This window comes from Staurois parvus, unplaced genomic scaffold (genome assembly GCF_062004578.1).
Source record: "Staurois parvus isolate SC_StPar_1 unplaced genomic scaffold, SC_StPar_1.0 ptg002147l, whole genome shotgun sequence".
NCBI lineage: Eukaryota > Metazoa > Chordata > Amphibia > Anura > Ranidae > Staurois > Staurois parvus.
The window spans coordinates 337-72,425 of NW_028319943.1; the positions used below are offsets into that span (position 1 = coordinate 337).

General features: G+C 51.6%; 2 protein-coding genes across 4 annotated transcripts in view; both read right to left on the bottom strand.

Moving 5' to 3' along the window:
* Window positions 1-1,802: 1,802 nt before the first annotated feature.
* Window positions 1,803-34,512, bottom strand: LOC149432419 (rho guanine nucleotide exchange factor 19-like). Its single transcript, XM_089665217.1, is given in 18 exon segments — window positions 1,803-2,312; window positions 2,314-2,435; window positions 5,968-6,072; window positions 7,165-7,244; window positions 10,240-10,318; window positions 10,321-10,397; window positions 10,972-11,135; window positions 11,787-11,876; window positions 17,023-17,097; window positions 17,766-17,895; window positions 18,620-18,772; window positions 20,006-20,166; window positions 23,431-23,678; window positions 24,229-24,374; window positions 25,944-26,037; window positions 28,446-28,769; window positions 30,090-30,592; window positions 34,251-34,512. Coding segments are annotated over 18 exon segments (2,628 nt in total). The 5' UTR covers window positions 34,292-34,512; the 3' UTR covers window positions 1,803-2,276.
* A 31,590-nt stretch (window positions 34,513-66,102) lies between these two features.
* LOC149432420 (anoctamin-7-like) overlaps window positions 66,103-72,089 on the bottom strand; it is a 35,870-nt gene continuing 29,883 nt past the window's right edge. For all 3 annotated transcript variants that reach the window (XM_089665220.1, XM_089665218.1, XM_089665219.1), the window contains one exon: window positions 66,103-68,021. In XM_089665220.1, coding sequence (XP_089521346.1) covers window positions 67,987-68,021 — 35 coding nt within the window. In that variant the 3' untranslated portion in view covers window positions 66,103-67,986. The remainder of the gene's footprint in view (window positions 68,022-72,089) is intronic.

Genomic DNA, 72,089 nt, shown 5'->3' on the forward strand with positions numbered 1-72,089 from the left:
TGGCTGGTCGGTGCACTTTTTGCCAAAAGGAGAATATTGATTTGATGCGACTTTGCACTCAGATAACATCACAATATCATGGAAGTCGCATCAAAGTAGCGCGGGAACCTTTATGTGTCCAAAGTCACATGTTTGGTCACCACCACTAACCCATGTCCCTAACATGTGACTGCACACATAAAGGTTGCCGCGCTACTTTGATGCGATTTTGGATGGGAGCCACTTGGGTGTGACTTTGGATGGATACAACTCTTTATTATCCGCGAGCGCAGGGCTGGTGCTAGAATATTTTGCGCCCCAGGTGAGACCAGCTATTTGCCCCCCTCCCCCCCAAAAAAAATCACCTATAGTTCTACTTCACCCCTCCTAGCACAACCCCCCCCCCCCCCCCAGCACAATTCCCATCCCCCCCTCCTAGCACAATTCCCCCAAGCCCCCCCTCCTAGCACAATCCCCCCCCAATTTCCCCTCCTAGCACAAATCCCCCCTCCTAGCACAATCCCCCCCATCCCCCCTTCCTAGCACAATTCCTACCCCCAAGCCCCCCTCACCCAATCCCAACCCCCCTCCTAGCACAATCCCCCCCCCATCACCCCCCCTAGCACAAACCCCCCCCCCCAATCCCCCCTCCTAGTACAATCCCCCACCCCCCAATCCCACCTCCTAGCAAAATCCCATCCCTGCTCCTAGCACAATTCCCCCCAATCCACCCTCCTAGCAGAATCCCCCCCTTCTAGCACAATTCCCCCCCCCCCCCATTCCACCTCCTAGCACAATCCCCCCCAGCACAATTTTCCCCCTAATTCCCCCTCTTAGCACAATCCCCCCCAGTCCCCCCTCCTAGCACAATCCCCCCCCCCCCAATCTCCCTCCTAGCACAATTCACCCTCCCGCATCCCACCTCCTAGCACAACCCCCCCCCCCAGTCCCACCTCCTAGCACAATTCCCCCCCATCCCTCCTCCTAGCATAACCTCCCCCCAATCCCCCCCCCCTCCTAGCATAAATCTCCCCTCCCAATCCTCTCACCTAGCACCCCCCTCCCACACTCCCCTCTCCTACCACAATTTCCCCCCAATCCACCCTCCCAGCACCAATTCTCTTCCTTCAATCCCCCCACCTAGGACAAAATCCCCCCAATCCCTCCCACCTACCCCAGCACCCCCTCAATGATCCGTCCATGATGGAGAGTAGGTGGGGCTGTGCTGCACCCTAGTTAGTAGTGGGCCCTAGGCAGCTGCCTAGTTCTCCTAGTGGTAGCACGGGCCCTGCATGGGCAGGAACACATGGAATGGACATGCGTGTGCGCTCCGTGCCCCTGTAGGCAGCGCGCTTCTGTGCGCGTGCGGACCGCGTGTGACTCTGCCTGCGGCGTGCTAGGAAGAGAATGAAGGCGCTGTAATGGAAAGCATGGCAGGTCCGCGCTGGGGCCCAATCACCCCCCATGTGCGTTTCTGACCTCCTTCTGGAAATGCCAGCAGCCTGGCTGCCTCTGACTTCAGCATTTCCCGTATGGCTGCCCCGGAACAAGCATGAAGGAGGCGGAGTCAGGAATGGCGCGATTGTTTCGGGGCAGTCCCAACGAGAGCCTCGCAGCCAGGAAACCGGCAATCTCAGCAGAAGGGGGTCCTCCAGGAGCCTTTAGATTGTAAGCTCTTGTGCGCAGGGCCCTCCTACCTCCTGTGAGGGGAATTCTGTTGTTTCCTCCGATTGTTCCGTATGTTGCAGCTCCATAACAATGTATCTGCGCTGAGGGCCCATGTCTGCTAAGCTGTGCTGCGACAAATGATGGCGACCCCAGAACGCGGATCAGAATCAAATTTAATTACATTGTAATGCGGAAATATTTACATAGTTTAGTGTCATTTTGGGGTGACAAGACCCCCCCCCCCAGGATTATGGTACAGTTTTTAGGGCCCCCCCTCCAGCAACTGAAGGGGGAGTGGAGTCTGTGCGATCATCTTCATGCTGCAGAGCGTTCAGTAGGCCCCTGTCGGAGTCTGGATGATCTATTGGCTGGTTAGTGAAGAGGCTCCGAGGGGGCGGTCTTAGAGCGGCGTAGATGGCGGTATTTCAAGTACAGGTTTGCAGATTTAGACTTGGGGCCGGCGTGCTGCAGCAGTCATGTGCGATCGAAGCCGCTGCCGCCGCCATCATGCAGTCTTTTTGTTTTCACCCCGCGAGAGGCGGGTGGCTGAAATGTACAGGACGTTAGAAAGTTTTACAGATGGGCGGGGCTACCCCCGCAGGGGCGTGGTCCTGCTCCGCCCGTCACCTCTAAGGCGGCTTCATCTCCAGTTTGCTGGTGGCGTGCCTTGATCCGCTTGTTCTCGCGCAGGTTGCGCAGCCGGGCGTTCTTGTTGGTGATCTCCTCCACGTGCGTCGCTGGCGCCCAGCCCCTCTCTCCATCCGAGAGCCGGATCCCTTCCATCCAACCTGCGGAGGGAGCAAAGGGGACAATGTCAGCACCAGGGCGGACGCACACAGCAGCCACATCACCCGATCCGCAGCATCTGACTGGGCCTGGGGCTTATTGGTGGAGTTATGACCGCAGGGGGGCCGCCCTCCCCTCCTGGCATCTCCAGGGCCATCTTAATAGTATCATGGGCCCCGGGACAAACGCATGCAATGGGGCCCCTTCCAGGCCAGCCCCAATTTCCATGCCTACTCTGGGGCCCCTTCCATCCGGCCCCAATTTCCACGCCTACTCTGGGGCCCCTTCCAGCCGGCCCCAATTCCACTCCTACTCTGGGGCTCCTTCCTGCAGGCCCCAATTTCCATGCCTACTCTGGGGCCCCTTCCATCCGGCCCCAATTTCCACTCCTACTCTGGGGCCCCTCCAGCCGGCCTCAATTTCCACGCCTACTCTGGGCCCCTTCCAGCCGGCCCCAATTTCCATGTCTACTCTGGGGCCCCTTCCTGCCGACCCCCAATTTCCACGCCTACTCTGGGGCCCCTTCCAGCCGGCCTCAATTCCACGCCTACTCTGGGGCCCCTTCCAGCCGGCCCCAATTTCCACACCTGCTCTCAAGGATGAAGAATAAATAGCTGATAGCATGAAACATTTAATAGGAAAACGTGCCATAAATCAAGGACTAATCAACACAAAGGGCACGGTACGGGGGGGGGGGGAGTCAGGAGGGCACAGTACGGGGGGAGTCAGGAGGGCACAGTACGGGGGGGGGAGTCAGGAGGGCACAGTACGGGGGGGGAGTCAGGAGGGCAGAGTACAGGGGGGGGAGTCAGGGAGGGCAGAGTACAGGGGGGGGGAGTCAGGAGGGCAGAGTACAGGGGGGGGGAGTCAGGAGGGCAGAGTACAGGGGGGGGGAGTCAGGAGGGCAGAGTACAGGGGGGGGGAGTCAGGAGGGCAGAGTACAGGGGGGGGGGAGTCAGGAGGGCAGAGTACAGGGGGGGGGGAGTCAGGAGGGCAGAGTACAGGGGGGGGGAGTCAGGAGGGCAGAGTACAGGGGGGGGGGAGTCAGGAGGGCAGAGTACAGGGGGGGGGGGAGGCCGGAGGGCAGAGTACAGGGGGGGGGGGGGAGTCAGGAGGGCAGAGTACAGGGGGGGGGGGGGAGTCAGGAGGGCAGAGTACAGGGGGGGGGGGGAGTCAGGAGGGCAGAGTACAGGGGGGGGGGAGTCAGGAGGGCAGAGTACAGGGGGGGGGGGAGTCAGGAGGGCAGAGTACAGGGGGGGGGGAGTCAGGAGGGCAGAGTACAGGGGGGGGGGGGAGTCAGGAGGGCGCGGTACGGGGGGGAGTCAGGAGGGCGCGGTACGGGGGGAGTCAGGAGGGCGCGGTACGGGGGGGAGTCAGGAGGGTGCGGTACGGGGGAGTCAGGAGGGCAGAGTACAGGGGGGGAGTCAGGAGGGCGCGGTACGGGGGGAGTCAGGAGGGCAGAGTACAGGGGGGGAGTCAGGAGGACGCAGTACAGGGGGGAGTCAGGAGGGCAGAGTACAGGGGGGGAGTCAGGAGGACACAGTATAGGGGGGGAGTCAGGAGGGCGCAGTACAGGGTCAGGAGGGCGCAGTACAGGGGGGGAGTCAGGAGGCAGAGTACTGGGATCAGGAAGGCAGAGTACAGGGGGGAGTCCGGAGGGCACACTATGGGGAGAGGCAGAAGGCCACAGTATGGGGGGAGTCAGGCGGGCACAGTATGGGGAGGAGGTAGAAGGACACAGCCAGGGGTGGACTGACAACTCATGGGGCCCCCGGGCAATAGGGATTATGGGGCCTCTGTGTCCTTGCCCACACTCAATGCACACCCAAAAAAGCCTATAAAAGGTACCAGAGGCATTTCATGGGGCCCCCTACTGACGCCGGGCCCTCGGGCAGTGCTGAGTGCTCGAATGGTCAGTCTGCCCCTGTGCACAGTACAGGGAGGAGGCAGGAGGGCACAATACTGGGATCAGGAGGGCACAATACGGGGAGGCAGAAGGGCACATTATGGGGGGGGGCACAATACTGGGATCAGGGGGTCACAGTACGGGGGGAGTCAGGAGGGCACAGTACAGGGTGTGTCAGGAGGGCACATTATGGGGGGGGGCTCAATACTGGGATCAGGAGGGCACAATACGGGGGGGCAGAAGGGCACAGTATGGGGGGGGCACAATACTGGGATCAGGAGGGCACAATACTGGGATCAGGAGGGCACAGTAGGGGGGGACAGAAGGGCACAGTATGGGGGGGGCACAATACTGGGATCAGGAGGGCACAATACGGGGGGGACAGAAGGGCACAGTATGGGGGGGCACAATACTGGGATCAGGAGAGCACAGTAGGGGGGACAGAAGGGCACAGTATGGGGGGGGGGGCACAATACTGGGATCAGGGGGGACAGAAGGGCACAGTATGGGGGGGGGCACAAAACTGGGATCAGGGGGGCACAGTACGGGGGGACAGAAGGGCACAGTATGGGGGGGCACAATACTGGGATCAGGAGAGCACAGTACGGGGGGACAGAAGGGCACAGTATGGGGGGGGCACAATACTGGGATCAGGAGGGCACAATACTGGGATCAGGGGGGACAGAAGGGCACAGTATGGGGGGGGCACAATACTGGGATCAGGGGGGCACAGTACGGGGGGACAGAAGGGCACAGTATGGGGGGGCACAGTACTGGGATCAGGAGGGCACAGTACAGGTTCTGGGAAGCAGCCCGGCTATCCTGGGACAGCTTAGAAAAAAACATTACTATCCTGGCAAATCCGGGACAGTTGGCAAGTATGTACACCTGGGGCCCCGGACAGTGCCTAGGGTTCCTAATGCATTAAGACAGCCCTGGGCGTCACATTAATATTCAGAGATACCCCGGGGGGGGGGGGTGGAGACAGGATCTGAACTCCAGACCAAACCTTTCTTCTTTTTTTTTTTAATTTCAGGTGGTACAGGAATTTCTATGTGTCCCCATTAGGGTCTTGCTGTGATGACCCCATTACCTGGACAGGAAGTGAGGGGAAATCTCCCCACTGGGGACACAGATGGCGCTCCTCCCTCTCCCCCGCCCACGAGGTACCTCAGCTGAACTGTGATAGATTAATATCTGCCCCTTTGCCTACATTGAGCCTGACACTCCGGCTTGAGAGTCGCCTGGCAGTTGTCACCCGCTGCCTGTCGGTCTCCCAGCTCCTGAGTCCACATAACAGCCTCAGATATTTCAGCTCAGTAGATAAAGGAATGTAAAGAACAACAGAGCTCTGCTATGCGCTCTCAGGAGCCGGGAGACGGCATTATTCTAACCTTACACACCGTGTGTTACAACAGCCAATCAGATTTGGGCCGCCCCTTTTTATAGTGGAGGGCAGATAATAAAAGGAAGACTCTGATTGGTTGTTGTGAGCAGCCAGACACTTCCCTGTCCTCCGTTGCTTCCACAACTGGCTCTAGAATTTCACTCCGACCCGCTGACGTGTTTATAGTCAAATGATGGAAAGCGCCCCTCCCCCGCATTTTCTTTTCCCCGCCCCCTCTTACCGTCGCTGGTCTTGGCGGTGAGGCGCAGGATGTCGGCCTTCTCCAGCGTGAGCTCATCGTGCTCCTGGGCGGTGTACCCCTTAATGCACTGGACTTGAGGAGCGTCTGGGGAGGAGAGACATGGAGGGTGGTCAGCCAATGGGAAGAAAGGGAGGGGTCAACAAATCGCCAAAAGCTGCGCTAATCCTGCACCGCGCTGCAAAGGGCCTAGACAACCGAGCGGCCGCACATTTGCGTTCAATTCTAAAAAAAAATGTGTGCTGAGAGCGCGCGCCCTGCCCGCTCCCAACACGCATGTCCGGTACTCGCGGAAAGGTCCCGATCTCCTCTTTCAATCACGACCTTTCCCGATCATGTGACCGCCGTGACGGCGCGTCACGGCAATCACATGATCCCTAAACCCCGCCAGTCCGCCTCCCTGCTTCTTAAACTCTTAAACGTCCGGGACGCGCCGGCGTGAAGGGGTTAATTTAAATAGGGACATGTGCGTTCCAGTGCAATTTTGGTGCGTTTTCGATGCGTTTTACCGCGTCCCAGTACAGTTCTGTGCAGGAAAAATGCGGCCTGTTCTTTTTTTTTTTTTCTGCATTCGGAACGCACTGGAACTGCGAGCGCTGATGGGAACTATGACACTGACCACCATATCATCTACTTTCTGTGCATTTTGGATGCAGAAAAAAGCAACTGAAACGCATGGAGTGTGATCCGGTCCTAATGCAGGCCATAGACAGGTCGAAAACCGGCCGTTTTTAAAAAAAAAAAAGAAAAATCTGTCGTTCAATCGGCCAACGTTACCACCACGGTAAAAAAAGTGGCTGATTTTCGTCCCGTCTGCGGCCGGCATTTAACCCCATAATTACTTCTGTCCCTGCAGAGAGCTCCGCTATTAGGATTTTATATGAACAGTCTTGCAGTTGCAACAATGTATCCATTTGTATCTATTTGTATCCATTTCGATACAGATGTTTTTATTCGGATACAAATGGATACATTGTTGCAACTCCAAGACTTTTCATATAAAATATAATAGCGGACTGGAATTCTTCTTCTTCTTCTATTCGCTATTAATGGCGATTCTTCTTTTATTCGCTATCCGGCGCCATTCTCGCGCTCTTCCAGGAATTATGCTAATCGCCCCCTTCTAGGCCTCATTTGCATACATTTCCCATGACTCCCTGCCAGTGACGTCGGACGCACCTTCGCTGTCGGAGACGTTCTCCAGGTCGATGAGCGGCTTGGAGGGACACATGGCGGAGATCCAGCGCTGCTTCTGGCTCCTGCGGAGAGACGGGAAAGGTTAGGACCGCCTCCTGCGCTGTCACTTTATATACCTCTCTGAGCGCCGGGCCGGTCTGCTTTATAGAATTTCCACCGACTGGAAGGTCATCTCTACAGATTTATAGCTCCAATCTACACCAAAACGCACATCAAAACGCAACACTCAACACGCAACACTCAACACGCAACACTCACTGACATATGCATTCTTCCAATCACAGAGAAGACATGAAAATGACCCAACACATTGCAGAGGCCGGAGATCCCTTCATCAGGGCTTGAGGACTGGAAACAATGGATACAGACGGACTGAGCGAAGTCCATACTCTATACATACTATTCTATATCGCGTCCAGTCTGTATACATTGTATTCTATATCCTGTCCAGTCTGTATACATTGTATCCTTCATCCCGTCCAGTCTGTGTACATTGTATCCTTCATCCCGTCCAGTCTGTATACATTGTATCCTTTATCCCATCCAGTCTGTATACATTGTATCCTTCATCCCGTCCAGTCTGTATACATTGTATTCTATATCCTGTCCAGTCTGTATACATTGTATCCATCATCCCGTCAGTCTGTATACATTGTATCCTTCATCCCGTCCAGTCTGTATACATTGTATCCTTCATCCGTCCAGTGTGTATACATTGTATTCTATATCCTGTCCAGTCTGTATACATTGTATCCTTCATCCCGTCCAGTCTGTATACATTGTATCCTTCATCCCGTCCAGTCTGTATACATTGTATCCTATATCCCGTCCAGTCTGTATACATTGTATCCATCATCCGTCCAGTCTGTATACATTGTATTCTATATCCTGTCCAGTCTGTATACATTGTATCCTTCATCCCGTCCATTCTGTATACATTGTATCCTTCATCAAGTCCAGTCTGTATACATTGTATCCTTCATCCCGTCCAGTCTGTATACATTGTATCCTATATCCCGTCCAGTCTGTTTTTACTTGTATCCATCATCCCATCCAGTCTGTATACATTGTATTCTATATCCTGTCCAGTCTGTATACATTGTATCCTTCATCCCGTCCAGTCTGTATACATTGTATCCATCATCCCATCCAGTCTGTATACATTGTATTCTATATCCTGTCCAGTCTGTATACATTGTATCCTTCATCCCGTCCAGTCTGTATACATTGTATCCATCATCCCATCCAGTCTGTATACATTGTATTCTATATCCTGTCCAGTCTGTATACATTGTATCCTTCATCCCGTCCAGTCTGTATACATTGTATCCTATATCCCGTCCAGTCTGTATACATTGTATTCTATATCCTGTCCAGTCTGTATACATTGTATCCTTCATCCCGTCCGGTCTGTATACATTGTATCCTTCATCCCGTCCAGTCTGTATACATTGTATCCATCATCCCGTCCAGTCTGTATACATTGTATCCATCATCCCGTCCAGTCTGTATACATTGTATCCATCATCCCGTCCAGTCTGTATACATTGTATCCATCATCCCGTCCAGTCTGTATACATTGTATCCATCATCCCGTCCAGTCTGTATACATTGTATCCATCATCCCGTCCAGTCTGTATACATTGTATCCATCATCCCGTCCAGTCTGTATACATTGTATCCTTCATCCTATCCAGTCTGTATACATTGTATTCTATATCCCGTCCAGTCTGTATACATTGTATCCATCATCCCGTCCAGTCTGTATACATTGTATTCTATATCCTGTCCAGTCTGTATACATTGTATTCTATATCCCGTCCAGTCTGTATACATTGTATTCCTTTATCCCGTCCAGTCTGTATACATTGTATCCTTCATCCCGTCCAGTCTGTATACATTGTATCCTTCATCCTATCCAGTCTGTATACATTGTATTCTATATCCTGTCCAGTCTGTATACATTGTATCCTTCATCCGTCCGGTCTGTATACATTGTATCCTTCATCCCGTCCAGTCTGTATACATTGTATCCATCATCCCGTCCAGTCTGTATACATTGTATCCATCATCCCGTCCAGTCTGTATACATTGTATCCATCATCCCGTCCAGTCTGTATACATTGTATCCTTCATCCCATCCAGTCTGTATACATTGTATCCCTTCATCCCATCCAGTCTGTATACATTGTATCCATCATCCCGTCCAGTCTGTGTACATTGTATCCTTCATCCCATCTGGTCTGTATACATTGTATCCATCATCCCGTCCAGTCTGTATACATTGTATCCTTCATCCCATCCCAGTCTGTATACATTGTTTCATTTATCCCGTCCAGTCTGTATACATTGTATCCTTCATCCCGTCCAGTCTGTATACATTGTATTCTATATCCCGTCCAGTCTGTATACATTGTATTCTATATCCCGTCCAGTCTGTATACATTGTATCCTTCATCCCGTCCAGTCTGTATACATTGTATTCTATATCCTGTCCAGTCTGTATACATGTATCCTTCATCCGTCCGGTCTGTATACATTGTATTCTATATCCCGTCCAGTCTGTATACATTGTATTTTATATCCCGTCCAGTCTGTATACATTGTATCCTTCATCCCGTCCGGTCTGTATACATTGTATTCTATATCCCGTCCAGTCTGTATACATTGTATTCTATATCCGTCCAGTCTGTATACATTGTATTCAATATCCCCGTCCAGTCTGTATACATTGTATCCATCATCCCGTCCAGTCTGTATACATTGTATCCTTCATCCCGTCCAGTCTGTATACATTGTATCCTTCATCCCGTCCGGTCTGCATACATTGTGTCCAATCCTCAAGCCCTGATGAAGGGATCTCTGGCCTCTGAAATGGTGTTGGGTCACTATTCTATGATCGGAATAAATGTTTTCCTGGATTATTAACTCTTACTTGGCACCTCAATTTCAGATTCATCGACCTAAAACAGTCGATTGTATGAACACACACACACCCCATTGCCTTTCTCCTCTCATCCGCCCCTCCCCCCCTCCCCCATATCTGCCGTCACTCACTCGCTCTGCGCACGAAGCAGGATCTGGTGTTTCGGCCGTTGCTCGTGGCACAGCTGGACATGGAACACCTCGCCGGGACCTCCTGCAGCTTCCAGCTCAGATCCGTCACCTTCAGGTCACACACCTGGGCATGTGCAAAGACCGCAAACCGGCCCAGCCTGGGGAGCAGAAAGATCGATTATTAGATGGGAAGAATATCTGGTGCTGTGTGATCCACCAATCGTATGTGGACTCCAGACCAAGCTGAGAAGGCGTGGGACAATGAGCGTTTAATTTCCCTAAAACTTTGAAAATTGGGAGAAATCGGCAAATTTTTGTCATTTTGGTGAACTCGCTTTCGCCAAAATCACTTTGTACATTCCTAATTGAAGCATGTAGCTGCCAATGGCCAACCAGATGGTGGAGGAAGGCAATGGACCATCCATGAACCGCCCAACCTTCTTGGTCTTCCAGAGACCAGCGGCGGACTGACCATTCGAGCACTCGGGTGCTGCCCAAGGGCCCAGGGTCAGTAGGGGGCCCCATAAAATGCCCTGGTAGCTTTTATAGGCTTTTTTGGGTGTGTTTTGAGTGTGGGCAAGGACACGGGCCCCATGATCCCCAATTGCCCAGGGGCCCCATGAGTTGTCAGTCTGCCCCTGCCATAGACTGTGTTATTGGTTGGATCCTGGTTGAGGACATGGAATGCTGAGCAATGTTGGGGAGACGGGTTCTCTTTGCCGGGGAACTCACTCCTTCTTCCTGGAGAGCAGCAGGCAGTCATTGAACAGATGCAGGTAGACGGGTTTGGGGCTGAGTTTGAAGCGGGATCCTGCTGCATTCGGGATCTGCATGTCCAGTTCCACCAGCTCCCCGTGCTTCACCAGCCAACGAGACTGCGAGATCAGAGGGAAGATCTGTGGAGGAAAGAGACAGTCAGACCTTCTACAGGGGCCCTTTGGGGCTCCTAATCATAGAGAGGTTCTAGTTACAGAGTTAGTCTGGTTGAAAAAAAGTTCATCTGGTTTAACCAATAAAAAGGTAAAAAAAAAAATTATACAATCCTCCACCCACAGTGGATCCAGAAGAAGGCAGAAACCCAGCAAAGCATGATCCAATCTGCTCCTGCGGGAGAAAAAAAATCCTTCCCGATCCCCCGAGAGGCAATCGGATATTCCCTGGATCAACGTTCCCTATAAATGTTATATTCTGTGTATCCAAGAAAGGATCCAGGACTTTCCTACAGCAATCCACTGAGCTGGCCACAACCAACGCTTGAGGGAGTCATTTTCACAGCTCTTACCATGAAGAAGCCTTTCCATATTTGGAGGTTAAATCTCTTTTCCTCCAAACGTAAAGAGCGCCCCCTTGTCCTCTGTGGTGACCTCGGGGAATAACTCTACACCGAGTTCACTGTGTGCCACCCGCCATCCTGTAGGGGGTCCATACATGCAGATGGAGCTACAGGAAGCCTTTCCATGGCAATGCCTAGCCCACCATGAACCATCCATACCGGCTGTGACATCACACCCTCTTCCAAAACCAGCCTATCCCCACCCCCACCTTACCTTACTCTCAAAGTGAATCTTCTTGTTGAGGTGGATCAACTCTTCTGTTCTCTTCATAGATTGGACGCTGGCGTTACATTCCTTCACCAGCTGAGGAGGAAAAAGCCGCCATTAGATACACTATAGTTATGAGACAACATATTCTTCCAGACATTAGATTGTAAGCTCCTCCGCACAGACCCCACAAACCTTCCATTTCAGCTCTTTGTCCTGAGAGCTCCATATCAGATTATCCATCCTATCCGCCACCACTCCATGTGGGACCATCATTCCTATCCGCCACTGATCCATATGGGACCATCCTTCCTATCCGCCACCACTCCATATAGGACCATCCCTCCAATCTGCCACCACTCCATATAGGACCATCCCTCCAATCTGCCACCACTCCATATAGGACCATCCCTCCAATCTGCCACCACTCCATATGGGACCATCCCTCCAATCTGCCACCACTCCATATGGGACCATCCCTCCAATCTGCCACCACTCCATATGGGACCATCCTTCCAATCTGTCACCACTCCATATAGGACCATCCCTCCAATCTGCCACCACTCCATATGGGACCATCCCTCCAATCTGCCACCACTCCATATGGGGCCATCCCTCCAATCTGCCACCACTCCATATGGGACCATCCCTCCAATCTGTCACCACTCCATATGGGACCATCCTTCCAATCTGCCACCACTCCATATGGGACCATCCTTCCTATCTGCCACTGATCCATATGGGACCATCCTTCCTATTCGCCACTGATCCATATGGGACCATCCTTCCTATCCGCCACCACTCCATGTGGGCCATCCTTCCTATCCGCCACCACTCCATGTGGGACCATCATTCCTATCCGCCACCACTCCATATGGGACCATCATTCCAATCTGCCACCACTCCATATGGGACCATCCTTCCAATCTGCCACCGCTCCATATGGGACCATCCTTCCTATCCGCCACTGATCCATATGGGACCATCATTCCTATCCGCCACTGATCCATATGGGACCATCATTCCTATCCACCACTGATCCATGTGGGACCATCATTCCTATCCGCCACTGATCCATGTGGGACCATCATTCCTATCCGCCACTGATCCATGTGGGACCATCATTCCTATCCGCCACTGATCCATGTGGAACCGTCCTCCTATCCGCCACTGATCCATATGGGACCATCATTCCTATCCACCACTGATCCATATGGGACCATCATTCCTATCCGCCACTGATCCATATGGGACCATCATTCCTATCCGCCACTGATCCATGTGGGACCATCATTCCTATCCGCCACTGATCCATGTGGGACCATCATTCCTATCCGCCACTGATCCATGTGGGACCATCCTTCCTATCCGCCACTGATCCATGTGGGACCATCCTTCCTATCCGCCATTGATCCATGTGGGACCATCCTTCCTATCCGCCACTGATCCATATGGGACCATCCTTCCTACCCGCCACTGATCCATATGGGACCATCCTTCCTACCCGCCACTGATCCATATGGGACCATCCTTCCTACCCGCCACTGATCCATATGGGACCATCCTTCCAATCTGACACCGCTCCATATGGGACCATCCTTCCAATCTGCCACCGCTCCATATGGAACCATTCTCCCTATCCACCACTGATCCATATGGAACCATCCCTCCAATCTGCCACCGCTCCATATAGGACCATCCTTCCTATCCGCCACTGATCCATGTGGGACCATCCTTCCTATCTGCCACCACTCCATATGGGACTATTATTTCTATCTGCCACACTTCCATATGGGACTGTCCTTCCTATCTACCAAATGAGAGGCCTGGAATACAACAGCCATTACTGCAACCCAGCTGGAGCCACCGATGTCCTCCAAATCCACCTGCACTACATTGCTAGGCACTGAGCTGAACCAGAGACACCAAAATACGGGACCACAGAGAGGGACGATAGGAGTGTTCTCAGACGACGTGATTTTGTTGCACAATCAGTGATTTTGTGTTTGATTTACAAAAGTCTGATGTTTACCATGCTGTGAAATTACCATCAAAAATTCCTCTAAAAGCTGGCAGTGCCCAGCCCAGATCCGAGGGCTTGGGGGTGATCCCAGGGTTTGGGGGAGATCCGAGGGCTTGGGGGTGATCCCAGGGTTTGGGGGAGATCCGAGGGCTTGGGGGTGATTCCAGAGCTTGGGTGTGATCCCAGGGCTGGGGGTGATCCCAGGGCTTGAGGGTGATTCCAGAGGTTGGGTGTGATCCCAGGGCTTGGGGGTGATCCCAGGGCTTGGGGGTGATCCCAGGGCTTGGGGGTGATCCCAGAGGTTGGGTGTGATCCCAGGGCTTGGGGGTGATCCCAGGGCTTGGGGGTGATCCCAGGGCTTGGGGGTGATCCCAGAGCTTGGGGGTGATCCCAGGGCTTCGTAGTGATCCCAGAGCTTGGGGGTGATCCCAGGGCTGGGGGTGATCCCAGAGCTTGGGTGTGATCCCAGGGCTGGGGGTGATTACAGAGCTTGGGTGTGATCCCAGGGTTTGGGGGAGATCCGAGGGCTTGGGGGTGATTCCAGAGCTTGGGTGTGATCCCAGGGTTTGGGGGAGATCCGAGGGCTTGGGGGTGATTCCAGAGCTTGGGTGTGATCCCAGGGCTTGGGGGTGATCCGAGGGCTTGGGGGTGATCCCAGGGCTTGGGGGTGATCCCAGAGCTTGGGGGTGATCCCACGGCTGGGGGTGATCCCAGAGCTTGGGTGTGATCCCAGAGCTTGGGTGTGATCCCAGAGCTTGGGTGTGATCCCAGGGCTTGGGTGTGATCCCAGGGCTTGGGGGTGATTCCAGAGGTTGGGTGTGATCCCAGGGCTTGGGGGAGATTCCAGAGGTTGGGTGTGATCCCAGGGCTTGGGGGTGATTCCAGGGCTTGGGGGTGATTCCAGGGCTTGGGGGTGATTCCAGAGGTTGGGGGTGATCCCAGGGCCCGGGGGCGATCCGAGTGCTTGGTGAGTTGCTTGGATCACCCCCAAGCTCTGGGATCACCCCCAAGACACGTCATTCATACAATGCCATCCAAACATGAGTTCCAGAAACTCGGCCCTTTCCTTTTATTCTTCTATTTTTTTTTTGTGTATTTGTTGGCATTTGACCTTTTTAAACAATAAAAAACAAAACTAAAACCAAAACAAAGTTCAGGAATGTATTTGTGTTTTGTGTATTTGTGTTTTTATTTCCTTGATTTTATTATAAAAAAATAAAATAATAAAAAACACAAATACGCAAAACACAAATACAATCCTGTATACGGCTCCTTCCTTTTATTCGTTGACTATTTTTGCTCCTTCCGTGAAAAAAAACATCAAATAATAATAAAATGCCATAAAAATCTAATGAAAGTGACATTTATGACACAAGAAGCCCCCAGGAGTCATTTAGAGCTCATTGTACCCTGAATATCGCAGGAGACCCCCCTTCATTCATTCTCTCTTTCCCATTGACACCATGAAAATTTTACCAAAATTTTGGCAAAGAGAAAGCTCTGAATTTTGCAATCTCAGCTCGTGGAGAGGCTGAGATGTCACTTCCAATCTTGCTGTTCGTGAGCCAAAATTCAATATATATTTTTCAGTGGTGACATTTTAGGAATGATCAAAATTATTGGGGGGGGGGGAGGGGTTAATGGAGATTCGGCGTTCATCCATAGCGAAGGTTCTGGACAACAGAAAATAGCGCAGACCGCTGATGTGAGATGTTATTGGTCAGAGGCGTCTGTGGCATGTGGGACAGGAAAGGTCAGCCGGTCTGCGTCACAATGTACTGTCTGTCTCGGCAGGTGGCGCGTCTTCCGCAGACCCCAGTCAGTGACACCCCAGGATCGCACCCAGGTGTCACATCTCACCCTCCTGCAAACTGACCACAGCTGCAGGAATGCCGGATACAAACAGTCTGCTGTGTATGTGTGTCAATAAACCCCTTCACAGGATGACAGCTGCCCCGCCGAGACACCATGGGGGTCAGACCTGGAGGTCCGCATCTGAGACTGAAATCTTTTCCATAGCACCAAATTTCTTAAATTAAAAACAATCTTTATAGGGAAGATATAATATCTCCCATAGCTGCTGCGATTGCAGGATAGGCCCCGCTGAGAAGCTGTTGAAAGTGCAGGATAAGCCCCGCTGAGCAGCCGCTGAGATTGCAGAATGGGCCGCATTGAGCAGGCGCTGAGATTGCAGGATAAGCCGCACTGAGCAGCCGCTGAGATTGCAGGATAGGCCGCACTGAGATTGCAGGATAGGCCGCACTGAGCAGCCGCTGAGATTGCAGGATAGGCCGCACTGAGATTGCAGGATAGGCCGCACTGAGATTGCAGGATAGGCCGCACTGAGCAGCCGCTGAGATTGCAGGATAGGCCGCACTGAGCAGCCGCTGAGATTGCAGGATAGGCCGCACTGAGATTGCAGGATAGGCCGCACTGAGATTGCAGGATAGGCCGCACTGAGCAGCCGCTGAGATTGCAGGATAGGCCGCACTGAGATTGCAGGATAGGCCGCACTGAGATTGCAGGATAGGCCGCACTGAGCAGCCGCTGAGATTGCAGGATAGGCCGCACTGAGCAGCCACTGAGATTGCAGGATAGGCCGCACTGAGATTGCAGGATAGGCCGCACTGAGCAGCCGCTGAGATTGCAGGATAGGCCGCACTGAGCAGCCGCTGAGATTGCAGGATAGGCCGCACTGAGCAGCCGCTGAGATTGCAGGATAGGCCGCACTGAGCAGCCGCTGAGATTGCAGGATAGGCCGCACTGAGCAGCCGCTGAGATTACAGGATAAGCCGCACTGAGCAGCCGCTGAGATTGCAGGATAGGCCGCACTGAGATTGCAGGATAGGCCGCACTGAGCAGCCGCTGAGATTGCAGGATAGGCCGCACTGAGCAGCCGCTGAGATTGCAGGATAGGCTGCACTGAGTTTGTAGCAGAAGGCATTGCCTTTGCACTGGAGAACAGCAGAGCGCAGTCACCGCATTGCTCAGCAGGAAGATCAGCCAATCACAAATGGGTCTTCGGAGACATTATGTTGATTTAAAGGGGATTTCTGCCCAGACTATTCCTGAAGCGTCCAGCAGATGTCACTAGAGCCGTGCTCTGGCCTGTGATTGGCCAATCTGATACAGATCAGAAGATGATTGGTCGGTAGACGCGTTCGAGCCGCACAATGCATGTAATGGACCCGCAGGGCCTGGCGCTGGCCGTTCAGTTACCTTCTTGAGCTCGGTGAACGCCTGGCTGGCCGTCTCTTCGTTCTGCGATCCGGGCGCCGTGTGCTTCAGGATATTCTGCAGAAAGAAGACAACGCTGAGGAATCGCTCCACCCAAAACCGACTCATTACTTCTGCTGTGATGACAAACGCTGCAGCATGAAAAAGAGGGGGAATGGAAGACTGGAGGGGGGGATGGAGGGGGGGTATAAGACTTGGGGGGGGTGGAAGGGGGGATATAAGATTGGAGGGGGGGATAGAAGACTGGAGGGGGGAATGGAGGGGGGATATAAGACCGGAGGGGGGGTGGAGGGGGGATATAAGACTTGGGGGGGGGGGGGGGGTGGAGAGAGGATATAAGACTGGAGGGGGGGTGGAGAGAGGATATAAGACCGGAGGGGGGGGTGAAGAGAGGATATAAGACTGGAGGGGGGGTGGAGAGAGGATATAAGACCGGAGGGGGGGGTGGAGGGGGGATATAAGACTTGGGGGGGTGGAGAGAGGATATAAGACTGGAGGGGGGGTGGAGAGAGGATATAAGACTGGGGGGGGGGATTGAGGGGGATAGAAGACTGAAGGGGGGGGGAATGGAGAGAGGATAGAAGGTGGATTTGGCAGTTGGGAGGAGTAGCAGGAAAGTATTTCGGTGATTTTGGGGTGGAGCCCTTAGGCAGTGGCCTCACTTGCCTTAGCATCGCCCAGATCGGGGCACAGAGGGGGAGGGGCCCTACACGGGGTCACCGTACCTCCACCAGCATCTTCAGCCGCATGATCCTCTGGAAGGGCAGGATGAGGAAGGAGGTCAGAGGGAGGCGTTGGCACACTTGGTCTTCCTCCAGCTTGGCCAGGATCCCCCGGAAACGGGCGTTTTCCTGTCTGGGGGGAGAAAAGGAAGGGCGGGTCAGCTGTCCAGGTATAGGCGGAGTCACCTGCTGACTTCATACAACTCTAGGGGGCACCAACATAAGGATTCCCCTCCCCCACCTTGTTCGGTTATAGGCGGAGTCTGGTGGCATGCTGCGTCCCCCCCACACGCAAGGTTTCCCCTCCCCCGCCTTGTTCGGTTATAGAAGTCTGGCGGCGTGCTGCGCCCTCCCACACGCAAGGTTTCCCCTCCCCTGCCTTCTTCGGTTATATGCGGAGTCTGGAGGCGTACTGCGCCCTCCCACATGCAAGGTTTCCCCTTCCCCGCCTTCTTCGGTTATAGGCAGAGTCTGGAGGCGTGCTGCGCCCTCCCACACACACAAGGATTCCCCTCCCCCACCTTGTTTGGTCATAGGCAGTGTCTGGTGGCATGCTGCGCCCTCCCACACACACAAGGATTCCCCTCCCCCACCTTGTTCGGTTATAGACGGAGTCTGGTGGGTGCTGCGTCCCCCCAACTCCAGGATTCCCCTCCCCTACCTTAGGCGGAGTCTGGCGGCGTGCTGCGCCCTCCCACAAACAAGGATTGCCTCATCTTATTCAAGTATAGATGGAGCCTGGGGGGGAGGGGGGCTCCAACATATTGCCCCCTCCCCCCTGGGCTGTGTACTCCCAGTGCCCCCTTCCCATTGGTTGCAAACGGCCCATACAGGCCAAGCGGGGGAGGGGCACTTACAGCAGCCGTTGGTAGGTCTGCTCCTGGTAGGCCTGGTTGGTGACATAAGGTAGGTACACCCTCCGCAGCTCGGGGCAATGTCGCAGGACGATGTCACAGACGTCAAATCGCAGGATGTCCTCCTCCAACCGCTCCTCCAGGTCAGTCAGGAACCTGCAACAAGGAGAATGACACTTTCACCCAACATTCACCTTCATCCTAAACACCCGAACCCGGGAGATTCACCTGCAGAGAATGTGATTATCACCCAACATTCACTTGTTTACGGCCCCATCCTTGTCGGTATGGTGGGGGATGGGATTCTGTACGATGGGGGATGGGATTGTGTACGGTGGGGGATGGGATTGTGTACGGTGGGGGATGTGATTGTGTACGGTGGGGGATGGGATTCTGTACGATGGGGGTTGGGATTCTGTACGATGGGGGTTGGGATTCTGTACGATGGGGGTTGTGATTCTGTACGATGGGGGTTGTGATTCTGTACGGTTGGGGATTGGATTCTGTACGATGGGGGTTGTGATTCTGTACGGTTGGGGATTGGATTCTGTACGATGGGGGATGGGATTCTGTACGATGGGGGATGGGATTCTGTACGATGGGGGTTGTGATTCTGTACGATGGGGGTTGTGATTCTGTACGATGGGGGTTGTGATTCTGTACGGTTGGGGATTGGATTCTGTACGATGGGGGATGGGATTCTGTACGATGGGGGATGGGATTCTGTACGATGGGGGATGGGATTCTGTACGATGGGGGTTGTGATTCTGTACGATGGGGGTTGTGATTCTGTACGATGGAGGATGGGATTCTGTACGATGGGGGTTGTGATTCTGTACGGTTGGGGATTGGATTCTGTACGATGGGGGATGGGATTCTGTACGATGGGGGTTGTGATTCTGTACGATGGGGGTTGTGATTCTGTACGATGGGGGATGGGATTCTGTACGATGGGGGTTGTGATTCTGTACGGTTGGGGATTGGATTCTGTACGATGGGGGATGGGATTCTGTACGATGGGGGTTGTGATTCTGTACGATGGGGGTTGTGATTCTGTACGATGGGGGTTGTGATTCTGTACGATGGGGGATGGGATTCTGTACGATGGGGGTTGTGATTCTGTACGGTTGGGGATTGGATTCTGTACGATGGGGGATGGGATTGTGTACGATGGGGGATGGGATTGTGTACGGTGGGGGATGGGATTGTGTACGGTGGGGGATGGGATTCTGTACGGTGGGGGATGTGATTCTGTACGGTGGGGGATGGGATTCTGTACGGTGGGGGATGGGATTCTGTACGGTGGGGGATGGGATTCTGTACGGTGGGGGATGGGATTGTGTACGGTGGGGGATGGGATTCTGTACGGTCGGGGATGGGATTCCATACCTCTCGCTGATCTCCTTCACTTCGGGCAGTTTGGAGAAGAGCCATTGTTTCTCCTGCGCCCCCAGACACTCGTTCAGCTCCGGTGAGTTCAGGAAATGATCGACCACGATGGACAGACTGTTCACATACGACGCCTCCGACGTCACCAACTCAAACTTGGCCTACGGAAAGATGGCGGAGCGATCAATAGAGAACATTCATCACAGCTCATAGGAGGCATTTCCTCAGTCTCCCCTCCCCCAGTGATCAGGCTGTACATTGTAACTTTGTAGAAGGAGGAGGAGTCATTTCCTCAGTCTCCCCTCCCCCAGTGATTAGGCTGTACATTGTAACTTTGTAGAAGGAGGAGGAGTCATTTCCTCAGTCTCCCCTCCCCCAGTGATCAGGCTGTACATTGTAACTTTGTAGAAGGAGGAGGAGTCATTTCTTCAGTCTCCCCTCCCCCCCCAGTGATCAGACTTCACTTCAAATGAAAAGAAAAACCTAATCCCATATCAGAGGCTCGTGGTGCCTGACGCCTCGTACGGATCTCAACGGAGGCAAGACGAGTCGGGAGGATGTCCGCTGGGTTTGGTGAACGGCGAAGAACCAAGGACTACTAGGATGTTACCTCGCAGCTTCTGATTGGATGACGGTTTTCATGGCGGGAGAATTGCTATGCAAGACTTTGGCATCTGAAACTCCGACACGTCTACATTGCAGAAGAATAGAGGCCGCTTCTTCACAGCAGACTATCCCAACATGGCGGAAACCCCGAAATAATGGGGGAAGCCCCACTAGTGTAATCCTCTCTACAGAACAGTGATGAGCGAGGTGGAGATACCATCAGAAATACGGGAATGAAGACCTTGGAGAACCCAGAATATCTGACACCCCGAGGCTAATCAACAGGGAAAATTGTACTCTCCCCTTATAATGGCAATCAGTGGAGAAGGTCCCTCTAACATTGGTGGTCTGTAGAGAAGGTCCACCTAATAATGGTGGTCGGTAGAGAAGGTCCCCCTAATACTTGTGGTCAGTGGAGAAGGTGTCCCCTAAAACTGGTGGTCAGTAGAAAAGGTCCCTCTAACATTGGTGGTCGGTAGAGAAGGTCCCCTGACCATTGATGGCTAGTGGAGAAGGTCCCCTTAATACTTGTGGTCAGTGGAGAAGGTCCCCCTAAAACTGGTGGTCAGTAGAAAAGGTCCCTCTAACATTGGTGGTCGGTAGAGAAGGTCCCCTTACCATTGATGGCTAGTGGAGAAGGTCCCCTTAATACTTGTGGTCAGTGGAGAAGGTCCCCCTAAAACTGGTGGTCAGTAGAAAAGGTCCCTCTAACATTGGTGGTCGGTAGAGAAGGTCCCCTTACCATTGATGGCTAGTGGAGAAGGTCCCCCTAATACTTGTGGTCAGTGGAGAAGGTCCCCCTAAAACTGGTGGTCAGTAGAAAAGGTCCCTCTAACATTGGTGGTCGGTAGAGAAGGTCCCCTTACCATTGATGGCTAGTGGAGAAGGTCCCCTTAATACTTGTGGTCAGTGGAGAAGGCGTCCCCTAAAACTGGTGGTCAGTAGAAAAGGTCCCTCTAACATTGGTGGTCGGTAGAGAAGGTCCCCTTACCATTGATGGCTAGTGGAGAAGGTCCCCCTAATACTTGTGGTCAGTGGAGAAGGTCCCCCTAAAACTGGTGGTCAGTAGAAAAGGTCCCTCTAACATTGGTGGTCGATAGAGAAGGTCCCCTGACCATTGATGGCTAGTGGAGAAGGTCCCCCTAATACTTGTGGTCAGTGGAGAAGGCGTCCCCTAAAACTGGTGGTCAGTAGAAAAGGTCCCTCTAACATTGGTGGTCGGTAGAGAAGGTCCCCTTACCATTGATGGCTAGTGGAGAAGGTCCCCTTAATACTTGTGGTCAGTGGAGAAGGTCCCCCTAAAACTGGTGGTCAGTAGAAAAGGTCCCTCTAACATTGGTGGTCGGTAGAGAAGGTCCCCTTACCATTGATGGCTAGTGGAGAAGGTCCCCCTAATACTTGTGGTCAGTGGAGAAGGTCCCCCTAAAACTGGTGGTCAGTAGAAAAGGTCCCTCTAACATTGGTGGTCGGTAGAGAAGGTCCCCTTACCATTGATGGCTAGTGGAGAAGGTCCCCTTAATACTTGTGGTCAGTGGAGAAGGCGTCCCCTAAAACTGGTGGTCAGTAGAAAAGGTCCCTCTAACATTGGTGGTCGGTAGAGAAGGTCCCCTTACCATTGATGGCTAGTGGAGAAGGTCCCCCTAATACTTGTGGTCAGTGGAGAAGGTCCCCCTAAAACTGGTGGTCAGTAGAAAAGGTCCCTCTAACATTGGTGGTCGATAGAGAAGGTCCCCTGACCATTGATGGCTAGTGGAGAAGGTCCCCCTAATACTTGTGGTCAGTGGAGAAGGTCCCCCTAAAATTGGTGGTCAGTATTTACAGTATTGATCTGATATCGATGTGATAGAAGTACTCCATTCATACGATCAATGTCCGTTACTGATACGTGTTCAATACTCATCTACTGGGTGTACAATAGATGTCCGGTATTGATACGATCGATATTTAGTATTAGTACAGTATAGGTACGATATTGATAAGATATGTGAACAATATTGATGAGATGCATGTACAGCATTGATACAAAACATAACCAGAATTGATAAGACAGATGTATGGTATTGATATGATAGATTGAAGGTATTGATAAGATAGATGTATGGTATTGATATGATAGATTGAAGGTATTGATAAGATAGATGTATGGTATTGATATGATAGATTGAAGGTATTGATAAGATAGATGTATGGTATTGATATGATAGATTGAAGGTATTGATATGATAGATGTATGGTATTGATAAGACAGATGTATGGTATAGATATTATAGATTGAAGGTATTGATAAGATAGATGTATGGTATTGATATGATAGATTGAAGGTATTGATATGATAGATGTATGGTATTGATAAGACAGATGTATGGTATTGATATTATAGATTGAAGGTATTGATAAGATAGATGTATGGTATTGATATGATAGATTGAAGGTATTGATATGATAGATGTATGGTATTGATAAGACAGATGTATGGTATTGATATTATAGATTGAAGGTATTGATAAGATAGATGTATGGTATTGATAAGATAGATGTATGGTATTGATATGATAGATTGAAGGTATTGATAAGATAGATGTATGGTATTGATATGATAGATTGAAGGTATTGATAAGATAGATGTATGGTATTGATATGATAGATTGAAGGTATTGATAAGATAGATGTATGGTATTGATATGTTAGATTGAAGGTATTGATAAGATATCCGTACAATATTGATACGATAGATGTACAGCATTGATATTATAGATTGAAGGTATTGATAAGATATCCGTACAATATTGATACGATAGATGTACAGCATTGATACGCACCTCCTGCAGCTTCCTCTCCTGGATCGTGAGCGTATTCAGGACGCCGCTCCCTCGGACATCCGGGATATCCTGCCACAGGGAGAAGGTGGAGCCCCGGGACGAGCGCTGAGAGCGGAACGAGCTGCTGGGGGACAGGTTACTCTTTGGACTCGCAGAAACGTCGTCCTCCTCTCCCGCCGTATCTTCCCGCTTCTGCCGCTGAAGCTCGCGGTTTATGGCCACGTCGCTGTATTCCTGGTACAGGATGGCTGGGGATAGAAGAATTACACAGAGGGTGATGGGAATAATGTGCTCTCATCGTGCTTCTCAGCCCCGTCTTCCTATCCTCCAGCAGAGGAGTACAAGGCGTACGGTCCCGGGCTGAGCGCACTACTACAGAAGTCTGTGTCAGGAGCAAAATGATAAAGAAAATGTAAGGAATAGTGGATGATGTGCAGCGTGATGAGACAATACAGAAATGGGTGGAGATCTGCGCGCTCCTGTCTGTACTGCGCAATTGTGATTGGACGTTCTCACCGTTCGGTTTGTATAAGTCAGGGGTGGGCAATTGTGGCCCTCCAGCTGTTGTAGAACTACAAGTCCCATGAGGCATTGCAAAACTGACAGTTACAAGCATGACTCCCAAAGGCAGAGGCATGATGGGACTTGTAGTTCACCAACAGCTGGAGGGCCACAGTTACCCACCCCTGGTATAAGTGGTGGGTTGGGGACACCTGTTACAGCACATCGCTGACGGCTAGAAGTGGACAATCCCTTGAAGGTGGACAATCCCTTGAAGGAGCAGCAGTAAGGACTTACAGGTGAGCAAGAAGCGGGACTGTCTCCTCTCGCAGTAGGATTGCCTCCTTTGGGACTCGGTGTCCTCTGGCCTCTCCTCGCAGGGTGACGGTCGGGCCTCCTCGCTGGGTGGTCTGCCTTGCTGCCCACCCTCCACTGATTTGCTCCTGAAAGGGTAAAACAAGTCGCCATGAGCCTCAGTGGGGGAGGCTGCCCAGGAACAATGGAAGGGCAAGGGCTGAAAATTCCTTAAACAGAACAAACAAAGAGACGTTTCAGGGCCAGACTTCAGCCTGGCAGAGCGGGGCCACGCCACAGGAACCACAACATTCCCCTCCCCGCCACTTATAAAGGGGCCAATGGACGATTATCCGCCATCATTCTGCCACCACATCAGATGGGCTTTACCAGTATTCATTCATCAGCTAAATCCTGAGATTTCCAAGTGAAAATCCTTCTGCAGGAAATACATCGGCGGGTACAGTACACATCCGCCACACATTTGCTGCGCATCCATTAAAGCTGAACTCCAGGCACAAAAAAAAAAACATTTAAATGTATTCCTCAATAGCCACAAAAGCTAGAAGTCCTCTTTGTGCACATTGAATGCCTTTGCAAACCTAGATATTACCTTGTAAAAAAAAGCAGTGACATCATCACTGTACTGTACATAACCTATGCAGAGAGCAGAGCTGTGGGAGGGGCCCACAGTAGGCTCCACCCGCTACAGCAGGAGGCGGAGGCTAGACCAGTCCGCCAGCACAAGGAGAGAGCATAGCTGTGGGAGGGGCCCACGGTAGGCTCCACCCACTACAGAAGGAGGCGGAGGCTAGACTAGTCCGCCAGCATAAGGAGAGAGCAGAGCGGTGGGAGGGGCCCACAGTAGGCTCCACCCACTACAGAAGGAGGCGGAGGCTAGACTAGTCCGCCAGCATAAGGAGAGAGCAGAGCGGTGGGAGGGGCCCACAGTAGGCTCCACCCACTACAGAAAACTACACTGGGAGACGGAGACTAGACCAGTCCGCCAGCACAAGGAGAGAGCAGAGCTGGGGGAGGGGCCCACAGTAGGCTCCACCTACTAATGAAGGGGGCGGGGACAAGACCAGTCTCCCTGCAGAAGTAGAGAGAGCAGCAGTGAGCGGTCTTTATCCCAGGAAGTCTCACCCTGGATGACGGCTCAGATCTGGAAAAAATGCAGAGAGATCTCCGAGGTTCCGGAAGACACAGAATGGATGGATCTATTATCCCGGAGTTCAGCTTTAAGGACTGTTGCATAATGTCAGCAAATGTGCTGCAGATGCGGATGAATCCCGGCAGCGGAATGTTCCAAGAGGCTCCAAATTGGCCCCTTGTAGAGATTTTCTATTTTTCTGTCCACTGAAGACATTTCTGCTCCCAATCCCTTCTAATTGGGAATGTAAAGTTCTACGTCTGCTCCGTGGCCCTATTGGGAAGATTTGTCTTACTTCCTGCCCTGGTGACACTTTCCCACACCGTGACACACAAGAAGTGAGGTGAAGTCTCCCCAACAGATTACCAGACTGCAAAATACAAATCCTCACCCAGGATCAATGCCGCTCCATCCAAAACCATAACTGCTGGTGGAGTCACACGTTCCGATGCCCCCGCCTGTGTGCCCGGGGTGTAGACACATAGCCTGGGTATTATATATAGACCTCATCCACTATGCCTGGGGCCCCGGGGTCCAAGGAGCTCCCCTTATACATTGCACTTACCTGAGCCAGGAGGAGTCCGTATCCCTGGCAGGCGGCTGCAGAAGGCTGCTCACCCCGGCACTGTTACATCTCCTCTCTCTCCTTCCAGATTTACCTGCAGAGAAACGGCTCATTAATCCCAAAAATCAGATTTGAACAGAGGAAGGCGCTCAGAGGCCAACTATATACCTTCACACGCCTTACTACCCCACATTGGGGTTGGGTGGGCATGTGCATCCCATTCCATCGCATTCCATCATTTGACATCCCATCCCATCCTATGCTATCCCATCCCATCCTATGCCATCCCATCCAATGCCATTCCATCCCATCCAATGCCATTCCATCCCATCCTATGCCATCCCATCCCATCCTTTGCCATCCCATCCCATCCTTTGCCATCCCATCCTATGCCATTCCATCCCATCCTATCCCATTATATCCCATCCTATGCCATTCCATCCCATCCTATCCCATTACATCCCATCCTATGCCATCCCATCCCATCCTATGCCATCCCATCCAATGCCATTCCATCCCATCCTTTGCCATCCCGTCCAATTTCTTTCCATCCCATTCAATGCCATCCCATCCAATGCCATTCCATCCCATCCTATGCCATGCCATCCTTTTCTATCCCATCCCATGCCATGCCATCCTTTTCTATCCCATCCCATTCCATTCCATGTCATGCCATCATTTGACATCCCATCCTATGCCATCCCATCCTATGCCATTCCATCCCATCCTTTGCCATCCCATCCCATGCTATCCCATCCCATCCTATGCCATCCCATCCCATCCTATGCTATCCCATCCCATCCTATGCCATTCCATCCCATCCCATCCAATGGCATTCCATCCCATCCCATCCAATGCCATTCCATCCCATCCCATCCAATGCCATTCCATCCCATCCCATGCAATTCCATCCTATCCCATCCAATGCCATTCCATCCCATGCCATTCCATCCCATCCCATGCCATTCCATCCCATCCAATGCCATTCCATCCCATCCCATGCCATTCCATCCCATCCAATGCCATTCCATCCCATTCCATCCCATCCCATCCAATGCCATTCCATCCCATCCCATGCAATTCCATCCTATCCCATCCAATGCCATTCTATCCCATCCCATGCCATTCCATCCCATGCCATTCCATCCCATCCAATGCCATTCCATCCCATTCCATCCCATCCCATCCAATGCCATTCCATCCCATCCCATGCAATTCCATCCTATCCCATCCAATGCCATTCCATCCCATGCCATTCCATCCCATGCCATTCCATCCCATCCCATGCCATTCCATCCCATCCCATGCCATTCCATCCCATCCCATTGAAACAATTGAGTACTGACGTGATACTTTTTTTATTTGCACTAACATACAATTTTGAGGACAAGCTTTCGGGGAATGTCCCCTTCTTCAAGGTCCAAGCAGTACTCAATCACCTACTACAATCACCTCAAGCATCCCATCCCATGCAATTCCATCCCATCCAATGCCATGCCATTCCATCCTATGCCATGCCATCCTTTGCCATCCCATCCTATGCCATTCCATCCCATCCTATGTCATGCCATCCTTTTCTATCCCATCCCATTCCATTCCATGGCATGCCATCATTTGCCATCCCATCCAATGCCATTCCATCCCATACTATGCCATGCCATCCTTTGCCACCCCATCCCTTGCCATGCCATTCTTTTCCATCCCATCTCATGCCATTCAATGCCAAGCCATCCCATCCCATCTCATGCCATACCACACAATCCCATCCCATGCCATTCTTTTCCATCCCACCCCATTCCATGCCTTGCCATCCTTTTCCATCCCATCTCATGCCATTCAATGCAAAGCCATCCCATCATGCCATGCCACCCCATCCCTTTCCATGCCATGCCATGCCATCCTTTTCCATCCCATCTCATGCCATTCATTGCCAAGCCATCCTATCCCATCTCATGCCATCCCACACAATCCCATCCCATGCCATCCCTTCCCATCCCATCCTATGCCATGCCATATTTTGCCATCACATGCCATCCTAACCCATCCCATGACATTCTTTGCCATCAAATCCCATCCAATCCTATGCCATCCCATTCCGGACCAACCCATCCCATTCTATTTCATCCCATTCATTTCTAATGCCATGCTATTCTAACCCATTCCATGCCATGCCGTTCTTTGTCATCCCATCCTACGCCATCCCTCCCCACCCCAGGCTATTCCATCCCATTCAGCATGTCAACACATAGAGGGATGGGGTGGGGCATGTCCTGGAGCTTTGACTTCACAGCTAGAAGTCGATATTTGCATATTGTCAGCTCTAGGATTGGGGGCTCCTGGGACACTCTTGACGTTAAGGAGAGGTCCATGCCACCATCTTGCTAGAAATATTTTGCTGCTATCTTTGGGAATTGGGTGCCGATTTCAGGGATGCCGATTCTGTCACCCCAAGGGTGCCCATTGGGTGCTATGATATGGATAGGTGAGCTGGTGAGTACCTACCTTCCTGGCTGGTGGAGGCCCCCTTCTCTCTCAGGGTGATTTTGGTGGAGAGGGATTTGCCGATTTTGGCGGTGAAGTTGTTCCTCCGTTGGCTGAGTTGCAGTTTGCTGATCAGTTCAGAAGCCGAGAACCTCCACCTCTCCTGCTCCACCTTCCCCCCAGCCGCCGCCACCACCACCGCCTCCTGGGGCTCCGGGGTCTCCTTCACGTCAGCTGCTGATGGAGGTCTGGGGTCTTCGGGCTCCGAAAACACAGAATCGTCCTCTGAGGGCTGGACGGGCGCCGAACTGCTGATGTCCGGTAGGTACAGGCGGAGTTTGCGCCCTGTGAGGGCAAAGCCAAAAAAAAAGGAAAAGTCTTTCGTCATCATCATCATCCTACTAATTCAAATAATGAGATGCGCCACATTGGGGGTGCTCATCCCTGTCTGAACTACTCCTGCTGCCCCCAGTGCCTGAAACATGTTACTGTGCAATGCGGTAGAGCTCGGTAGGTTACAGGAATATATTCTGTGATGGAATTCCGGTAGTTATACTAGCCGCAGGGGTGTCCCTAGGGTTGGTGTCACCCGGTGCGGTAACACTTGGTGTCACCCCCTCCGACGATCCCCGCAGAATGGATGGGATCTGCGGATTGAGCATAATGGATTGGAGATCGATCCGTTATTCTCCCCAATCCGCAAATCCCATCCATCCTGCAGGGATCGTCGGCTTTCTTTACAACTTATCTTTTCATGGAGTGGGTCCGGTGTCACCCCATGCGGTCGGTGTCACCCCGTATAGGTTGCAAGCCGACGATCCCCGCAGGATGGATCGGATCTGCGGACTGAGCATAATGGATCTGAGTCCGATCCGTTATGCTCCCCAATAAACAGATCCCATCCATCCTGCGGGGATCGTCGGCTTGCTTTCCAACTTACCTTTTCGTGGAGTGGGTCCGGTGTCACCCCATGCGGTTGGTGTCACCCAGTGCAGTAACACTTGGTGACACCCCCTCCGACGATCCACGCAGAATGGATGGGATCTGCGGATTGAGCATAATGGATCGGAGTCTGATCCGTTATGCTCCCCAATCCGCAGATCCCATTCATCCTGCGGGGATCGTCGGCTTTCTATACAACTTACTTTTTCGTGGAGCGGGTCCGGTGTTACCCCATGCGGTCGGTGTCACCCCGTATAGGTTGCATGCCGATGATCCCCGCAGGATGGATCGGATCTGCGGACTGAGCATAATAAATCGGAGTCTGATCCATTATGCTCCCCAATCCGCAGATCCCATCCATCCTGCGGGGATCGTCGGCTTTCTATACAACTTACCTTTTCGTGGAGCGGGTCCAGTGTCACCCCGTGCGGTCGGTGTCACCCGGTGCAGTAGCACTTGGTGACACTCCCTCCGACGATCCCCGCAGGATGGTTCGGTTCCGTGGATTGAGCATAATGGATCGGAGTCTGATCCATTATGCTCCCCAATCCGCAGATCCCATCCATCCTGCGGGGATCGTCGGCTTGCTTTACAACTTACCATTTCGTGGAGCAGGTCTGGTGTCACCTTGTGCGGTCGGTGTCACCTGGTGAGGGCAGCACTTGCCTCGGGACACCACTGACTAGCCGTATACCTTTTTATATATATATATATGTCACTTACATGCGGCTTTGGCTTTGTCTGACCCCTGCGAGGTCCTGTAGACGGGTCGGGAATTCTCCGGGCCGGCGATATTCGGCGTCTCAGGCTGCTCACCGTCGCTCTCCATGCTGCTGCTCCTCTGCCTGTCCTGGGAAGGGCATTCAGGTGGCATATGGCGTTCCTCGGTGCTCGGGGGCGGGGGCTCCTCCGTCCGCTCCACCCCCGCGCTCTGGAAGTTTATGAACCAATGATCCGGCAGGTGGGCGCTCACTCCCTGGATGGCGGGGTTTAGGGGGCTCTGCGCCGTATTGAATGCCAGCTGTCTCTCTGCGCAGAGGGTGGGGACCCCACCGAACGCCAAGCTCTCCTGCTGGTACATGACCACTCGGTGGCGCTCTCTGGGGGGCGGCTCGCTGATCCCGGGCACCATGGTGCGCTCCCGCCCGTAGGAGAGAGGACTGTGGATTGGCTGGAAGTCCGGGAGAGCTTGATACTCCATGAAAATCGTGTTAGGGACACCAGGCCTGCGGAAGGAGACAGACGTCAGATCATAGGAAACGATCTCTGGACCAATCAACATGCAACTGTTCCTGGCCACTGAAGGCTCATCAGGGCAAGTCAGGGACTATAAATCAGAGGCTCCGGATGGACGGGAAGATAAATGGCGCCAAATTTCAGAGGTCTCTGGATACACAGGAGACACCTTCAGCACCAAGATATTCGCAGCGTCAATCATGTCGCCTGTCAGGCTGAGGTCAGAGGTCAGGAAGTAAAGTTTAGGATCTGACCTCGGTCAGGGTCATTAGCAATGTCTATTGTGGGAGGTGAGAGGTAATGATGGGACTATGGAGATTATCAGGTCCTGGGGCCTCCCTTCCCGGGGTGTGACTGGGTCTATGAACCCCCTCGGGGGTTGGGATTTGGGTCCTGGGGCCTCCCCTCCCGGGGTGTGACTGGGTCTATGAACCCCCTCGGGGGTTGGGATTCAGGTCCTGGGGCCTCCCCTTCCAGGCTGTGACTGGGTCTATGAGCCCTCTTGGGGGATGGGATTCAGGTCCTGGGGCGTCCCCTCCCAGGGTGTGACTGGGTCTATGAGCCTCCTCGGGGGATGGGATTTGGGTCCTGGGGCGTCCCCTCCCGGGGTGTGACCGGGTCTATGAGCCCCCTCGGGGGATGGGATTCGGGTCCTGGGGCGTCCCCTTCCGGGCTGTGACCGGGTCTATGAGCCCCCTCGGGGGATGGGATTCGGGTCCTGGGGCGTCCCCTCCCGGGGTGTGACCGGGTTTATGAGCCCTCTCGGGGGATGGGATTCGGGTCCTGGGGCGTCCCCTCCCAGGCTGTGACCGGGTCTATGAGCCCCTCGGGGGATGGGATTCGGGTCCTGGGGTGTCCCCTCCCGGGGTGTGACTGGGTCTATGAGCCCCTCGGGGGATGGGATTCGGGTCCTGAGGCCTCCCCTCCCGGGGTGTGACCGGGTCTATGAGCCCCCTCGGGGGATGGGATTCGGGTCCTGGGGCCCCCCCTCCCGGGGTGTGAGCGGGTCTATGAGCCTCCTCGGGGGATGGAATTCGGGTCCTGAGGCCTCCCCTCCCGGGGTGTGACCGGGTCTATGAGCCCCCTCAGGGGATGGGATTCGGGTCCTGGGGCATCCCCTCCCGGGGTGTGACCGGGTCTATGAGCCCCCTCGGGGGACGGGACGGGCTCAGGACCCCCCCCCCCCTGATGGCCAAGATCCTCTTATGGGGTAACACCGAAATGTCTTGTCGGGTATTATTCCTGTATTCTGCTTTCCAGACAACAATTCCATCCACAATTCCACCGACAATTCCACCAACAATTCCATCCACAATTCCACCCACAATTCCATCCACAATTCCATCCACAATTCCACCGACAATTCCACCAACAATTCCATCCACAATTCCACCCACAATTCCATCCACAATTCCACCAACAATTCCATCCACAATTCCACCGACAATTCCACCAACAATTCCATCCACAATTCCACCCACAATTCCATCCACAATTCCATCAACAATTCCACCCACAATTCCACCCACAATTCCACCCACAATTCCACCAACAATTCCACCAACAATTCCACCCACAATTCCACCGACAATTCCACCAACAATTCCATCCACAATTCCACCAACAATTCCACCTACAATTCCATCCACAATTCCACCCACAATTCCACCAACAATTCCACCGACATTGGAATAACTTTTATGGCGTATAAAAAGAGACAAAAACTGCGACATCAAGAATAATAATAATAGACAATAAGGATAATTATTTGATTGTTATTATTATTAATGAGGATAAGAACAATAAACAAATAATAATGATGATTACAAAATGAATATAATAATATACAAATATGAATTATTTTATTTAATTATTTTAGGTATTTATATAGCGCTGTCATTTAACGCAGCTCTTTACATACATATAGTACATTGTGCGCTCCTCGGGGGCGGGGACTGATGGGAATGTACAATATATATATACTCTGTATATGTAAAGTGCTGCGATATAAATACCTGAAATAAACAATAATAGACAAACAATAAACAAATAATAATAAAAATAATAATATAATAATAATGATAAACAAATAATATGAATACAATAAACAATCTAAGCGCTCGCACACCCCTCTACACCCCGATCGGGGCGACACTCCCACACCATGTGATCACATCCTGCGGCGTCTCATCCCCACCGATGGCAATAAATCAAATCTAGTGAAAGGCGAAGAGTGCGCACACAACACTCCGCAACATTGTACGCAGCCACACACAACATTCCATGCCGTGGTCAGAACATTCCACGCTGTGGTCAGAACATTCCACACTGTGGTCAGAACAGTTCACGCCGTGATCAGAACATTCCACGCCGTGGTCAGAACATTCCACATCGTGATCAGAACATTCCGCTCCGTGGTCAGAACATTTCACGCTGTGGTCAGAACATTCCATGCTGTGGTCAGAACATTCCACGCCGTGGTCAGAACATTCTACATCGTGATCAGAACATTCCACGCCGTGATCAGAACATTCCACGCCGTGATCAGAACATTCCACGCCGTGGTCAGAACATTCCACATCGTGATCAGAACATTCCGCTCCATGGTCAGAACATTTCACGCTGTGGTCAGAACATTCCATGCTGTGGTCAGAACATTCCACGCCGTGGTCAGAACATTCTACATCGTGATCAGAACATTCCACGCCGTGATCAGAACATTCCACGCCGTGATCAGAACATTCCACGCCGTGGTCAGAACATTCCACGCCGTGGTCAAAACATTTCACGCCGTGGTCAGAACATTCTACATAGTGGTCAGAACATTCCACATCGTGATCAGAACATTCCACTCCGTGGTCAGAACATTTCACGCTGTGGTCAGAACATTCCACGCTGTGGTCAGAACATTCCACGCTTTGGTCAGAACATTCCACGCCGTGATCAGAACATTCCACGCCGTGATCAGAACATTCCACGCCGTGATCAGAACATTCCACGCTGTGGTCAGAACATTCCACGCCGTGGTCAGAACATTTCACGCAGTGGTCAGAACATTCCACGCCGTGATCAGAACATTCCACTCCGTGGTCAGAACATTCCACACTGTGGTCAGAACATTCCACGCTGTGGTCAGAACATTCCACGCTGTGGTCAGAACATTCCACAGACACAGACACAACATTGAAACCAGCAAAGTCAGGGCACTATAACAATCAACACAACGCAGGTAACGCAGTGCCAGACACATCGCCATGATGTGAATGAAGGATCCTGATTGGTGGAGCAGCCGGCGGAAATCGTGAAACGTTTGTTGGTTGGAAGTGACCAGGAAGAACCATTTCCTCCACCATCATACAGATATTTATCGACACGCATGACGGGGTCCATGTAGTTCCTTCAGTGATCCACAAGCCGGATTGGCACTGTCGCCATACTAGGGTCACGTACCCGTGTTGTGGCCAAGCATGATAGTGCCGTATGTCACATGACATAAAAAGGGCCGTGTGGCTTCCTAATGCAACACGCATTCGTACACGCATGTTAACGCGCTGCAAAGGAGTAAGAGGCCCAAAACAGCCAATCTACGCGAATTTACATGATCATTGCGTGGTGACGGTAATCCGCCGGCGCTCAGACTTTGCCTACGTGGCACTTTGGTGATTCTGCTCCGCATCCGAAGGCTCCATTTTGTTTTTCCGGACGGTTCCCCTTTTATTTCCGGACGGTTCCCCTTTTATTTCCGGACGGTTCCCCTTTTATTTCCGGACGGTTCCCCTTTTATTTCCGGACGCGGTACGCCGCCTTCTGTGTCTCCACTTGGGATAAATGTCGCCTTTTCCAGCACGGGGTTCCCTGAGTACAAGGCGCGGGCCCGGGACATCCCGGCGGCTCCGGATCCTGGCAGGCTGGCTAAGCTCCGAGCTTCGCAGTAAATCCCATAATTATCCGGCCGTATCGCTTTCACGGTAATTATAGACCCAACAGAGAGGAACACTCACTGCTCCAGAGAGAAGGAACACCACCAACCACACTTCTCTGGACGTGGGTGGGCGCCGGGCACCGGGGGGGGCTTCACCTTACCATCATAGATCGATATACAATCTGTCCCCTCAATAGGAGACCACTGAAGAGTCCTGATGGGACTACAGCCTCCTGTCACAGGATTCTGTGCCATGCAACCTCCCTCTTCTGCGCCATTGTGTGTGTGTGTGGGCGGGGCTTCAGTGGGCTCTGAGAGAGGGGGCGGGGCTGGGGCCACACTTGAACACTTGGGTTGGGAGGGAATGAGGATGTGGGGATCGAGGTGGTATGAAATCGACCCGTCATCTAATCCCAATGTTTGGAGTGAAATTTTTTGTTCCTAGACGGGGCGGACTGACAACTCATGGGGCCCCCCGGGCAATAGGAGATCATGGGGCCCCTGTGTCCTCACCCACACCCAAAAAAGCCTATGAAAAAGCCAATGAAAGGTACCAGGGGCAACTCAGGGGGCCCCCTACTGACCCCGGGCCCTCGGACAGTGCCCGAGTGCTCGAATAATCGGTCCGCCCCTGCTCCTGGAGACTGGTGTCACTGTAGATCCCCCCCGATTCTCCACTTTCCTGTGACACCGTACCCAGCCTAAAGGTGACCATACACTCTGCAATCTACATGACCATCGACTGTAGCAGCCGTGCGCCTCACTGGATAGTAATAGAATTGTCCCCATAGGACATAGCTTTGGTAGATCCAGGGATTTGTTTCAGCAGGGACGAGGGGGAACCGGCACTGTATATGTAAGGGGTTCAAGGTGTCCTGGAGGGTCTATTGATACTGGCCAGTGGGGGATCTATTGTTGCTGAAGGGGGTCTATTGTTTCTGAAGGGGGTCTATTGTTGCTGGATGTGGATTTATTGTTGCTGGATGTGGACCTATTGATGCTGGAGGGGTCTATTGTTTCTGGAGAGGGATCTATTGATGCTGGAGGGGCTGAAATGTTGCAGGAATGTGATCTATAGTTGCTGATGGGGGACTAATTGTTGTACGGGAGTCTATTGTTGCTGGAGGAGGATTTAGTGTTATGGGGGGTCTATTGTTGCTAGAGGAGGATTTATTGTTATGGGGGGTCTATTGTTGCTAGAGGAGGATTTATTGTTATGGGGGGTCTATTGTTGCTGGAGGAGGATTTATTGTTGATGGATGGGGGGCTTATTGTTGTACGGGGGCTATTGTTGCTGGGGGGGATTTATTGTTACAGGGGGTCTATTGTTGCTGGATGGGGGGCTTATTGTTGTATGGGGGTCTATTGTTGCTGGGGGGAATTATTGTTACAGGGGGTCTATTGTTGCTGGATGGGGGGCTTATTGTTGTACGGGGGTCTATTATTGCTGGTGGGAGATTTATTGTTACAGAGGGCCTGTTGTTGTTGTATGGGGGTCTATTCTTGTTGGATGGGGGGCTTATTGTTGCTGGTGAGATAGTAATTGTTACAGAGGGTCTATTGCTGCTGGAGGGGGAATATTGTTGAGTGGGGATCTATTGTTATGGGGGTCTATTGCTGCTGCTGGAGTGGAGTATATGTTTGTGTGTAGATTCTATTGTTGCTGGGAGGGGGTTTATTGCTGCAGGGGGGCCCTATTGTTGCTGGTGTGGTACCTGTTGCTGCTGGAGAGCAGGACAGGAGGAGTTTGGGGAAGCCCTCTCGTCAGCCCAGCCTCTACCAGGTCCATGTCCTGTCCTACCCAGTCCTGAATCTCGGGGGGGGGGAGCCCAGGCAGGGCTCTCTAGTGGCCCCCCGGGTATTACAGGATATGAGGATGGAGGGGTCCCTGTGACATGGAGGATAATGAGAGTGAATGGGAAGGATTTACAAGGGATAATCCCAGGCGTTCCCGGCCCGGGGCCACTGCACAGACTTCTGCCCTCGGAGCACTTCGGAGGCTTCTGCGCTGGGAGGTGTTTGAGGAATTAGAGAAGGAATTCGCCCCCCCCCCTCCCCTCCCCCCCCCCTCCATACTGTCAAGGAGCCCTTCACTCACCTACAAATTATACAAAGTATGCAGAACACCTCGGTGTGATAAATGATCCCAGTACACACCTTCATCGCAACAATGGAACCAGTACAGACCAGTAGATGGTCACCAAAGGGACCCCAGAGATACAATATCAGAGCAAGGCCATGAGGATCCAGAAATAGGAGGAATCTGCACCATATTACCCCAAGTGGGGCCGCCGGCCTTTCCACCCACATGAACCTTCATGGCCCCCCAGTCTTAGTCCGTAGGGTTTAATATTGAGTTGGCCCCGCCCTTTGCACCCACATGAACTTTAATGGCCCCCCAGTCTTAGTCCGTAGGATCCAATATTGAGTTGGCCCCGCCCTTTCCACACACATGACCTTTAATGGCCCCCCAGTCTTAGTCCGTAGGATCCAATATTGAGTTGGCCCCGCCCTTTCCACACAAATGACCTTTAATGGCCCCCCAGTCTTAGTCCGTAGGGTTCAATATTGAGTTGGCCCCGCCCTTTCCACACAAATGACCTTTAATGGCCCCCCAGTCTTAGTCCGTAGGGTTCAATATTGAGTTGGCCCCGCCCTTTCCACACACATGACCTTTAATGGCCCCCCAGTCTTAGTCCGTAGGGTTCAATATTGAGTTGGCCCCGCCCTTTGCACCTATAACAGCTTCAACTCTTCTGGGAAGGCCCCCACAAGGTTTAGGAGGGTGTCTATGGGAAGGTTGGACCATTCTTCCAGAAGCACATTTCTCAGGTCAGGCACTGATGTCGGGGGAGGGGCACTGATGTCGGGGGAGGGGGCCTGGCTCGCAGTCTCCGCTCTAATTCATCCCAAAGGTGTTCTATGGGGTTGAGGTCAGGACTCTGTGCAGGACAGTCAAGTTCCTCCACCCCAAACTGGCTCCTCCATGTCTTTATGGACCTTGCTTTGTGCACTGGTGCGCAGTCATGTTGGAACAGGAAGGGGCCATCCCCAAACTCCTCCCACAAAGTTGGGGGCATGAAATTGTCCAAAATGTCGCCTTAAGAGTTCCCTTCACTGGAACTAGGGGGCCAAGCCCAACCCCTGAGGAACACCCCCACACCATAATCCCCCCTCCACCAAACTTTACACTTGGCACAATGCAGTCAGGCAAGTACCGTTCTGGTAACCGCCAAACCCAGACATGTCCATCGGATTGCCAGACAGAGAAGCGTGATTGGTCCCTTCAGAGAACACGCCTCCCCTGACCTAGAGTCCAGTGGCGGCGTGCTTTACACCACGGCATCCGACGCTTTGCATTGCACTTGGTGATGGAAGGGTTGGATGCAGCTGCTCAGCCATGGAAACCCATTCCATGAAGCTCTCTACGCACTGTTGTTGGGCTCATCTGAAGGCCACACCAAGTTTGGAGGTCTTTAGCTATTGACTCTGCAGACAGTTGGCGACTTCTGCGCACTGTGCGCTTCATCATGCGCTGACCCCGCCCTGTCATGTGACGTGGCCTACCACTTGGTGGCTGAGTGGCTGTTGCTCCCAGTGGCTTCCACTTTGTTATAATCCCACTAACAGTTGAGCGTGGAATATTTAGTAGCCAGGAAATGTCACGGATGGACTTATTGCCCAGGTGGCCACCTATCACGGGACCACGCTTGGAGTCACTGAGCTCCTGAGAGCGACCCATTCTTTCACCAATGTTTGTAGAAGCCGTCTGCATGCCTAGGGGCTTGATTGTATACACCTGTGTCCATGGAGGGGATTGGAGCACCTGAATCACATGATATGGAGGGGATTGGAACACCTGAATCACATGATATGGAGGGGATTGGAACACCTGAATCACATGATATGGAGGGGATTGGAGCACCTGAATCACATGATATGGAGGGGATTGGAACATCTGAATCACATGATATGGAGGGGATTGGAACACCTGAATCACATGATATGGAGGGGATTGGAACGCCCGAATCACATGATATGGAGGGGATTGGAACAACTGAATTACCATATGGAGGGGATTGGAACACCTGAATCACATGATATGGAGGGGATTGGAACGCCCAAATCACATGATATGGAGGGGATTTGAATGCCCAAATCACATGATTGGGAGGGGATTGGAACGCCCGAATCACATAATATGGAGGGGATTGGGACACCTGAATCACATGATATGGAGGGAATTGGAACACCCGAATCACATGATATGGAGGGGATTGGAACACCCGAATCACATGATGTGGAGGGGATTGGGACACCCGAATCACATGATGTGGAGGGGATTGGGACACCCAAATCACATGATGTGGAGGGGATTGGAACACCCGAATCACATGATATGGAGGGGATTGGAACACCTGAATCACATGATATGGAGGGGATTGGAACGCCTGAATCACATGATATGGAGGGGATTGGATCACCTGAATCACATGATATATATATAACAACCTAAACAAGGGCTCATAAACAGATCTACTTGACAAAAACAGCTTCCAAACAGAACCTCTCCGTAGAGCCAAATGCTCAGACTACCCCCAGGTGAGACATTGAGAGCCCCTATCAGTGTAGTTCCTCCATACAGAACTGCCCCAGCTGTGGTATAAATTACCTCAGTAAGACCATGGGGGGTTATTTACTAAAGCAAATCCTGGAGCAACTCTACACAGAAGCCAATCAGCTTCCAGGTTTGATTGCCGAAGCATGAAGAAGCGGAAGCTATTCCCCCCCCCCCCCCATGTTTTCTGGCACAGTTGGAGCCCTTTCCTCACCAAACCGGCCAGTTCTTGACTGTGTTCACAAATGTCTGACACAGATCAGCCCCTGCTGCACCAATAGAAGCTTTATTCACCCAAAACGATGAGCGTGGCAGGTGTGGCTCACGGCTGGGAATTTTGATGACAAAGGTTGTCCCACTTCACTCCCTCGGAACAAATCAGAAATGTGATTCCTGGAAAAGACGCCTTTTAATAATCCGAGTCCGGCGGCAGATGAGAGCGCCGAGCGCTTCCTGTGTTTTGTCTCTGCAGGTTATTCATATTTCAGAGTCGGCCCTCCGGAGCCCCAGGGCCTGGCTGACTTCTAATCATTTCTGTGTGAGGAGTGTCAACGAAGGCAGGAGGAATGTTCCCCCGGCTCACCTGCGGCCGCTGCCATGAGAGGGGACATTCCCTATACAGGGGGCCGACCCCCTCCGCACTGCGGACGATCCGAATGAATCGAACAGAAAGGCCGACACTGCGTCCGAGATATTCCCAAGTCAGCCATCGATCGTCTGTACTACAGGAACCAGGACGACTATGTGGGGGCATCGTATATCCTCCTGTATAGATGATCACATCAGTCTGTGTACCAGAGGAGCTTACACTCTAATGTCCCCTCCCCCACAGTCCCATCAGTCTCTGTACCAGAGGAGCTGACACTCTAATGTCCCCTCCCCCACAGTCCCATCAGTCTCTGTACTGAGGAGCTTACACTCTAATGTCCCCTCCCCCACAGTCACATCAGTCTCTGTACCAGAGGAGCTTACACTCTAATGTCCCCTCCCCCACAGTCCCATCAGTCTCTGTACCAGAGGAGCTTACACTCTAATGTCCCCTCCCCCACAGTCACATCAGTCTCTGTACCAGAGGAGCTTACGCTCTAATGTCCCCTCCCCCGCAGTCCCATCAGTCTCTGTACAGAGGAGCTTACACTCTAATGTCCCCTCCCCCGCAGTCCCATCAGTCTCTGTACCAGAGGAGCTTACACTCTAATGTCCCCTCCCCCGCAGTCCCATCAGTCTCTGTACCAGAGGAGCTTACACTCTAATGTCCCCTCCCCCACAGTCCCATCAGTCTCTGTACCAGAGGAGCTGACACTCTAATGTCCCCTCCCCCCCAGTCCCATCAGTCTCTGTACCAGAGGAGCTGACACTCTAATGTCCCCTCCCCCGCAGTCCCATCAGTCTCTGTACCAGAGGAGCTTACACTCTAATGTCCCCTCCCCCACAGTCCCATCAGTCTCTGTACCAGAGGAGCTGACACTCTAATGTCCCCTCCCCCACAGTCCCATCAGTCTCTGTACAGAGGAGCTTACACTCTAATGTCCCCTCCCCCACAGTCACGTCAGTCTCTGTACCAGAGGAGCTTACGCTCTAATGTCCCCTCCCCCACAGTCCCATCAGTCTCTGTACCAGAGGAGCTTACACTCTAATGTCCCCTCCCCCACAGTCACGTCAGTCTCTGTACCAGAGGAGCTTACGCTCTAATGTCCCCTCCCCCACAGTCCCGTCAGTCTCTGTACCTGAGGAGCTTACGCTCTAATGTCCCCTCCCCCACAGTCCCGTCAGTCTCTGTACCTGAGGAGCTTACGCTCTAATGTCCCCTCCCCCACAGTCCCGTCAGTCTCTGTACCAGAGGAGCTTACACTCTACTGTCCCCTCCCCCACAGTCCCATCAGTCTCTGTACCAGAGGAGCTTACACTCTAATGTCCCCTCCCCCACAGTCCCATCAGTCTCTGTACCAGAGGAGCTTACACTCTACTGTCCCCTCCCCCACAGTCCCATCAGTCTCTGTACCAGAGGAGCTTACACTCTACTGTCCCCTCCCCCACAGTCCCATCAGTCTCTGTACCAGAGGAGCTTACGCTCTAATGTCCCCTCCCCCACAGTCACCTCAGTCTCTGTACCAGAGGAGCTTACACTCTACTGTCCCCTCCCCCACAGTCCCATCAGTCTCTGTACCAGAGGAGCTTACACTCTAATGTCCCCTCCCCCACAGTCTCATCAGTCTCTGTGCTGTGTATTCATGTGAGATTGGATCTGCAGCGGGTGTCAGTAACGCCCTCCCCCCCCCCCCCCCCCCCGGACGCAGGTTGCAGGCGCAGTGTGTTTGCCCGCATGGATAGATACGTTTGTACCATGTGATCCGGTTAGTAGTGAACGCAGGAAAGGGAATGGGATTGAAATCGCACAGAGCTGCATGAGATGGCGCAGGAAAGCACAGCCTGGTGCGGACCGGCCATGTAGACCGGAGATCTCTGCTCCATGTCTGCTCTCACTTCACTGGAAAAGGCTTTCATCTGCTGCCAAGTGTCTCTCCTGGAGATCCCGCCAGTAACAGAACTTCCTGCTTCAGGCTGATTGTGTGGCGCGGATTCAGGGTTGTCAGCTGACAGCAGGAAGTGTTGTCACCAGCAGGAGCTCCAGGAAAGAAACTGAAATGTAGTCACCAATAATGAAAAGTGCCTCCAGAGAGAGAGACGGGGGGCTGGACACAGGTCTGGAGACCCTCCATGATTGGCCGGTGTGAAAGTGGAAGTGATCGAACATTCTTTGGCTTCTACTGTGTGATGAGACACCTAGCTAACAGGCAGGAAGCTTCACTTTCCTCATTCATTGCCTCATGTCAGAGATTACTGAGCTTCAAAGATGGCAGATTGTTGGTGTCGCTGTGACTGAAGTCACCGATTTATGTGCCGTGTGGCGAGGAACAGGAACAAAGGTGATGGCGGCGAATACAGCGTCTGGGAAATGGCGTCTGATCAGCAAAAGCGCAGTCACCATGGTCACCTGACTATGGATTGTGACCCGGGATACGGAGACAACAAAAGTAGCTGCAGAGCTCAATCTCAGTCCTCACCAGACTCAGGCTTCCCTTACATTGGGGGTCAGTGGGAAGAATGTCCCTTACATTGGGGGTCAGTGGGAAGAATGTCCCTTACATTGGGGGTCAGTGGGAAGAATGTCCCTTACATTGGTGATCAGTGGGAAGAATGTCCCTTACATTGGGGGTCAGTGGGAAGAATGTCCCTTACATTGGGGGTCAGTGGGAAGAATGTCCCTTACATTGGGGGTCAGTGGGAAGAATGTCCCTTACATTGGTGATCAGTGGGAAGAATGTCCCTTACATTGGTGGTCAGTGGGAAGAATGTCCCTTACATTGGGGGTCAGTGGGAAGAATGTCCCTTACATTGGGGGTCAGTGGGAAGAATGTCCCTTACATTGGGGGTCAGTGGGAAGAATGTCCCTTACATTGGGGGTCAGTGGGAAGAATGTCCCTTACATTGGGGGTCAGTGGGAAGAATGTCCCTTACATTGGGGATCGGTGGGAAGAATGTCCCTTACATTGGGGGTCAGTGGGAAGAATGTCCCTTACATTGGGGGGTCAGTGGGAAGAATATCCCTTACATTGGGGGTCAGTGGGAAGAACGTCCCTTACATTGGGGGGTCAGTGGGAAGAATATCCCTTACATTGGGGGTCAGTGGGAAGAATGTCCCTTACATTGGAGGTCAGTGGGAAGAATGTCCCTTACATTGGGGGTCAGTGGGAAGAATGTCCCTTACATTGGGGATCAGTGGGAAGAATGTCCCTTACATTGGGGGTCAGTGGGAAGAATTTCCCTTACATTGGGGGTCAGTGGGAAGAATGTCCCTTACATTGGGGATCAGTGGGAAGAATGTCCCTTACATTGAGGGTCAGTGGGAAGAATGTCCCTTACATTGGGGGTCAGTGGGAAGAATGTCCCTTACATTGGTGATCAGTGGGAAGAATGTCCCTTACATTGGGGGTCAGTGGGAAGAATGTCCCTTACATTGGGGGTCAGTGGGAAGAATGTCCCTTACATTGGTGATCAGGGGGAAGAATGTCCCTTACATTGGGGGTCAGTGGGAAGAATGTCCCTTACATTGGGGGTCAGTGGGAAGAATGTCCCTTACATTGGGGGTCAGTGGGAAGAATGTCCCTTACATTGGGGGTCAGTGGGAAGAATGTCCCTTACATTGGGGGTCAGTGGGAAGAATGTCCCTTACATTGGGGGGTCAGTGGGAAGAATGTCCCTTACATTGGGGGGGTCAGTGGGAAGAATGTCCCTTACATTGGTGATCGGTGGGAAGAATGTCCCTTACATTGGGGGTCAGTGGGAAGAATGTCCCTTACATTGGGGGTCAGTGGGAAGAATGTCCCTTACATTGGGGGTCAGTGGGAAGAATGTCCCTTACATTGGGGATCGGTGGGAAGAATGTCCCTTACATTGGGGATCGGTGGGAAGAATGTCCCTTACATTGGGGGTCAGTGGGAAGAATGTCCCTTACATTGGGGGTCAGTGGGAAGAATGTCCCTTACATTGGAGGTCAGTGGGAAGAATGTCCCTTACATTGGGGGTCAGTGGGAAGAATGTCCCTTACATTGGTGGTCAGTGGGAAGAATGTCCCTTACATTGGTGATCAGTGGGAAGAATGCTCCTTACATTGGGGATCAGTGGGAAGAATGTCCCTTACATTGGTGGTCAGTGGGAAGAATGTCCCTTACATTGGGGATCAGTGGGAAGAATGTCCCTTACATTGGGGGGTCTGTGGGAAGAATGCTCCTTACATTGGGGGTCAGTGGGAAGAATGTCCCTTACATTGGGGGTCAGTGGGAGGAATGTCCCTTACATTGGGGGTCAGTGGGAAGAATGTCCCTTACATTGGGGGGTCAGTGGGAAGAATGCTCCTTACATTGGGGGTCAGTGGGAAGAATGCTCCTTACATTGGGGATCGGTGGGAAGAATGCCCCTTACATTGGTGGTCGGTGGGAAGAATGTCCCTTACATTGGGGGTCAGTGGGAAGAATGTCCCTTACATTGGAGGTCAGTGGGAAGAATGTCCCTTACATTGGGGGTTCGGTGGGAAGAATGTCCCTTACATTGGGGGTCAGTGGGAAGAATGTCCCTTACATTGGGGGTCAGTGGGAAGAATGTCCCTTACATTGGGGGTCGGTGCGAAGAATGTCCCTTACATTGGGGGTCGGTGGGAAGAATGTCCCTTACATTGGTGGTCAGTGGGAAGAATGTCCCTTACATTGGGGGTCGGTGGGAAAAATGTCCCTTACATTGGTGGTCAGTGGGAAGAATGTCCCTTACATTGGGGGTCAGTGGTTAGAATGTCCCTTACATTGGGGGTCAGTGGGAAGAATGTCCCTTACATTGGGGGTCAGTGGGAAGAATGTCCCTTACATTGAGGGTCAGTGGGAAGAATGTCCCTTACATTGGGGGTCAGTGGGAAGAATGTCCCTTACATTGGTGGTCAGTGGGAAGAATGTCCCTTACATTGGGGGGTCAGTGGGAAGAATGTCCCTTACATTGGGGGTCAGTGGGAAGAATGTCCCTTACATTGGGGGGTCAGTGGGAAGAATGTCCCTTACATTGGGGGGTCAGTGGGAAGAATGTCCCTTACATTGGGGGTCAGTGGGAAGAACGTCCCTTACATTGGTGATCAGCGGGAAGAACGTTCCTTACATTGGGGATCAGCGGGAAGAACGTCCCTTACATTAGGGGTCAGCGGGAAGAACGTCCCTTACATTGGTGGTCAGTGAGAAGAATGTCCCTTACATTGGTGGTCAGTGGGAAGAATGTCCCTTACATTGGGGGGGTCAGTGGGAAGAATGTCCCTTACATTGGGGGTCAGTGGGAAGAATGTCCCTTACATTGGGGGTCAGTGGGAAGAATGTCCCTTACATTGGGGGTCGGTGGGAAGAATGTCCCTTACATTGGTGATCGGTGGGAAGAATGTCCCTTACATTGGGGGTCAGTGGGAAGAATGTCCCTTACATTGGTGGTCAGTGGGAAGAATGTCCCTTACATTGGTGGTCAGTGGGAAGAATGTCCCTTACATTGGGGGTCGGTGGGAAGAATGTCCCTTACATTGGTGGTCAGTGGGAAGAATGTCCCTTACATTGGGGGTCAGTGGGAAGAATGTCCCTTACATTGGTGGTCAGTGGGAAGAATGTCCCTTACATTGGGGGTCAGTGGGAAGAATGTCCCTTACATTGGGGGGTCAGTGGGAAGAATGTCCCTTACATTGGTGGTCAGTGGGAAGAATGTCCCTTACATTGGGGGTCGGTGGGAAGAATGTCCCTTACATTGGGGGTCAGTGGGAAGAATGTCCCTTACATTGGGGGTCGGTGGGAAAAATGTCCCTTACATTGGGGGGGTCAGTGGGAAGAATGTCCCTTACATTGGGGGGTCAGTGGGAAGAATGTCCCTTACATTGGTGGTCGGTGGGAAGAATGTCCCTTACATTGGGGGTCGGTGGGAAGAATGTCCCTTACATTGGTGGTCAGTGGGAAGAATGTCCCTTACATTGGGGGTCAGTGGGAAGAATGTCCCTTACATTGGGGGGGGGGTCAGTGGGAAGAATGTCCCTTACATTGGGGATCAGTGGGAAGAATGTCCCTTACATTGGTGGTCGGTGGGAAGAATGTCCCTTACATTGGGGGTCAGTGGGAAGAATGTCCCTTACATTGGGGGTCAGTGCGAAGAATGTCCCTTACATTGGGGGTCAGTGGGAAGAATGTCCCTTACATTGGTGGTCAGTGGGCAGAATGTCCCTTACATTGGGGGTCAGTGGGAAGAATGTCCCTTACATTGGGGGTCAGTGGGAAGAATGTCCCTTACATTGGGGGTAAGGGGGAAGAATGTCCCTTACATTGGGGGGGTCAGTGGGAAGAATGTCCCTTACATTGGGGGTCAGTGCGAAGAATGTCCCTTACATTGGGGGTCAGTGGGAAGAATGTCCCTTACATTGGGGGTCAGGGGGAAGAATGTCCCTTACATTGGGGGGTCAGTGGGAAGAATGTCCCTTACATTGGTGATCAGTGGGAAGAATGTCCCTTACATTGGGGGTCAGTGGGAAGAATGTCCCTTACATTGGGGGTCAGTGGGAGGAATCTCCCTTACATTGGGGGTCAGTGGGAGGAATGTCCCTTACATTGGGGGTCCGTGGGCGGAATCTCCCTTACATTGGGGGTCAGTGGGAGGAATGTCCCTTACATTGGGGGTCAGTGGGAGGAATGTCCCTTACATTGGGGGGGTCAGTGGGAAGAATGTCCCTTACATTGGGGGTCAGTGGGAAGAATGTCCCTTACATTGGGGGTCGGTGGGAAGAATGTCCCTTACATTGGGGGTCAGTGGGAAGAATGTCCCTTACATTGGGGGTCCGTGGGCGGAATCTCCCTTACATTGGGGGTCAGTGGGAGGAATGTCCCTTACATTGGGGGTCAGTGGGAGGAATCTCCCTTACATTGGGGGTCCGTGGGCGGAATCTCCCTTACATTGGGGGTCCGTGGGCGGAATCTCCGTTACATTGGGGGTCAGTGGGAGGAATGTCCCTTACATTGGGGGTCAGTGGGAGGAATCTCCCTTACATTGGGGGTCCGTGGGCGGAATCTCCCTTACATTGGGGGTCAGTGGGAGGAATGCCACCATCTTATGGGTGGTCAATAGTCTGAAGCTCACAGAACGATCTCTGGAGAGGCCACGTCGGGAACATTCTCCGTGGATTTTGCACCATTTTTCTATCTGTAAAGTCTTCCTACACGTTTTATGTTTTGTGTTCAGCCCAGATGCTGATTTAATAGACTGTCAGCAGAAGTTGTAGTCTGAGCGGCGGAGATATTAATGTCAGGCGTGGAGAAGGGACACGGGTGGTCATGTGATGCTCTGCGGGTTTAGTAATAGCTTCATTCTGTGATCCTGCGTGTGAAGTCTGGTGACACCTGGAACATTGAACATGGAAGGTTGTCCTGGCGTGTCTCGGCGTACAGCACACACCGCCTGTCACCTCCGAGTGACAAGGCACACATCTATTAATAGAAGGGCCCCCGCATGGACAGGGCGGGCTCTACAGGCGGACGGCTGGGCGGGGCCCCGGGGATATAGAATTCTATATTTGTATCACTCGCTATAATCACAGATACAATGTATCCAAAATAAAAGGTGACTCCGCTCTGAGCCAATGCTCCGTGTTTCGGGGATCCCGGAGGGGTTCCCCCTCGTCAGTCTCCTCTGGAGGGGAGATCTGTAAGAAGGAACGGCAATCGGAAAGAAATGTTTGGGGGTCTCCGCCGGGCCCCTAATCCCGAAAATCCCGGATTTTCCTCCTTGACCTGTCTGACCGTCTCCTCTATCTCTGGGGGACCCTATTAGGTTCTGACGGCCCACCAGGGGCTCCCACCATCCCTGCCGGATATTTATTTTATGCTCTGGGGAAGGCAATAGGAGAGACTGCAGCAGGAGGAGTGAGACTCTCAGAGATGAGAGATGGTTCCTCAGCCCACCGGAGACCACCTGTAGCTGAAAGATCTCATTTTGGACTTTTTGAAGGAACGGCTGACTTCTGAAGGGGGATTTGTAGACGAGAACATGAAAATCAATCAGACAGAAACGTTTTTGGGGTCTCCACCAGCCCCCTAATCCCGGATTTCCCTCCTTGGCCTGTCTGACCGTTTCCTCTATCTCTGGGGGACCCTATTAGGTTCTGTCGGCCCACCAGGGGCTCCCACCATCCCTGCCGGATATTTATTTTATACTCTGGGGAAGGCAATAGTAGACACTGCAGCAGGAGGAGTGAGACTCCAAGCGAGCTGGAGATGATAGCAGGGTGAGAGATGGTTCCTCAGCCCACCTGTAGCTGAAAGATCTCATGTCGGGCTTTTTAAAGGGACAGCTGACTTCTGAGGGGGGGGGGAAACTTGTAGATGGAAACTACAAAAACAATCAGAAGGAAAAGTTTTTGGGGTCTCCACCGGCCCCCTAATCCTGATAATCCCGGATTTCCCTCCTTGGCCTGTCTGACCATCTCCTCTATCTCTGGTGGACCCTATTAGGTTCTGACGGCCCACCAGGGGCTCCCACCATCCCTGCCAGATATATATTTCATATGCAAAAGGAGAGGCTGCAGCAGGAGGAGTGAGACTCTAAGAGATGAGAGATGGTTCCTCAGCCCACCGGAGTCTCCGCCGGCCCCCTAATCCCGGATTTCCCTCCTTGACCTGTCTGACCGTCTCCTCTATCTCTGGGGGACCCTATTAGGTTCTGACGGCCCACCAGGGGCTCCCACCATCCCTGCCAGATATATATTTCATATGCAAAAGGAGAGGCTGCAGCAGGAGGAGTGAGACTCTAAGAGATGAGAGATGGTTCCTCAGCCCACCGGAGTCTCCGCCGGCCCCCTAATCCCGGATTTCCCTCCTTGACCTGTCTGACCGTCTCCTCTATCTCTGGGGGACCCTATTAGGTTCTGACGGCCCACCAGGGGCTCCCACCATCCCTGCCGGATATTTATGCTCTGGGGAAGGCAATAGGAGAGACTGCAGCAGGAGGAATGAGACTCTCAGAGATGAGAGATGGTTCCTCAGCCCACCGGAGACCACCTGTAGCTGAAAGATCTCATGTTGGACTTTTTGAAGGAACGGCTGACTTCTGAAGGGGGACATGAAAATCAATCGGACAGAAAAGTTTTTGGGGTCTCCGCCGGCCCCCTAATCCCGATAATCCCGGATTTTCCTTCCTTGGCCTGTTTGATGTTGGAAGTTTACGGGGACTCCCCCCTCCCCCCTGCCCCAGTAACGTGACCAGCGAGGGGGCCGAGAGCGGCATTGTGTACTGGGAACTTCTCCGAACAAAGGGATTAATAGTGACGAGAGAAAGTCGCCCCCCCCCCCTCCAAACCAACGACTTTCCCCAATCTTCAGAGTTGGCCGGGACAAGGCCCCCCCCCCCCAAACCAACGACTTTCCCCAATCTTCAGAGCTGGCCGGGACAAGGCCCCCCCCCCCTCCAAACCAACGACTTTCCCCAATCTTCAGAGCTGGCTGGGACAAAGCCCCCCCCCGGGGTCCGGAGGGAACCACAGGTGCTGGTAGGGGGCCCTGGAGAAGTTTCAGATCAACAAGTGAGAAATGAGGGGATGGGATTGGGGAGGTCGGGGGAGGTTGGTGGGGGGGGGGAATCTATCCAGGGAAAGTTTGTCCATCAGATGTGGTGGTCTGTCAGATGGTCATCGGTTGGTTGGTCTTCAGTTGGTTGGTTATCGGTTTGTCGGCCATTGGTCGGGTAGTCATCAGTTGGTCGGTTAGTCATAGGTTGGTTGGTTAGTCAACGGATGGTCAGCCATTGGTTAGTTGGTCATCGATTGCTTGGTCATCAGTTGGTTGGTCATCATTTGGTTGGTCATCGGTCGGTTAGCCATCAGTTGGTTGGTCATCAGTTGGTTGGTTAGTCATCGGTTGGTTGGCCATTGGTTCGTTGGGGTTGATTGGTTGGTCATCGGTTGGTTGGTCATCAGTCGGTTGGTCATCGGTTGGTTGGTCATCGGTTCATTGGTTGGTCATCGGTTGGTTGGTCATCGGTTGGTTGGTCATTGGTTGGTTGGTCATTGGTTGGTTGGCCATCGGTTGGTTGGCCATCGGTTGGTTGGTCATCGGTTGGTTGGCCTTCAGTTGGTTGGATATCGGTCGGTCAGCCATCGGTTGGTTGGTGGAAGGAAGAGAAGTCACGGTACCTCATTGTGAGTGTCCACAGGCGTCGCGTCCTCTTGCAGGTCCTGGCATCCCGGGGAGATCATGGCACGGAGATCCGGATTGATGTCGCCAGGCCCCCCGCCGGCCCCGGGGCGGCCCCCCTTCCCTGTGTCTGTGGCTCCTGGCAGGTGCTTCCTGGGATCTCTCTCTCCATGTAAATCCCTTTTTTTTCACATTTCTCCCCCCTTTGCGTTGCCCCCGTGGTCTCCTTGCGCCCCCCGTCCTAAGTCCCTGACCCCCCCTCTCTCATCCTATCAGCGATCTCTGTCCAGACGGTACCCCCCACACCGTGGCCCCCCCCCACTCCTAGGCCATCCTTGGCACCTGCTGTGCACCTCGGTGTGCGCCCTGAGTGTAGAGAGCCCAGAGTGAGATGGGATGTGTGCTGGCTGGGGACAGAGATGGGGGGGGGAGGGGGAGTATTGTGCTGACATGTCCCAGCCCCCCCCCCAGACATGTCTATGCTCACAGCACAGAACCGGTTTGGCGGCTCCCAAAATAACAGGGAGATTCTGTTTGCACATCTGGGAGGCAGGGGTGTCTCCAGATGGTGGGGGGGGGGTGCTGGTCCATGGGAGGGAAAGGGTTACACCGCCTCTGCGGAGGGGGCAGGAGGGGGGCGGGGGGGGGGGGGGCAGGAGGGGGGCAGGATGCCAGAGAATCCCAGAAACCAGCCAGAGGAGCTTCCATTGTCAGCAAACAAGAGGCTCAGTGAGCAAACAAGGGGCCCCTCCCCCCACTGCCCACTCAGTGCCCTGCCATCCATCACCAGGCAGGCAACTGCCCCCCCCCCAGGTATCATCCCAGGGGGCCCCTCCCCCCACTGCCCACTCAGTGCCCTGCCATCCATCACCAGGTGGACAACTGCCCCCCCCAGAGGTATCATATCAGGGGGCCCCTCCCCCCACTGCCCACTCAGTGCCCTGCCATCCATCACCAGGCGGGCAACTGCCCCCCCCAGGTATCATCCCAGGGGGCCCCTCCCCCCCACTGCCCACTCAGTGCCTTGCCATCCATCACCAGGCGGGCAACTGCCCCCCCCCCCAGGTATCATCCCAGGGGGCCCCTCCCCCCACTGCCCACTCAGTGCCCTGCCATCCATCACAAGGCGGGCAACTGCCCCCCCCCCCTTCCCCAGTGGTATCATCCCAGGGGGCCCCCCGGCTGCCAGCAGAAATGCCATCATTACCCCAAAGTGATACTAGGGGTGCCCTGTGCTGGACTGATGCCACCTGCTGTGCCCTACTGTATGGAGGCGCCCCCTGCAGGGAATATCAGGGACTGCACCATGGAAAAACTCCAATGCCTCATCACACCTAACTACTTACCTCTACTACACCTACCTCCTGATAGAACTACTTACCTCTACTACACCCACCTCCTGATAGAACTACTTACCTCTACTACACCCACCTCCTGATACAACCACTTACCCCTACTACACCCACCTCCTGATAGAACTACTTACCTCTACTACACCTACCTCCTGATAGAACTACTTACCTCTACTACACCCACCTCCTGATAGAACTACTTACCTCTACTACACCTACCTCCTGATAGAACTACTTACCTTTACTACCCCTACTACACCCACCTCCTGATAGAACTACTTACCTCTACTACACCCACCTCCTGATAGAACTACTTACCTCTACTACACCTACCTCCTGATAGAACTACTTACCTCTACTACACCCACCTCCTGATAGAACTACTTACCTCTACTACACCTACCTCCTGATAGAACTACTTACCTTTACTACCCCTACTACACCCACCTCATGATAGAACTACTTACCTCTACTACACCCACCTCCTGATACAACCACTTACCCCTACTACACCCACCTCCTGATAGAACCACTTACCTCTACTACACCCACCTCCTGATAGAACCACTTACCTCTACTACATCCACCCCCTGATAGCACTACTTACCTCACTACCTACCTCTAATACATCTCACTTTGCATATAATTACTTACCTCCACTACACCTCCCCTGATGTATAACATCTTACCTCTACTGCACCCTCCTCCTGTGATTACCTACCCTACCGGATAGTACTTACCTGTACTACACCCCCACCTGATATGATTACTTACCTCTACTGCACCACTCATCCAGATAGTACTACGTATCTCACTGCACACTACTTAACACCACAATATAACTACCTACCTCTACTACACCTCTCTTCTGATATAACTTCTCCATCTGATACTACTTACCTCTTCCACACCCCCTCCTTCCTCCTACCTACCTTTACTGGGCCTCCTTCCCAATGCTACCTAACTCAAATACATATCCCCATTATAACTACTTACTTCTACTACACCTCAACCTGATAGAACAACTCACCTTTACAGCACCCCTCTTCCTGATAGTGCTACTTACCTCCACCACACACCCATATTTACCTCTGCTACATCCCCCTCTTGATAGGATTACTTACCTCTACCGGACCTCCAATTGATGCTACTTACGTCATTCACACCCCTTCCTGATATTACTATACATCTTTAGAGCCCTCCTCCTGATAGGACTACTTACCTTTACCACACCTCCTTCCTAGTACTACCTCTAACATACACTCGGAGAGGCTTCTTACTGTGGGGTACTTGTGATGGGTTGTGGGGTACTTGTGATGGGTTGTGGGGTACTTGTGATGGGTTGTGGGGTACTTGTGATGGGTTGTGGGGAGACTTCTGACAGTCTGTGGGGTACATGATACAAACTGGGCACTTGTGATGGGTCCAAGGGAGCTTATGAAGGGTTGTGGGGAAGTCGTGATGGACTGAGGGGTTTCTTGTGATATGTTGGGTGCTTCTGATGGGTTCTGGGGTACTTGTGACAGGCTGTTGAGTACTTTAGACAAGCTGGGTGCTAGTGGTGGGCTGTGGGGTGCTTATGAGGGGTTGTGTGGGTTCTAGTGACATATGGGGTACTTGTGATGGGTAGTGGCCTGTTGTGATGCGTTGTGGGGTACTTGTGATGGGTAGTGGCCTGTTGTGATGCGTTGTGGGGTACTTGTGATGGATAGTGGGGTGTTTGTGATGGGTTGTGGGGTACTTGTGATGGGTAATGGGGTGTTTGTGATGGGTTGTGGGGTACTTGTGATGGGCAGTGGCTTGTTTGGGATGGGTTGTGGGTTGTTTGTGATGGGCAGTGGCTTGTTTGGGATGGGCTGTGGGGTACTTTTGATAAATAATGAGGTACTTATGAAGGGTTGTGGGGTAGTGGTGATAGGTTGTGGGGTGTTTAGGAAGGGTTGAGTTCTTGTGACATGTTGAGTACTTGTGATAGGTAGTGGGGTGTTTGTGATGGGTTGTAGGGTACTTGTGATGGGTAGTGGGGTGTTCGTGATGGGTTGTAGGGTACCTGTGATGGGTAGTGGGGTGTTCGTGATGGGTTTAAGGGAACTTGTGATGGGTAGTGGGGTGTTCGTGATGGGTTTAAGGGAACTTGTGATGGGTAGTGGGGTGTTTGTGATGGGTTGTAGGGTACCTGTGATGGGTAGTGGGGTGTTTGTGATGGGTTGTAGGGAACATGTGATGGGTAGTGAGGTGTTTGTGATGGGTTGTGGGGTACTTGTGATGGGCTATAGTGTATCTGTGATGGGTTCTGGGGTGTTTGTGATGGGTTGTAAGGAACTTGTGATGGGTAGTGGGCTGTTTGGGATGGGTAGTGGGGTGTTTGGGATGGGTAGTGGGGTGTTTGGGATGGGTTGTGGGGTACTTGTGATGGGTAGTGGGCTTTTTGGGATGGGTTGTGGGGTACTTGAGATGGGTTATGGTGTACCTGTGATGAGTAGTGGTCTGTTTGGGATGGGTTGTGGGGTATTTGTGATGGGTTGTAAGGAACTTGTGATGGGTTGTGAGCTGTTTGGGATGGGTTATGGGGTACCTGTGATGGGTAGTAGGCTGTTTGGGATGGGTTGTGGGGTGTTTGTGATGAGTAGTAGGCTGTTTGGGATGGGTTGTGGGGTGTTTGTGATGGGTTGTAAGGAACTTGTGATGGGTAGTAGGCTGTTTGGGATGGGTAGTGGGGTGTTTGTGATGGGTTATGGGGTACCTGTGATGGGTAGTAGGCTGTTTGGGATGGGTTATGGGGTACTTGTGATGAGTAGTAGGCTGTTTGTGATGGGTTATGGGGTACCTGTGATGGGTAGTGGGGTGTTTGTGATGGGTTATGGGGTACCTGTGATGGGTAGTGGGGTGTTTGTGATGGGTTATGGGGTACCTGTGATGGGTAGTGGGGTGTTTGTGATGGGTTATGGGGTACCTGTGATGAGTAGTAGGCTGTTTGGGATGGGTAGTGGGGTGTTTGTGATGGGTTATGGGGTACCTGTGATGGGTAGTGGGGTGTTTGTGATGGGTTATGGGGTACCTGTGATGGGTAGTGGGGTGTTTGGGATGGGTTATGGGGTACTTGTGATGGGTAGTAGGCTGTTTGGGATGGGTTATGGGGTACCTGTGATGGAGTGTGGGAGTATTTAGAAGGGGTGTGGGGGTTACTTCTGACCGGTTGTGGGGCACATGAGACACACTGGCCATTGGTGATGAGTTTTGGGGGATTTCTGTCGGGAAATCTAGACTTGCAGTAAATCCGAGATCTCGGAATAGATATGAAGAAACATTTCCATCATTGAGATTCTTTGTAAACTCGGCGACTTGTTATATATAATACATAATCCCGCCAATAGCCAATTGCGATGCGGTGATCCTCACCATTGGGGTCCCCTTAAAGGGGGCGTCCTTCAATCGCCGCGGGACGCAGATTGGCGCCATGCAATGCAGACTCTTCCAGAGGAGAAGACTTCAGCAAACGTCTCTGAGTTTTGGCCGAGTGTCAGTGCGAATTGTGTGCAGGAGATGAAGAAGATGTCGCGTCTCTTATTAGCGCCTCCAGTCTCGCTGAACGCTGGATTTCTATCCAAGAGTCAGTGTTTTATTATGATGGAGGAAGGTATGCGCCCCGGAGGGGTCACATGTGGGACGCGGAAAGCAGCACCTGTCACGGGGACTCCGCAGAGACTTGTACGCAGCACACAGAGCGATTGTACCGCGCGCAAGGCTGCGGGTTGGTTCCCACGTCCAGACACCTACCCCCCCCCCCCCACAGGGCGCACTCTCATTTAAAGGACCACCACCAAAAATACTTCTAATGGCTTCGCCGGGGGGGGGGGCGGAAATCTTCCCACCGATGGACAGGAATGGACGCCGATGTGTGTCGCCTGCTGGTCCATGTGGGAGTAAATGAGTCCTTAATACACAAGTGACAGCAGGAAGATACCTGTGACACCAACACCCCGTACATCCCATCCGTACATCCCATCCGTACATCCCATCCGTACATCCCATCCGTACATCCCATCTGTACATCCCATCCGTACATCCCATCCGTACATCCCATTTGTACATCCCATCCGTACATCCCATCTGTACATCCCATTTGTACATCCCATCCGTACATCCCATTTGTACATCCCATTTGTACATCCCATCCGTACATCCCATTTGTACATCCCATCCGTACATCCCATCCGTACAGCCCATCCGTACATCCCATCCGTACATCCCATCCGTACATCCCATCCGTACATCCCATCCGTACATCCCATCCGTACATCCCATCCGTACATCCCATCTGTACATCCCATCCGTACATCCCATCTGTACATCCCATCCGTACATCCCATCCGTACATCCCATCCGTACATCCCATCCGTACATCCCATCTGTACATCCCATCCGTACATCCCATTTGTACATCCCATCTGTACATCCCATCCGTACATCCCATCTGTACATCCCATCTGTACATCCCATCCGTACATCCCATCCGTACATCCCATCCGTACATCCCATCCGTACATCCCATCCGTACATCCCATCTGTACATCCCATCCGTACATCCCATTTGTACATCCCATCTGTACATCCCATCTGTACATCCCATCTGTACATCCCATCTGTACATCCCATCCGTACATCCCATCCGTACATCCCATCCGTACATCCCATCCGTACATCCCATCCGTACATCCCATCCGTACATCCCATCCGTACATCCCATCCGTACATCCCATTTGTACATCCCATCCGTACATCCCATCCGTACATCCCATCCGTACATCCCATCCGTACATCCCATCCGTACATCCCAAATCTGATACAATGTTTCATTTGTCCGAAATGTATCCAAACCCAAAACGTTTGTTAGTTGTTATTGTTGTGTGTTGGGTTTGTATTGTTGTCCTTGTCCCCCGCTGGACAGACTGACCCCCCTACTTGTCCTGGTCACCATCATCATCGAGGACCCAAAGACCTATATCAATTCAAAGTGTTACCGTCGGCCCCAGGACAGGAAAAGAGGAGGAATCTTCCAATGGGGACACCTTTTCTGGTCTTCTAATTGGAAGAGGGGATTTCCTCTTACTTCCTGTTGTGCCAACAGGACAGGAAGTGAAGATAAATCTCCCCAAAGGTACACAGACCCCTAATGCGGAACTGAACTGCATCTGAGCACCGCCAACTGAAAACGCTGTTTCATTCATTTTTAGTATTCAAAGTAAACTCCCCCATCCATGCCTCCCTCCATCCATCCAACTCTCCACCCATCCATCCATCCAACTCTCCACCCATCTATCCAACTCTCCACCCATCCATTCATCCAAGTCTCCATCCATCCATTCATCCATCCATCCCTCCATTCATCCAAGTCTCCATCCATCCAAGTCTCCATCCATCCATGTCTCCGTCCATTCATCCATCCATCCATCATCTATCCATTCATCCATCCATCCATCCATGTCTCCATCCATTCATCCATCTATCCATGTATCCATGCATTCATCCATCCATCCCTCCATTCATCCAAGTCTCCATCCATTCAAGTCTCCATCCATCCATTCATCCAAGTCTTCATCCATCCAAGTCTCCATCCATCCATGTCTCCATCCATCCATCCATCCATCCATCCAAGTCTCCTCCATCCATCCATCCATGTCTTTATCCATCTATCCATCCATGTCTCAATCCATCCAAGTCTCCATCAATCCATCCATTCATCCATCCATGTCTCCATCCATCCATCCATCTATCCATCCATTCATCCATCAGGGGCGGACTGACAACTCATGGGAAACCTGGGCAATAGGGGATCATGGGGCCCCTGTGTCCTTGCCCAAATTCAAAAGAGCCTATGAAAAAGGTACCGAGGGCATCTCATGGGGCCCCCTACTGTTCCCGGGCCCTTGGGCAATGCCCGAATTTCCAAATGGTCAGTTCGCCCCTGCTATTCATCCATTTATCCATGTCTCCATTCATCCAAGTCTCCATCCATCCATTCATCCAGGTCTCCATGATATATTTTGTTAAGAAATAAGAAAAACACCCCCCTATCAACCCCCTCCTCCCATGAAGACTCCTGGGATGTATGACATCATTGTGGCCTAGGCCAGAAACCAGGAAGTAACTGAAAAAATTTCATATATATATATATATAATCTCCCTTCCTATCTATGTACTAAAGCTAGCGGCGGAGGAGTTCATGTTGATGGAGAGGGTGACATTCCACCATGGAGAGGGTGATGTTCCGCCATGGAGGGGGTGACATTCCACCATGGAGAGGGTGACGTTCCGCCATGGAGAAGGTGACGTTCCGCCATGGAGAGGGTGACGCTCCGCCATGGAGAGGGTGACGTTCCCCCATGGAGAAGGTGACGTTCCGCCATGGAGAGGGTGACGCTCTGCCATGGAGAGGGTGACGTTCCGCCATGGAGAAGGTGAGGTTCCGCCATGGAGGGGGTGACGTTCCGCCATGGAGAAGGCGACGTTCTGCCATGGAGAGGGTGACGTTCCGCCATGGAGAGGGTGACGTTCCGCCATGGAGGGGGTGACGTTCCGCCATGGAGGGGTGACGTTCCATCATGGAGGGGGTGACGTTCCGTCATGGAGAGGGTGACGTTCCGCCATGGAGAAGGTGACGTTCCGCCATGGAGGGGGTGACGTTCCGCCATGGAGGGGGTGACGTTCCGTCATGGAGAGGGTGTTGTTCCGTCATGGAGAAGGTGACGTTCCGCCATGGAGAGGGTGACGTTCTGCCATGGAGAGGGTGACGTTCCGCCATGGAGAGGGTGACGTTCCGCCATGGAGGGGGTGACGTTCCGTCATGGAGAGGGTGACGTTCCGCCATGGAGAAGGTGACGTTCCGCCATGGAGAGGGTGGCGTTCCGCCATGGAGAGGGTGACGTTCCGCCATGGAGAAGGTGACGTTCCGCCATGGAGAGGGCGACGTTCCGCCATGGAGAGGGTGACGTTCGGTCATGGAGGGGGTGACGTTCCGTCATGGAGAGGGCGACGTTCCGCCATGGAGAAGGTGACGTTCCGCCATGGAAAGGGTGACGTTCCGCCATGGAAAGGGTGATGTTCCGCCATGGAGAGGGTGATGTTCCGCCATGGAGAGGGTGACGTTCCGCCATGGAGAGGGTGATGTTCCGCCATGGAGGGGGTGATGTTCCGCCATGGAGAGGGTGACGTTCCGCCATGGAGGGGGTGATGTTCCGCCATGGAGAGGGTGATGTTCCGCCATGGAGAGGGTGACGTTCCGCCATGGAGGGGGTGATGTTCCGCCATGGAGAGGGTGATGTTCCGCCTCGGCTTCTCTATCTAGATGAAAGGTTTTGGCAGGAGATGCCGGGAGATGACGGAAGCGGCAGGTTGGAGGAGATTCCAGTCATTGTCTTCTGTGGAATGGAGATCCGGCAATCGTCTAGATTGGTCATTCCTGTATTACTAACATTGGATACATCTTCAGCCTGGGTTCACATACATGCAGTGCGGTACATCACGTGTGATTCACATGGAAACCGCACCGCATTCCTCTACAAATCACATGTGATTCACACGGAAACCGCATGCATTCCTCTACAAATCACATGTGATTCACACAGGAACCGCACCGCATTCCTCTACAAATCACATGTGATTCACACGGAAACCGCACCGCATTCCTCTACAAATCACATGTAATTCACACAGGAACCGCACCGCATTCCTCTACAAATCACATGTAATTCACACGGGAACCGCACCGCATTTCCTGCCAATCACGTGATTCACACGGGAACCGCACCGCATTCCTCTACAAATCACATGTGATTCACAGAGGAACCGCACCGCATTCCTCTACAAATCACATGTGATTCACACGGGAACCGTACCACATTCCTCTACAAATCACATGTGATTCAAACAGGAACCGCACCGCATTCCTCTACAAATCACACGTGATTCACACGGGAACCGCACCGCATTCCTCTACAGATCACACGTGATTCACACGGGAACCGCACCGCATTCCTCTACAAATCACATGTGATTCACACAGGAACCGCACCGCATTCCTCTACAAATCACATGTGATTCACACGGGAACCGCACCGCATTCCCTGCCAATCACATGTGATTCACACGGGAACCGCACCGCATTCCTCTACAAATCACATGTGATTCACACAGGAACCGCACAGCATTCCTCTACAAATCACATGTGATTCACACGGGAACCGCACAGCATTCCTCTACAAATCACATGTGATTCACACGGGAACCGCACAGCATTCCTCTACAAATCACATGTGATTCACACGGGAACCGCACCGCATTCCCTGCCAATCACGTGATTCACACGGGAACCACACCGCATTCCCCTACAGATCACATGTGATTTGTGTGCGGTGCGATCGGAGGCGTACATTATGTATGTCTGTAATCGCACCGCACCAAAAACACGCAGGACCCTTTTTTTGGGTCGGCACCAGAATCGGATCGCACAGGTACTCACACCTATGTGATCCGATTCTGCACATGGCACCGCGTTTTACGGACCGATTTTGGGGTGTCGTTAACATACACACCCGCAGCGGTTGGCACGAACAGGAGGTGATTCTGATACGGAATTCACACAGAAAACGCTGAGAATTGCGCACCGCATCGGCATGAACCCGGGCTGAGTCCTCCTTCCCTCCCGAACGATTATCAATGGATGTGTCTGAAGACGGTTCTGTGTCATCCGTGGTGTCCGGAGGTCCCTGCGATCTCCTCTGCGGTGTCACAAAGTATCAATAAGTGTAACATACTTCCCCTTTTCTGCACGGATCGATACAAGGAAGGTGATCAATCATCAGCTCAGACATTGATCAATGCCACGCACACGGAACTGTTCCACGTTTCGGGATTCGGGGTCCATTCACACCGGTGCGCCTAAAAACACGGATCAGGTTTTCAACACGTTGAGTTAAAGTACAGACAACACGGAGGGGTCCTGTCAGGGGCGGACTGACAGCTCATGGGGCCCCCGGGCATTAGGGGATCATGGGGCCCCTGTATTCTCGCCCACGCTCAAACTGCACCCAAAAAAGCCGATGAAAGGTACCAGGGGCATCTCATGGGGCCCCCTACTGACCCTGGGCCCTCGGGCAGTGCCCAAGTGCCCAAATGGTCAGTCTGCCCCTGGGTACTGTGCTGGGGGGAACGCCCCATGGGACCTCTTCCCTGCCACCCTGGCCCAGTGGTGGTGGGGGGTCCTTATTGGAATCTGAAAGCCCCTATTAACAATTAGGGCGGTCTCCATCACCACATCTCCGGCTGACAGCTGAGTCTTTGGTTGCTAGGGTGCCAGCAGGTGCTGTAACCAGGGATGAAAACACATGCAAATGGAATTAAATTTGAACACATTTAAAACATGATTTGCGTGTTTGAGAAATCCATAGTGCAGAGTATATATAGCTATGGATGGAAGGAAGGGGCCACCCCCCCCCCTGGAGAGTGAGAAGAGGGGGGCACGAGGCTGAGCGATTCCAGTGTCAGCCAATACAAGTGAAGGACGCTGCTCCACCAACCCCAGGAGCCCAATGTTGAGGAATGACCTCAGCTGCCGTCCTGGCCATGCCTACTGATGCGTTTCGCCCCTGGTGGGCGGGGAGAAATACATTAGTGGGCGTGGCCAGAACAGCAGCCTAGGCCATTCCTCAACATTGGGCTCCTGGGGTCGGTGGAGCAGCGTCCATCCCTTCACTTGTAGTCGAGGAACGCATATCGCATTCATTCATTTTAGGTGTTTATATCGCATTCATTCATTCATTCCAGGTACTTATATCATGTTCATTCATTCATTTCAGGTGTTTATATAGCATTCATTCATTCATTCCAGGTACTTATATCATGTTCATTCATTCATTTCAGGTACTTATATCATGTTCATTCATTCATTCCAGGTACTTATATCATGTTCATTCATTCATTCCAGGTACTTATATTGCATTCATTCATTCATTTCAGGTACTTATATCGCATTCATTCATTCATTCCAGGTACTTATATCGCATTCATTCATTCATTCATTCCAGGTACTTATATCATGTTCATTCATTCATTCCAGGTACTTATATCATGTTCATTCATTCATTCCAGGTACTTATATTGCATTCATTCATTCATTTCAGGTACTTATATATCACCGTCAATGTACGCCGCACTTTACATATATATTGTACATTCCCATCAGGCCCCGCCCCCGAGGAGCGTACAGTCTAAGGTCCCTAACTCACATTCATACATACACATACTAGGGACAATTTAGACAGGAGCCAATTCACCTCCCAGCATGTCTTTGGAGTGTGGGAGGAAACCGGAGTAACTGGAGGAAACCTACGCAGGCACAGGGAGAACATGCAAACTCCAGGCAGGTGGTGCCGTGTTTGGGATTCGAACCGACGACCCGAGTACTGCGAGGAGGAAGTGCTGACCACTAAGTCACTGTGCTGCCCCATTCATGTGACCGAACAGACGATGTATCCTCCTGAGGGGGGCTGTATCTTCGGGTCATGTGATCTCTGCCACTGTCAGTAATAAAATGTTCCCGCCCCCCATGACGCGGTTCTGTAGTCGCTGAACAATCGCTGATATTTCCGCATTGTATACCTGAACAGGGAAAAGTGTTACTTATGGACAAAAAGAATACAATGTATCCAAATGGAAGCGATCTGAATTCTGCTCAGTACACAGATATTTGTTCGATCAATCAGAAGCGATCAATGCCACCACAGCCGATCGCCGATCGATCGCCCCATCAGGCGGGGACCTTTTTGATTTGTGATTTTCTTTCGGTCGCATTGAATGATTGGTTGTGTATTCGCCTCGATCCGCGTGTGGCCGCGGTTAGAGCGAGGAGTGGCGGGGAGCCGGTGCCACGCACGCTCTGGACCGCAGTCTGTGCAATCGATCGATGCGAGGGGGAGGATGGCTGCGGTCGTACCCAGATGTGAGCGTTCCTGTGATGTGTTTCACAATCGCAGTGAAGGAAATGGAATTCCATGCCAGGATCTGGACCGCATTCTGTAATTGTAAACGCATGTGATGGCGCGGAAAGGAACGCCGCCAATGATTTTACGGCTCTCTTACAAAGTTCGACATGAAATCTGGGATTTCCCACCATTACCGCCCCCCAGCCCTTCCCAGCCTACAATGACTGGGGGGATACCACCGGCTGTGGGGGGCCAGGCTGTGGGGGGGCCAGGCTGTGGGGGGCCAGGTTGTGTACCCACCACCTCTGCTGTACACTGTGCCTCCATCTTTTCTGATTACAGCAGACAGGATGACATCTCCGGGGGAGGGGGGAGTGTGGCCCCGCGGGGCCCTCTAGTGAACGGATAGGCTGCATTCTCAGTGATGTCATCGCTCTCTAGTGAACGGATAGGCTGCGTTCTCGGTGATCTCATCGCTCTCTAGTGAACAGATAGGCCGCGTTCTCGGTGACGTCACCGCTCTCTAGTGAACGGATAGGCCGCGTTCTCTGTGACGTCACCGCTCTCTAGTGAACGGATAGGCCGCGTTCTCAGTGACGTCACCGCTCTCTAGTGAACGGATAGGCCGCGTTCTCGGTGACGTCACCACTCTCTAGTGAACGGATAGGCTGCGTTCTCGGTGATCTCATCGCTCTCTAGTGAACAGATAGGCCGCGTTCTCGGTGACGTCACCGCTCTCTAGTGAACGGATAGGCCGCGTTCTCTGTGACGTCACCGCTCTCTAGTGAACGGATAGGCCGCGTTCTCGGTGACGTCACCGCTCTCTAGTGAACGGATAGGCCGCGTTCTCGGTGACGTCACCGCTCTCTAGTGAACGGATAGACCGCGTTCTCGGTGACGTCACCGCTCTCTAGTGAACGGATAGGCCGCGTTCTCGGTGACGTCACCACTCTCTAGTGAACGGATAGGCCGCGTTCTCGGTGACGTCACCGCTCTCTAGTGAACGGATAGGCCGCGTTCTCGGTGACGTCACCGCTCTCTAGTGAACGGATAGGCCGCGTTCTCGGTGACGTCACCGCTCTCTAGTGAACGGATAGGCCGCGTTCTCGGTGACGTCACCGCTCTCTAGTGAACGGGTAGGCCGCGTTCTCTGTGACGTCACCGCTCTCTAGTGAACGGGTAGGCCGCGTTCTCTGTGACGTCATCGCTCTCTAGTGAATGGATAGGCCGCGTTCTCTGTGACGTCACCGCTCTCTAGTGAACGGATAGGCCGCCTTCTCGGTGACGTCACCGCTCTCTAGTGAACGGATAGGCCGCCTTCTCGGTGACGTCACCGCTCTCTAGTGAACGGATAGGCCGCGTTCTCGGTGAAGTCACCGCTCTCTAGTGAACGGATAGGCCGCCTTCTCGGTGATGTCACCGCTCTCTAGTGAACGGATAGGCCGCATTCTCGGTGACGTCACCGCTCTCTAGTGAACGGATAGGCCGCGTTCTCGGTGATGTCACCGCTCTCTAGTGAACGGATAGGCCGCGTTCTCGGTGATGTCACCGCTCTCTAGTGAACGGATAGGCCGCGTTCTCGGTGATGTCACTGGTGTCACATAAATGATACAATATTTGATATTCCCTCCAGAAATGTGAATACAGTAATGGATACACAGAGGTAATTTCTGATATTTCTGCTCGCAGTGGAGAGCGCGTGGAATGTGTTGGGGGGGGGGAGGGGTTGAATTAGCTGCACGTATGGCCGCAGGTTGTATCTGGCTGCGGGGGGTTCCTGGGCGTCGGCTATAAATGAGAATTTAATTGCTTGCACGGGGTACAAATTTTGCAATCACAAAGCGAACATCTGACAACAGGGAGAGTTCCTGAGGTCAGCGGCGTGTTTGGGGGACAAGCAGCCATCTGCAGACGTTGTGCAATCACCGGGCCAGAGAGAAGAACAAAGTATACTGAGAAATGTTACATTGTATACCAGGCGGGGCCCGGGGCCACAGTGTTCAGGGGACCAATATTAGCTGCGCGGTCTCGGCTATCACTTATTTGTATCTTAAACATATTAAAGTCGCTCCAGACCTGGCGGGATTACAACTCCCAGTGTGGAGAGCTACAAAGGATGCTGGGAGTTGTGGTTCCTCACATCAGAGGTGAGCTGGAACGTGGGGGAACGTGGGGGGAACGCGGTTCCGGAACCCCCAACACTGAATGTATGTAATGGCAAGGGGTGCTGGGGGGGTCTATTGTTGAAGGGGAAGATCTATTGTTGGAGAGGTCAAGTGATGCTGGGGGGAGGGATCTACTGTTGAGGGAGGAGTCTAATGATGCTTGCTGCTGAGAGATCTATTGTTGTCGGGGGGAAAATTTGGTTGCAGAGAATCTGTTCTTGCTGGGGGGAGGATCTATTATTGCTGGGATGGTCTATTATTGCTGGAGGGGTCTGTTGTTGCTGGCTGCTGGGGAATATATTGTTGCAGGGGGAAGATCGATTGTAAAGGGGGTTTATTATTGATGCTGGGGATCTATTGTTGCTGGAGGGGTCTGTTGTTGCTGGCTGCTGGGGAATATATTGTTGCAGGGGGAGATCTATTGTTAAGGGGGTTTATTATTGATAATGGGGATCTATTGTTGCTGGAGGGGGCATTGTTGTTGGGAGCGATCTACTGCTGGTGGAGGTGGTCTGTTGATGCTAGGGAAGTAATTTTTGTGTGAGGTCTATAGTTACTGGTGGGATCTATTGTTGATGGTGGGCTGTATTGTCTCTGGCTACTTGGGGATCTATTGTTGCAGAGGCAGATCTATTGTTGGGGGGTCTATTGTTACTGGGGAGGGGGTCAGTTGTTGCTGGTAGAGATCTACTGTTGAGGAAAGGGCTCTACTGATGCTTGCTGCTGGGAAATATATTGTTGCTGGGAGAGTATGTGGTTGTGGATAGTCTGTTCTTGCTAAGGGGGTCTATTGTTCATGAGGGGAGTCTATTATTGCTGGGATGGTCTATTATTGCTGGAGGGGTCTTTTGTTGCTTGCTGCTGGGGGATGTATTGTTGCAGGTGCAGATCTATTGTTGAGGGGAATGGGTCTTTTCTATTGCTGCTGCTGGGGGATTTATTGTTGCTGGGAGAGTATGTGGTTGTGGATAGTCTGTTCTTGCTAAGGGGGTCTATTGTTCATGAGGGGAGTCTATTATTGCTGGGATGGTCTATTATTGCTGGAGGGGTCTTTTGTTGCTTGCTGCTGGGGGATGTATTGTTGCAGGTGCAGATCTATTGTTGAGGGGAATGGGTCTATTCTATTGCTGCTGCTGGGGGATTTATTGTTGCAGGTGCAGATCTATTGTTGGGGGGGTCTATTCTATTGTTTCTGGTGGGGATCTATTGTTGCAGGTGAAGATCTATTGTTGAGGGGGAGGGTCTATTCTATTGTTGCTGGCTGCTGTGGGATGTATTGTTGCAGGTACAGATCTATTGTTGAGGGGGGTCTATTGTATTGTTGCTGGTGGGGATCTATTGTTGCAGGTGCAGATCTGTTGTTGAGGGGGGGGGGATCTATTCTATTGTTGCTGGTGGGGTATCTATTGTTGCTGGAGGGAGTCCAATGGATTTTGGGAGAGATCGACTGTTGAGGGAGATGGTGTATTGATGCTAGGGATGGGGGGATCTATTGTTGCCGGCTGCAGGGGATCTATTTTACTTTTATTATTTTCATTAACAAATTCCATACAAATGACTCGGCACCATGAATGATACTTGGTTCTTCACTCTCTAAAAAGGGGTGGTGCTGGGAGGTGGGTAGTAGGTGGAAGCCAGGGGGCATTGCTCAGAGGCAGGTAGGGGGCGGAGACAAGGAGGGGGGATCAATAATCAATATTTTACCATAGATCCTCCACATGAAACATCAACATACTTGTGCTTTATTATTATTATTATTATTACAAAGACACATCCAGCATAATAATGATTTCGGTGGATATTGTTCAGCGTTTCTCATGCTCCAGTTATTGTCTCATAAAGCCCAGACCATGCACCAGCAAAACGTCTGAGGGCCACACCGGGCCCCTGTGAAAGAGGAAGTGATCAGGATCCAGCTGTGCTTTCTCTATATACCAGGAGTGTCAAACTGGCGGCCCTCCAGCTGTTGCGAAACTACAAGTCCCATCATGCCTCTGCCTTTGGGAATCATACTTGTAACTGTCCATCTTGCAATGCCTCATGGGACTTGTAGTTTGGCAACAGCTGGAGGGCCGTCAGTTTGACACCCGTGCTATACACGGTGTCACTGGACCGCCCCTCTGATCAGGGAGGAGCTATCACGTTTCATCTTCTAGAGATGCCTGGAACTGCTTAGAAATCAGCAAAAAAAAAAAAGAAGCGGGTACAAAAATGTTATCTTTCCCCTTCCCCTTCCTCTTCCTTTTCTTCTTCCCCTTCCTTTTCCTCTTCCCCTTCCTCTTCCCCTTCCACTTCCTTTTCCTCTTCCCCTTCCACTTCCCCATCCTCTTCCCCTTCCTCTTCCACTTCCTTTTCCTCTTCCCCTTCCTCTTCCCCTTCCTCTTCCCCTTCCTCTTCCCCATCCTCTTCCCCATCCTTTTCCTCTTCCCCTTCCTCTTCCACTTCCTTTTCCTCTTCCCCTTCCTCTTCCCCTTCCTCTTCCCCTTCCTCTTCCCCATCCTTTTCCTCTTCCCCTTCCACTTCCTTTTCCTCTTCCCCGTCCCCTTCCCCGTCCCCTTCCTCTTCCCCGTCCTCTTCCAGAGTCGCCATCCAGGGCCCGGCAGTGCAAATCTCTGCTTTACAGCCATCTTCAGACACATCCAGGATCCCCCTCCGGTAGTGCATGATCCTCCAACTGGCTTCCTATTGGCTAGACAAAGTCACATGGAGCTGTGGGGCCTTCTGTATTCATATACCTGTGCACATGCTGGCTGACACTTTGCTAAAGGCGTGTTCTCTATATTTTGGGATTTATTGTTTTCTTGCATTGCCAGTGACATAGAAGGGGGTCAGGGTGAGCGGATGACACAGAAGGGGGTCAGGGTGAGCGGGTGACACAGAAGGGGGTCAGGGTGAGCGGGTGACACAGAAGGGGGTCAGGGTGAGCGGGTGACACAGAAGGGGGACAGGGTGAGCGGGTGACACAGAAGGGGGTCAGGGTGAGCGGGTGACACAGAAGGGGGTCAGGGTGAGCGGGTGACACAGAAGGGGGTCAGGGTGAGCGGGTGACACAGAAGGGGGTCAGGGTGAGCCGGTGACACAGAAGGGGGTCAGGGTGAGCGGGTGACACAGAAGGGGGTCAGGGTGAGCCGGTGACATAGAAGGGGGTCAGAGTGAGCGGGTGAGGGGAGGCCGGTATAGTGGAAGGAATGAGAACCGAAGGGGAAGCAATGGGGCCCCTACCCTGGCCCTTTGTGCTTCTACTAGGAAGTTCCCTCCAATGGTGAGTGTCCAATCAGGACTCAGCCGGTGACACCCATTGTGCGTCCGTCACCTTCAGTACCAGTAATGAGTATAAATTCCATCCGGGGGGGGGGCATTGTGCGTTCCAAACAGTTTTGGTGCAATCGATGTGTAACAGTCCGTCATTGGAAGACCTTAAATGTCTTTGTGCTTTGCAAGGAAGACATCGAACGTTTATTCCATCCCCTCCTCCGCGCTCTCCCAGCCAACGACTCCATCCGTAGATCCGCAGTCCATATATAACTCCGCCCTCTATTGCTGCGGACCCAATCACATTTATTGCCTAATCTCCGGGCGCCGGCCGCCTACGTCTCAGCAAACTCAGTCCATCAGGCCGCAGGGTGAAATGCTGCTTGCTGGAGAAGAACAAAGTCACATTTATGTTATTGCAAAACATAAAAATAATAAATAGATCCTAAATAATAATAATAATATTAAATAGATCCTAAATGATAATAATAATAATAAATAGATCCTAAATAATAATAATAATAAATAGATCCTAAATAATAATAATAATAAATAGATCCTAAATAATAATAATAATAAATAGATCCTAAATAATATTAATAATAAATAGATCCTAAATAATAATAATAATAAATAGATCCTAAATAATAATAATAATAAATAGATCCTAAATAATAATAATAATAATAATATTTAATAATAACATAAAGATTCTAAATAATAATATTAAATAGATAAATAATAATAATTGTAATAATCATTATTATTTGTATTATTATTATTATTTAGACCCTTAATTATAATAATAGTAATTAAATTTAGATCCTGAATTATAATAATAAAAAATAATATATAGACCCTGAATAATAATAATAAATATATAGACCCTGAATAATAATAATAAATATATAGATCCTGAATAACTACAATAATAAATAATATATTGATTACGAATAATAATAACAATATATAGATCCTAAATAATAATAAATATACAGATCCTGAATAATATTATTATTATTAACAAGATCAATACAAATAATAATAATAATAATAATAATAATAATAAATAGATCCTTAATAATAATAATAATAATAATAATATACAATAATAATAAATAATATATAGATATTTAAAGCTCCCAGGATCAGGGCCCTCCTATCCCTCTTGTATTGATCTGTATTGTTGCTGTATTGTCTCCCGTTATATTGTAAAGCGCTGAGCAAACTCTTGGCGCCATAAATCCTGTATAATAATAATAATAATTTAATAATAATAAAAAATAATATATAGATCCTGAATAATTACAATAATAATAAATAAATAGATCTGAGCCTACCCCACCTCCATCTAAGAACTGTACTTGATTATCCCCCGCAGTTATCACTTTTTGTATCACCTCCCCCTTCCTTTAGATTGTAAGCTCCCAGGATCAGCCCCTCCTATCCCTCTTTTATTGAACTGTATTGTTGCTGTATTGTCTCCCTTATATTGTAAAGTGCTGAGCAAACTGTATCCTGTATAATAATAATATTATTATTTTTATTAACAACAGCAATACTACTACTAATAATAATAAATAAATCTTTAATAATAATATACAATAATAATAATAATAATATAGAGATTCTGAATAATATTATTATTATTACAACTACTACTACTAACAATAATAATAATAATAATAATAATAAAAAAAATAAATAATAATAAATAGATTCTTAATAATATAGATCATAAATAATAATGATAATAATAATAACAATAATAATAACCATAATAATAAATATTTTACATAGATTCTGAATAATAATAATAATCATCATCATTTGCTTACAGTACAGATGTCCTAAGTAATAATTAGTTCTTATTAGGATGAAATTAAATCGTATCTGAGAACCACAAACTGCAAACACTATTTAAGTCATTTTTAATATTAAAAGCGAACCCCCCCCCCCCCATCCACCCCCCAATCCATCCACGTCTCCATGCTTTATATTGCTGAAAAATCACTTAAAAAAAAAAAAAACCCTAGCTTTTCTGGCTGCGGCCATCTTGAGTAAGGGCAGATGATTCATGTAGCATTTACTTCCTGGAATCCATCTGCCCTTAGCTCTGCCATGCAGGCAGAAGGTGTGCTTAGCTGAGATAGCCCCTCCTCCCATGAAGACGCCTGGGATGTATGACATCATTTTGGCCTTGGCCAGAAACCAGGAAGTAACTAAAAGAGTCAGGAAGGTCTTTTCCAGGTTTCTTATGCGTAGGGCAGCCCCATTAACATGAACGGGGGGGGGCCTACATGTGACATGCGTGTGATTTAGCGGATCACATAGATCTCACATGCGTACTCCCAGGCGCGAGCACATTCCCGGCTGGACCAATCGGCCATTTGTTTCTTCCGGGACACATATATGGCAGCAGATTGTTCGATTTGGTCGCCATCATCAGACAATCCTTTCTATCCCGCATGGATGGGGACCCCCCCAGCAGACCCGCACCCCTCCCCCCCCCCCAGGAATGTGGAGCTATTCTAGAATTTGGGAATGTTTGGGACACAAAAGAGTCAGAAAACTCGTCCCGGCACAAAGCTCTCCTTATTCGGCCTTTTGTCCGCGGCGATGGCAGGTAACGGGGGCGGCCGATGTCAAACGCCGCGCTTTTCAGGAAAGTGCTCCAGATTGGCGTCTTCGGTGAGAAAAGGATTAATCCGAGAATGAAACCCCCCAGGCTGCCTCCCCCACCCCTGCCGCTGGCCCTGAGAGCCGCCATTGTCCGCAGAGTCCCCCGCTTCTAATTTATGGAAATCTATTTGTGTCTCCGAATTCCTCCGAATGGCCAACAAACTGAAAGGAGCCGGCCGGGGGCCACAGAGCCACAAGGATGACACGGCTTCAGCAACAGGATGGATGAGCAACACTGAGAGTTCTCACTGCACCAAAAATCACCATGGTCAGACAAAATACATTGGAGTCAGTTGGAAGGGGATATGAAGGGAGTGGGAAGGGGATATAAAGGGGGTATGAAGGGGGTATGATGGGGACATGAAGGAGGTATGATGAGGATATGAAGGGGGTATGATGGGGACATGAAGGAGGTATGATGAGGATATGAAGGGGGTATGATGGGGATATGAAGAGGAAATGAAGGGGCTATGATGGGGATATGAAGTGGGTATGATGGGGACATGAAGAGAACATGAAGGGGGTATGATGGGGACATGAAGAAAACATGAGGGGGGAATGATGGGGACATGAAGGAGATATAAAGGAGGTATGATGGGAACATCAAGGAGGTATGATGAGGATATGAAGGGGGTATGATGGGAATATGAAGGGGGGCATGATGGGGACATGAAGAGGGTATGAAGAGGATATGAAGGGGGTATGATGGGGACATGAAGGGGGCATGATGGGGACATGAAGAAGGTATGAAGGGGGCAAGAAGGAGGTATGATGGGGATATGAAGAGGACATGAAGGGGCTATGATGGGGCTATGAAGGGGGTATGATGGGGATATGATGGAGTAATGAAGAGGACATGAAGGGGGCATGATGGGGACATGAAGGGGGTATGATAGGGATATGATGGGGACATAAAGGGGGTATGATGGAGATATGAAGGAGGTATGATGGGTACATGAAGGGGGTATGATGGGGACATGAAGTGGGTATGATGGGGATATGAAGGGGACATGAAGGGGGTATGAAGAGGACATGAAGGGGATATGAATGGGACATGAAGGGGGTATGATGGGGACATGAAGGGGACATGAAGGGGGTATGATAGGGATATGATGGGGACATAAAGGGGGTATGATGGGGGTATGATGGAGATATGAAGGAGGTATGATGGGTACATGAAGGGGGTATGATGGGGATATGAAGTGGGTATGATGGGGATATGAAGAGGACATGAAGGGGATATGATGAGGATATGAATGGGACATGAAGGGGGTATGATGGGGACATGAATGGGACATGAAGAGGATATGAAGCGGGCATGATGGGGACATGAAGAGGATATGAAGCGGGCATGATGGGGGCATGAAGGGAGTATGAATAGGGTTTGGCGGTGCAGAGGGTGCAGGGGGTTCTCAGTGTCTCTTGGGGTTGTCAGTGTCTCTCGGGGTTCTCGGTGTCTCTCGGGGTTCTCAGTGTCTCTCGGGGTTCTCAGTGTCTCTCGGGGTTCTCAGTGTCTCTCGGTGTCTCTCGGGGTTCTCAGTGTCTCTCGGTGTTCTCAGTGTCTCTCGGGGTTCTCAGTGTCTCTCGGTGTTCTCAGTGTCTCTCGGGGTTCTCAGTGTCTCTCGGTGTTCTCAGTGTCTCTCGGGGGTCACAGAACCTTTCTTGCTTATATTTTTACATTTCCTTTTTTACTTAACAATTATTATTATTAACAACAAAACAACAACCTTCCACATCGGGGGTCCCGGGGATGAGGAGCGGGGGCAGTGACA